Source organism: Stegostoma tigrinum, chromosome 35 (assembly GCF_030684315.1).
Source record: "Stegostoma tigrinum isolate sSteTig4 chromosome 35, sSteTig4.hap1, whole genome shotgun sequence".
In the NCBI taxonomy this organism is placed as follows: domain Eukaryota; kingdom Metazoa; phylum Chordata; class Chondrichthyes; order Orectolobiformes; family Stegostomatidae; genus Stegostoma; species Stegostoma tigrinum.
The window spans coordinates 15,467,114-15,536,729 of NC_081388.1; the positions used below are offsets into that span (position 1 = coordinate 15,467,114).

The following is a 69,616-nucleotide window of genomic DNA, read 5'->3' on the forward strand; positions in this document are numbered from 1 at the left end:
AAAATTGGCATAACTTTAACTCTGTTGAAATACTTAGTAAAATAATATATTTTTAAACTACTAATCATGAACTTTTCCAATATAACAGCACCTGATAAACACACTCTTAGCAAAGGAAAATTCAATGAAACAGATTTTTTTTCCATGTGTTATCTTCCTTCCAGTCCGGGAGAAAAGAACACGAAAGAAACAATCTAGCAGCTGAGAGAGAAATCTAGCTTTTGCTGTTGCAGAGAGAGAGGGAGAGAGCTATAGCTAACAGCTTTAACAGCCAACTTAAAAACAAACCCAACTGAAAGCAAAACTAAAACCCTGGGCCTGTGTGAGCCTGACTCCACCCACACATGCTTCTTTTGTCCAGTTTTTAAAAAGCCATTCAGGGAACTCAAAGCTGTTTACCGACCGCTTCTGAAGCAGACATTCTGTTGTCATGATGGGAACACCTCTCTGCAAGAGAAACAGCACAGAATACCTACATCTTAAAGGCACAGCACTATCACATCTTTTATTGCAAAGTGCTTTCACTTTAAGAGAAAAAGTTTTCAGTTTGGTCTTTGTGCAGTGGTAGCAAATTGCCACCTCATTTTCCATCGCTCACCTAGCCTGAGGTGTGGTGACCCTCAGGTAAAACTCACTGCCAGTCATCACTCTGTCTCTGTCTCCACCAAGAGAGCAGTCCTGTGGTCCTCCGGGACTATGAAAACACAACCTTTCCCTTTTTCTTTAGCACTCACCATTACTTTTCTCAACCACTTCATGGCCTGGAAACGTTTACATTCTTGCCTCAGAGTAAGGAATGTTTCACTCGGGCTTCATTACTGGATCTATCACTGAGACTCATCATAGAGCACAGAAACAGGCCCTTCGGCCCAACGTATCCATGCTGACCATATTCCCTAAACTGAACTAGTCCCTAGAATTGAACTCAGTGCTCTGACTGATGAAGGCAAGTATGCCAAATGCCTTCGTCACCACCCTGTCTACCTGTGACGTTACTTTGAAGGGACTATGTACCTGCACCCTGAGTGCATCAATTGACATACGCCATGTATCAATGAAGGTTACTGTCCTACAAAATTCCAGTCTCTTACACCACCCTAACTTTAATCACTCAAACATTGGCAGCCGTGCCTACTGCTTCCTGGTGCATACCTTCTGTAATTCCCCTGCCTACATTTTCCTGCCTCTTCTCTTACCCATTAAGACACACTGAGAAACCTCTCACTTTGAGTTGTTTATGTGAATAATTTTTCACATTGCTTGCTTTACGTTTTGTCTGATAATGTTCCTCAGGATGTTTTGTGATGTTAAAGGCACTGTAGGAATGTAGAAACTTTTCCACGCCTCAGCAAGGTCCCTATGTCAAGAAAGGGTACGGGCTGTTTTGTCCTCAGACAGTTTGTTTGAGTTGCCTATTTAAGACGATGGTTGGATTGAAATTATCATGAAATAAGTATAAAAATAATTACTTTGAAACCAACTTGGATGTGCCACTGAAATACAAAGAATTGGTAGGACATGGGGAAGGGGCCGAGCTATGTCCCTCTTGCAGGCAGTTGGATTTTTTTGCGACTTGTTCATGAGCTATGGATGCTGCTGGCTAGCTCAGTATTTATTGCCCTTTCCTAATGGGCAGTGAAGAGTCAACCACTTTGATGGGGATCTGGAGTCACATGTAGGCCAGGCTGCGTAAGGATAACTGATTTCCTTCCCTAATGAGCATTAGTGAGCCAGATGGCTATATGCTCAACAGGGTGAAAAGCTTCTTGCAGTGCTGTAACCATTCTATAACTCAATCATAGAGTCATATAGCATGGAAACATATCTTTCAGTCTAACTTGTCCACAGTGGCCAGACATCCCAATCTGATCTGGTCCCATTTGCCAGTATTTGGCCCATATCCCCCGAACCCTTCTTATTCATGTACCCATCCAGATGCCTTCTAAATGTTGTACCAACCTCCACCACTTCCTCTGGCAGCTCATTCCCTACACGCACCATCCTCTGTGTGGAAATGTTACCCTCAGGTCCTTATTAAATCTTTCCCCTCTCATCTTAATACTATCCCCTCTAGTTTTGGACTTCTCCATCCAAGGAAAAAGGCCATGGCTATTCACTCTATTCATGCCCTTCATGACTTTATAAACCTCTACAAAGTCTTCCCTCAGCCTCCAACACTCCAGTGGAAAAACCATCAGCTGATTCAGTCTCTCCCCATAGCTCAAACCATCCAACCCTGGCAATATTCTTGCCAACCTTTTCTGCACCGTCTCAATTTTATCAACATCCTTCCTACAGAAAGGCCAGAATTGTATGCACTATTCTAAAATTGGCCTCACCAATGTCCTGTACAGTGGCAGCATGACCTCCCAACTCCTATGCTTAATGTTCTGACCAATAAAGGCAAGAATGCCAAACACCTTCTTCACTACCCTATCTACCTGCAACTCAATTTTTCCTCACATTTATCTAAATTAAAATCCATCTACCACTCCTCAGCCCATTGGCCCATCCGATCAAGATCCAGTTGTACTCTGAGGTGACCTTCTTCACTGCCCACTACACCAATTCTACGGGATTAGTTGCTGTCTTATATTGGTGCCAAAGAGGCAATTCTTTTAGAAACAATCGGGGTTGTTAAATTAAACCCCTGCTGGGATTGGAACTCACAAACAGCAGATTACTCAATCATGGCCTGCAAATATAATCCAATACACAGCCTTAGCGCAGTACCTATGCTTTTTTTAGTTTTATATCGATGTATTTTATAGTTGAATCGTTCTTTTATGTTAAGAGCAGCAGAACAACCACTGATGCAAGTTCAATTTCGAGGAATCGTACATCAGCTTCACAGGCAGTAACACTGGAGCACAGACTCCTTCAATAATGTGGAAGAGCTGGACTAACAGTCATTGTATAAATTCTTCACCAGTTATTCGTGTGTATCTCCTTTAGACTATCTCCTTTGTCTGAAGCATGGTGGGAATATGGAACTTGCTACCACAGGGAATGGTTTGCTATGTGTTGTATTTAAGGGGAAGCTAGAGACATGTCTGAGGGAGAAGGGAACAGACAGATATGAAGAGGAGATGAGGAGAGATGAGCAATGGCTTCAATAGAGCAGAAACACCACCATGGATATGTTGGGCCGAGTGGTTGATTCCTTCACTTACATGAGCTCTGTCCATGGGTGACACTCCTCACCAGCTGGCTTGAGCTTCCTTCCCAGTTGAGGATTTCCGCCCTTTGCTGGTCATGTCCCATAAGGTGAATCAGCACTTCTGCCATCTGAACTCCTCTAAACAACTGGCTACCTCCTTCCCTAAAACCCACCCTTGTCACGGTGGGCCTGATTCACACAGTACAGCCTCACTTTGCTTCTCCTGCTCTCTGCTTGAAGGAGCTGATGGCCTGATGGTGTTATCATGAGGCTATTAATTCAGAGACCCAGGTAACGCTCTGGGAACCTGGATTCAAATCCTTTCACAGACTGAAAGCAGTGGCAGTTGAACTGAATTGAATTTGATTAAAAATCTCTAATTAACTGTAATACAATGGCCACAAAACCATTAATGGCTGTTGGGGGAAACCATCTGGTGCACTGATGACCTTTAGGGAAATCATCCTTAACCCCTCTTACCTACACGTGACTCCAGGCCCACAGCACTGTGGTTGACTCTTAACTCTTGGGGCAATTAGGGACAGGCTGAAAATGAAATTAAGACAGAAATATGAAGCAAGAGTCTTGGAGATTGATCCCCAAGAGAGTGAGAACATGTCATTTCCATTCACTGTGGACAGTATCTATCAGTGCTATAGAGAATGGTGGAGGGGTCTGATGGTTATGTTCCTGGGCTTGTAATACTAGAAATTGTGTGCAAATGCTAAGCATTTGAGAACTATGATTTTGTCATTTTTAAATTATTTATATTAATTTAAGACATCAAAAATTGACTGTCAAGTTGTTACCTCGGCTGCACGGCTCGGAACCGGGCCATTCGGCCTAACCAGCCCATGCTGGTCTTGTTGCTGCATTGAAGCCACCGCTCATCTCCTCACCCAATCTGTCCATTCCCTTCTCCCTCGTACGTTACTCCAGCTTCTCCTTAAATACGACACATACCAAACCATTCCCTGTGGTAGCATGTTCCACATTCCCACCACACTCCAGGTAAAGGCTATTTGTATGAATTCACTAATGGATATCTTGGTGAGGATTTTGTGGCTATTAGTTCTGTGCTTCCATGTTTGTTGCAAAAATCTAACAGGTTCCCAAACGCTGTCTAAGAATGTAAATATTGCTGGTTATGGTCTCTGATGAAGGTTTGGATTTATGCACTACAATTTAAAAGCCTTGTAGGCCTGGGGTTTGAGACAAGCTCTGCAGGGAGTGCGTCAGGGACGTATCGAGGAACATCAACCAGAAGGCTTCCCTGGTGTAACAGTGGTGTCTGAAGGAAAACCTTTAAAACAGCATACAGTCATATGGAGTGATGTAGCATGGGCGAAGGCCACTCAGCCTGTTGTGCCTGTGCCGGCATCCTGAAAGAGCAGTCCATTCAGTGTCACTTCTCTGTTGTTTCCCCATAACTTTCAAATATTCATCCAAAACTTTTCAGAAGAGTTTATCGTATTCCCTTCAGACTACCTCTATTTCTTAGTTCAAGCCATCAAAGGAAAGCAGAATTCTGGAGATCTGAAACAAATCGCTGGAGAAATTCAATAGGACTGAGCAGCATCCGTGGAGAGAGAAACCGAGTTAAAGTTTTGAGTGCTCTACCTTCAATGTAGTGATGTGCCTCCTCTACAGAACGCCAAGTCCTTCATTCCTGGCTAACTCTTAAGGTAAGTCAGAAGCTTACCCCACCAACACACCTTAAGGTCTGCCCCTGTTGCCTCCGATCCTAACTTGGAGTCAGGGACTTTTTTGGAGGGTACAGGCACCAGGTAGTTGCCAATTGGAAGTTCCAACTTACTAGGAAATTCCTGATTTCCAAGAAGTTCCGAAAATGGGACTAGGTTAATTTAGGATATCTGGTAAACACGGACAAGTTGGAGCGAAGGGCCCGTTTCCGTGCTGTACATCTCTATGACTCTCTAACTGGCCAGGTGCACCTTTCACATCCCAGTATCTCTCAAAATGGAGCTCCGGTATGACCAGTACATTCCTTTCCCAGTATGGTTGGCTTTATATTGGTTTACCCTCTGGGGTAGGGTGGGTCCCATATCCTAATTGTCTGCATACTGTGAGATCTGGGCCACTCTAACCAGCAACATACAAGTGATTCACAAGAATGATCCCGGGAATGTGTGGACTCTGGGTCTGTGCTCAATGGGTTTTAGAAGGATGGGGTGGGGGTGGGGCGGTATCTGATTGAAACTTACAGAATACCGAGGGGCCTGGGTAGAGTGGACATGGAGAAGACATTTCCACAAGTAGGAGAGACTAGGATCCCAAGGGGTGAGGTTGACCCTTTAGAACTGAGATGAGGAGGAATTCCTTCAGCCAGAGGGTGGTGAATCTGTGGAACTCATTGCTGCAGAGGCCTGTGACATGAAGATATTCAAGTATTTAAGATAGAAGGAGATAGGTTCTTGATCCATACGGGGGATCAAAGGTTACAGAGAGAAGGCTGGAACACGGGGTTGAGAAACATATCAGCCATGATTGAATAGCAGTGCAGACTCAATGGGCCGAATGGCCTAATTCTGCTCCTCAAACTCAGAGTCTTTTGAGCTAGCGCTCTCCCAAATCACCACACAGATTGTACACCAAACACTTGACACTAAAAAGGAGAATATAGAGTGCAGAGTTATATTTCAGAGCAGCGGAGTTATTCGTTTTATTTCCAGGATATTGCACAACAAGGAGATGAACACAGCAGCTTCTGTTTACAGCTTGAAACTCACAGGAAGCCAAGCACTCTCACTTTTACACAGGAGACCTCATGCAAAGGCTATGCTGCTTAATTTCCTCCCCGGATAGCCCGCTCGCTGCCCAATGCCCTTCCACCCTGGCCTCCAACCATCTTTGGAGTGAAATCATGCATGTTGGGGAGTTGGGGGGATGGGAAGCGAGTGGGCTTGCTGGGATGGTGAGACAATTGCACATGCTCACCAGCATCTCTGCCACCGATACCAATAACAAACCCAGAGCACACTCAGCAGGTATGGGCAACATCAGTAGAGGGGGAGCGAGAGAAATAGTGTTAAATGTTTCAATGATAATGGGAACTGCAGATGCTGGAGAATCCAAGATAACAAAGTGTGGAGCTGGATGAACACAGCAGGCCCAGCAGCATCTCAGGAGCACAAAAGCTGATGTTTCGGGCCTAGACCCTCATCAGAGAGGGGGATGGGGAGAGGGTTCTGGAATAAATAGGGAGAGAGGAGGAGGCGGACTGAAGATGGAGACAAAACAAGATAGGTAGAGAGGAGAGTATAGGTGAGGAGGTAGGGAGGGGATAGGTCAGTCCAGGGAAGACGGACAAGTCAAGGAGGCGGGATGAGGTGGTAGGTAGGAAATGGAGGTGCAGCTTGAGGTGGGAGGAAGGGATGGGTGAGAGGAAGAACAGGTTAGGGAAGCAGAGACAGGCTGGGCTGGTTTTGGGATGCAGTGGGGGGAGGGGACGAACTGGGCTGGTTTTGGGATGCAGTAGGGGAAGGGGAGATTTTGAAGCTTGTGAAGTCCACGTTGAGAGTAGGGTGGTCCAAAATAAAGTTTCAGGGAAGCAAGATGGCACTGGCAAGCAAGAAGTTGGATTGAAGTGTGTCTACTTCAATGCCAGGAGCGTCCGGAATAAGGTGGGTGAACTTGCAGCATGGGTTAGTAACTGGGACTTCGATGTTGTGGCCATTTCGGAGACATGGATAGAGCAGGGACAGGAATGGTTGTTGCAGGTTCCAGGATTTAGATGTTTCATTAAGAACAGAGAAGATGGTAGAAGAGGCAGAGGTGTGGCATTGTTGGTCAAGGACAGTATTACAGTTGCAGAAAGGATGTTTCGGGACTCGTCAACTGAGGTAGTATGGGCTGAGGTTAGAAACGGGAAAGGAGAGGTCACCCTGTTGGGAGTTTTCTATAGGCCTCCGAATAGTTCCAGAGATGTAGAGGAAAGGATAGCAAAGATGATTCTCAAATAGGAGTGAGAGAGACAGGGTAGTTGTCATGGGGGACTTCAACTTTCCAAATATTGACTGGGAAAACTATAGTTTGAGTACTATAGATGGGTCAGTTTTTGTCCAGTGTGTGCAGGAGGGCTTCCTGACACAGTATGTAGATAGGCCAACAAGGGGCGAAGCCACATTAGATTTGGTACTGGGTAATGAGCCTGGCCAGGTGTTAGATTTGGAAGTAGGTGAGCACTTTGGTGATAGCAATCACAATTCTGTTATGTTTACTTTAGTGATGGAAAGGGATAGGTGTATACCACCGGGCAAGAGTTATAGCTGGGGGAAAGGCAATTACGCTGAGATTAGGCAAGATTTTGGGAGCATAGGATGGGGAAGGAAACTGCAGGGGATGGGCACATTAGAAATGTGGAGCTTATTCAAGGAAAAGCTCCTGTGTGTCCTAGATAAATATGTACCTGTCAGGCAGGGAGGAAGCTGTAGAGTGTGGGAGCCGTGGTTTACGAAGGAGGTGGAATCTCTGGTCAAGAGGAAGAAGAAGGCTTATGTTAGGATGAGATGTGAAGGCTCAGTTAGGGCATTTGAATGCTATGAGGTAGCCAGGAAAGACCTAAAGAGAGAGCTCAGAAGAGCCAGGAGGAGACATGAGAAGTTGTTGGTGGATAGGATCAGGGTAAACCCTAAGGCTTTCTATGGGTATTTAAGGAATAAAAGAATGACGAAAGTAAGATTAGGCCCAATCAAGGATAGTAGTGGTAAGTTGTGTGTGGAGTCAGATGAGATGGGGGAAGTGGTAAATGAATATTTTTCAACAGTATTCACTCTAGAAAACGACAGTGTTGTCAAGGAGAATACTGAGATACAGGCTACTAGACTAGGTGGGATTGAGGTTCACAAGGAAGAGGTATTAGAAATCCTACAGAGGGTGAAGATAGATAAGTCCCCTGGGCCGGATGGGATTTATCCTCGGATCCTCTGGGAAGCCAGGGAGGAGATTGCCGAGCCTTTGGCATTGATCTTTAACTCGTCATTGTCTATAGGAATAGTTTCCAGATGACTGGAAGATAGCAAATGTGGTTCCCCTGTTCAAGAAGGGGAGTAGAGACTATGCTGGTAATTATAGACCAGTGCGCCTTACCTCATTTATTGATAAAGTGTTGGAAAAGGTTACAAGGGATAGGATTTATAATCATCTAGAAAAGAATAAATTGATTAGGGATAGTCAGCACGGCTTTGTGAAGGGAAGGTCGTGCCTCACAAACCTTATTGAGTTCTTTGAGAAGGTGACCAAACAGGTAGATGAGAGTAAACTGGTTGATGTGGTGTATACGGATTTCAGCAAGGCGTTCGATAAGGTTCCCCACAATAGGCTATTGTACAAAATGCGGAGGAATGGGATTGTGGGAGATATAGCAGTTTGGATCGGAAATTGGCTTGCTGAAAGAAGACAGAGGGTGGTAGTTAATGGGAAATGTTCATCCTGGAGACCAGTTACCAGTGGTGTACCACAAGGGTCGGTGTTGGGTCCACTGCTGTTTGTCATTTTTATAAATGACCTGGATGAGGGCGTAGAGGGTGGGCTAGTAAATTTGCAGACGACACTAAGGTCGGTGGAGTTGTGAACAGTGACGAAGGATGCTGTAGGTTGCAGAGAGACATAGATAAGCTGCAGAGCTGGGCTGAGAGGTGGCAAATGAAGTTTAATGCACACAAGTGTGAGGTGATGCACTTTGGTAGGAGTAACCCGAAGGCAAAGTACAGGGCTAATGGTAAGATTCTTAGTAGTGTAGATGAGCAGAGAGATCTCGGTGTCCATGTACACAGATCCTTGAAAGTTGCCACTCAGGTTGACAGGGCTGTTAAGAAGGCATACAGTGTTTTCGCTTTTATTAATAGAGGGATCGAGTTCCAGAACCAAGAGGTTATGCTGCAGCTGTACAAAACTCTGGTGCGGCCACACTTGGAGTATTGTGTACAGTTCTGGTCACCGCATTTTAAGAAGGACGTGGAAGCTTTGGAAAGGGTGTAGAGGAGATTTACTAGGATGTTGCCTGGTATGGAGGGTAGGTCTTACGAGGAAAGGCTGAGGGACTTGAGGCTGTTTTCATTAGAGAGAAGAAGGTTGAGAGGTGACTTAATTGAAACATATAAAATAACCAGAGGGTTAGATAGGGTGGATAGGGAGAGCCTTTTTCCTGGGATGGTGACGGCGAGCACGAGGGGGCATAGCTTTAAATTGAGGGGTGAAAGATATAGGACAGATGTCAGAGGTAGTTTCTTTACTCAGAGAGTAGTAAGGGAATGGAATGCTTTGCCTGCAACGGTAGTAGATTCGCCAACTTTAGGTACATTTAAGTCGTCATTGGATAAGCATATGGACGTACATGGAATAGTGTAGGTTAGATGGGTTTGAGATCGGTATGACAGGTCGGCACAACATCGAGGGCCGAAGGGCCTGTACTGTGCTGTAATGTTCTATGTTCTATGATACCATTGGGAACCCTGCAGCCCAATGGTATCAACGTGGACTTCACAAGCTTCAAAATCTCCCCTTCCGAAATGTCAGCTTTTGTGCTCCTGAGATGCTGCTTGGCCTGCTGTGTTCATCCAGCTCCACACTGCGTTATCTTAAATGTTTCAAGTCTGTTTATAGCAGTTCTTCAGAATTCCACAGATGCTGCTCCAGGCCGCTGTGCATTTTCTGTGTTTATTTCGGATTTCCAGCATCCGCAGTATGTTGCCTCTATTCCTCACTGATAGCGCCTGGCCTCGGATTACTCGATGGCTATCTGACTGTACGGGGCTTCATCTCACCTAGAGTCCACACACCATCAGGTACAAAGCCACCAACTTGACTGGCACCCCCTTCCGAAACCTACAACACTCACTTTCTCCATCACCGACGCTCAGTCGCAGCAGTGTGTACCATCTACGAGAGGCACTGCAGGAATTCAGCAAGGGTCCATTAGACAGCATCTTTCCAACCCGCCACCTCTACCACCCAGAAATTACAAGGTCAGCAGCTACATGGCTGTGCCACCAACAGCAAGTTCCCCTCCAAACTACTCACCATCCAAATTTGGAAATATATCGCCGCTCCTTCGGAGTCGCTGGGTCAAAATCCTGGAACTCCTTCATGCAATTGTGCCTACAGCTCATGGTCTCTAGCGGTTCACAGGGCCCCCGCCCCGACATCTTCTCAAGGGGCAATTAGGGGTGGGCAAGATGGTGATGTCCACATTGCATGAGTGAATATATTAGAGTACAGAGTTATCCTTTGGTATATAAGTGTTACAGGCAATGTCACTGAATAGGTGCTACATATGCTGATATTAGGTCCATCCCCATGAGTGGATTAGTGGGTTCAAATCCCCCTCCAGTGACTGTCTGTGTGGAATTTGCACATTCTCCCCACATCTGCATATGTTTCCTCCAGGGGCTCCCGCTTCCTCCCAGAGTCCAAAGATGTGCAGGTTAGAGTGGATTGGCCATGCTATTGTGTCCGGAGATGTTCAGGCTAGGTTGACAAGCCATGGGAAATGCAGGATCACAGGTATGCGGTCGGTGTGGGTGGGATGTTCTTCACAAGGTCAGTGTGGGCTAGATGGGCTGAATGGCCTGCTTCGACAATGTAGGAATTCTACGAAGTAATCAGTCCATTTTTATTAATCAATTGATTTAAAGTGGGCCAGTTTATTTTGCGGACAAAGGTAACACTTATGGAAAGTTTCAATGCCAGAAAAATCAGGGAAAACTACTTCACGAGTCATTACGATAGATTTGATCTTAATTTCGGCTTGAATTAAGTTGAAATTGTGAAAATTGAATCAAACTAATGTTCGGTATTTAATTAGAAAAACAAAGTAAGTCCTACTGATTAGGTTCATTAGCTCTGGAATAACGAGTTATCTACTCATTAAAACTCAAGGGTCAATTGCTCCCAAATGGTGTGATTCCAGGTTAATTAAACACAATTCTGCATTCTCTGGGAGACTTTGGCTGATGTTCAGTACAGATCCAAGAACAGGCATTACCTTCTGATTGTTAATTTCTCAGATAGTGACCATCTTTCACATGTGAATTTGAACAGTGCTGTGTCAACAATTTCTCTTTTGCTGTCTGTGTTGAAATGGGTAGCTCTCATCTCTGAGAGATAAGATTTTAGATCCCAAATTCAAACCCTTGAGGACAGAAGTCTAGGTTGACACTGGAATTCTGAAGGAGAGAGGCCTTGCAGCTGAATTGTTAAACTCAGATACTGAAGCAGTCCATGTGCATACTGAGCAAGGCCCAGACAATATCCAAGGTTGGGCTGATAACTGGGAAGTGGTTTGTGCCACACAAATGGCAGGCAATGACCACGACCAGCAAGAGGGAATCTAAACATCACCCTTTGACATTCAATGCCAGTACTATCACTGAATCCCCCACTATCAACATCCTGTGGTGTATCGATCAGAAACTAAACAGGACCAACCCTGGGTGGCTATCACAGCAGGTCAGTAGCTGGGAATTCTGCAGCAAGTCATTCACCCCCTGAGTCCCCAAAGCCTGTCCACCATTTACAAGGCACAAGTCAGGAGTGTGATAGAATACCCCCCCCACTTGCCTGGATGGGTACAGCTCCAACAACACTCAAGAAGCTCGACACCATCCAGGACAAAGCAACCCGCTTTGACAGGCACTACATCTGCCATATTCAACATTCACTCCCTCTACCACTGATGCCCAGTAGCTGTAGTGTGTACTACCTAGAAGATGCTCTGCAGAAATCCGCCCTCAGACAGCATCTTCCAAACCCACGACCACTTCCATCTAGAAGGACAAGGGCAGCAGATACAGGGGAACACCAGCCCCCTGCAAGTTCCCCTCTGAGTAGCATACCACCTCAACTTGGAAATATATCACCGTTGCTTCAGTGTCACTCGGACAAAACACTTGAACAACCCCATTCCATGGTTTCTCACAGCAGTATCCAGGGTATTATTCATTCACTCTTTTCAGCTGCAGGACGAGTTTGGAGGGTTGGCAACTCTAAGCTGGCCAGTCCAAGCAAGGAAACAAAATGGTGGACAACCATTCTTGACCCCTTTAGAGCTTTGCAATTTGCAACTAATAGTCAGCGTTTATTTTATCCTCAAGCTAAACTTAGCTTAAAAACAGGAAGCAGTTTTGCCCATTTTTGGCAGGCCACCTGCAACCAGTAAACTCCAGGTGGCAACGGCTTCTGTGCGTTGCCCATGAGCTTTGTGGTGCCCTCTGACAGTAAGCAAAGCGACTTGTTCAAACGTATCAAGAGCAGGAGATGGGGGTTGAGGGGCTTGGTGTGGGGTTCTGTCAGACAATCTGAGACGATTTACTCATCAATAAAGAGTGAAACAGGCTTAATTAAAAAAAGGGAACGACTCAGATGGGGGTGACCAAATCTGAAAGTTATTAAAGTGTTTATTTGGCCACTGGTAAGACCAAAACATGTGGGCTTGAATATAAGACCACCATTAATAAGGCTGATGTGGAATTCAACAGAAATTTCACTAACACAGCAGTTTTAATATGGGGACCACCACCACCTGGAGTATGTAAGTCCTAACAAGCAGTTAACTCATTATCAAAAAGTTTCCAGTAATTATAGAACTCCCAGAGATTTGGTCTCTAGCGTAAACTCAAAACTGAAAGTGTTGGAGATATTCAGCAGGTCTTCACAAGAGGAAGAAGGAGTTATACCTGTTAGCTGTATTGCCCTCACCATCCATGCTACCAGGCCTGCTGAGTTTCTCCAGCACATTCTATTTTTGTTTTACTTCAGCCTTTCAGAATCTGTTTTCATATCTGGTGGATTATTTTGAACTCTCTCACCCCAAATGTAGATGTAGGGGCAGAAGTGAGGGGCGAGTGACTGTCCCAGGTATCACTGACCAAGAAGCTGAAGTGAACTTGCCAATGACTGAGTGTTCGGCAGGTTCTAATGCTCTTGTCTGAGACCCATGATGATGATAATGATTCAGTCTGAAGAAATGGGTGGCACAATGGGTCAGTGGTTAGCATCACTGACTCACAGCAACAGTGACCTGGGTTTGATTCCACCCTCGGGCAACTGTCTGTATGGAGTTTGCACATTGTCTCTGCGTCTGTCTGGGTTTCTTCCTGCAGTTCAAAGATGTGCAGGTTAGGTGGATTGATCAACATTTTGAATTCAGAATGGACCCGAAAATTGATTTTGCCTTCTCTCTCCACAGATGTTGCCAGACCTGCAGAGTTCCTCCAGCAATTTCTGTTTTTATCTCAGATTTTCAGCACATGCAGTTATTCGTCTAATATATTGTAAAGTTCTGACTTGTGAACACATTGATTTATGAAAATACTCAGAAATGGAACCCATTTACAACCTAGGGGCTGCCTGTACAATACTGATGAGTTAACCTAGACCAGGTGAGCAAACCTTGAATGGGACTAGGCCCCAAGCCTTCTGTCTGTATGTGCCAAGACTAATGTGCGATGCTACAATAACACCATTGTTTTGTTCGTCACCATGATTATGAATGGTCTTAAACAGCCCAGCCAACAAAAATAACTAATTAAACGTTGTAAATACCTGCAAAGTCATTCCGGATTGAGACCATTTATTTCCCCATATTCCCTGCTTGTTGCCAGGAGAGGTGAGATCCTTTTAAACTTTGACCTCAGAACCGGAACGTCATAATTTCAAACTTGGTGCTCGATGTTAAGTTAATCAGCGAGGGGGCTGTTCAAGGCCATTAACATTTTCATGTTGTTGATTCAGGTTCGAACCCAAAAGCAGATCAAAGGAGGGAGAGGATCCGATGGGAGAAAAGAGAGGAATACTTCGGAGTTTTTGAAAGGAAATGACCCCTTGTTATATCAGAGAACATTAACTATATCCCTATATCAGAGCCAGTCCTAGAATGGCTACTTTTATAGTTTCCTGTCTTATTGTTTACTTTCTACCAGACACTGAGGAAATGAATATCCAAGACAAGTGCCAAGGACTGATTTATAAAATATATGCTGCATATTTTATACCATAGACACTCAAGGCGCTATATGGAACAGTAGGGGAAGTTGAGTCACTGGTCAGTAAAAACACATGCATTTGTTACAATTAGTTTAAGAATTGTATTGAACACATTGGCAGAAAGGAATGTCCTCCTCACCATGGCATTAAAACCCTTGCACATAATTACTTGTTTGTAACACTGCCATTTGCTATGCTCGATATATATTGAAACACTGACATCTGCCAACGCTTCCCATCATCATTTCTCCAATAAAAGGATAGAGATTGTGCCACATTACAGCATGACCTCCTGCCAGGGGAGGTGCTGCAAATGGAACAGAAGCTGACACATGTACCATGGTGACTTCCGTTTCGAAGGCAAATACTGGAATTTACAATAGAAACGCACAAAAAGGACAAAGGAAGAATGCGTGATTTTAAATTATCAGCTGAACTATCGTTCGTGAGCCCAAATCCAGTTTTTCAATCCTTCAGTCCTCAAGTCACTTGAGGGCCACATTGGCCTTGACTCCCGATGTAGAATGTTTTGGGACATCAAAGAATTTGGGGAGACTGAGACACTGTGGAAATGTCATTGGACCAGTAATCTTGAGACCCAGGCTGATGTTCTCTGCTTAAAATTCCACTTCATCTGGAATTGAAAGCTCCCCTCAGTCATGATGGAACAGAATGGTGAAGAAGGATTTTGATACGCTTGCCTTCATTGGGCACTGCATTCCAGGAGCTGGAATGTCATGTTGTGACTGTCCAGAACATTGGTAAGCCAGTTTTGGAGGACTGTATTCAATTCTGGTCTCTCTGCTGAAGGAAATCCGTTGTTAAACTTGAAAGAGTTCAGAAAAGATTTACAAGGATGTTGCCAGCATTGAAGGGCTTGAGCTATAGGGAGAGGCTGAATAGACAGGGGTATTTTCTTTGGAGTGTCGGAGGCTGAGGGGTGACCTTATAGAGGTTTATAAAATCATGAGGCGCATGGATGGGGTGAAGAGTCAAGGTCTTCTTCCCAGGGTAGGGGAGTCCAGAACTAGAGGGCATAGGTTTAAGTTGAGAGGGGAAAGATTTAAAAGGGATCTGAGGGACAACTTTTTCATGCAGAGGGTGGTGTGTGCATGGAATGAGCTCCCAGTGGAAGTGGTGGAGACTGGTACATTTACATTTAAAAGGCATCTGGGGGGGTGTATGAATAGGAAGGGTTTGAAGGAATATCGGCCAAATGCTGGCAAATGAGATTTGATTTATTTAGGATAACTCATCAGCATGGACAAGTTGAATCGAAGGGTCTGTTTCCGTGCTGTACAGCTCCGTACCAAAAGCCATAAAACCAACACGATTTGGAGTTGTGTGGATTCATTTCTTATGCAATATTGTTCATTCATTAACTCAAAATGGTCCTTCAATTAGGACAGATGGGCAAAACCTTAGCGAAGGAGGTGAATTTTGAGGTTTATCTTCAAGAACGCAATTGAGGTAAAGAGACAGAGAGATTTGGGGAGGGAGTTCCAGAAGTTTAGGCTTTGGCAGCTGAGGGGTTAGCATGCGAGTTGAGAAGATGTTAGCCCAGTTGGCTGGATAGCCAGTTTGTGATGCAGAGTAACGCCAACAGCATGGGTTCAATTCCTGCACCAGCTGAGGTTACCATGAAGGACTCTTCTTCTCAATTTCTCTCCTCGCCTGAGGCATGGTGACCCCACGGTTAAACCACCACCACTCATCTCTCTCTCTCTCTCTCTAATGAGAGAGCATGGTTTGGTGAATTTCCCTGTTAAAAAAGACAAGAAATGCTCAGAAGAGTGTAACTGGAGGAGCACAGAGGTCTCACAGAAATGAGGAACATACTTAACAATCCGCAGAGTAAATGAAAATGGTGGAAGCACAATGCAGAACACCCATCGATTCTCATCTAAGAAAGACTTGGAAAGCAAAGCAAAATACTGCAGACACAAGAAATCTGAGACAGAAACAGGCAAAGCTGGAAGTAATAGTATCAGAGATAATGGGAACTGCAGATGCTGGAGATTCCAAGATAATAAAATGTGAGGCTGGATGAACACAGCAGGCCAAGCAGCATCTCAGGAGCACAAAAGCTGACGTTTCGGGCCTAGACCCTTCATCAGAGAGCAGAGAGCTCTCTGATGAAGGGTCTAGGCCCGAAACGTCAGCTTTTGTGCTCCTGAGATGCTGCTTGGCCTGCTGTGTTCATCCAGCCTCACATTTCATTATCTCTAAAGCTGGAATTAATCTGGCAGCTTTGGGCCGTGAAACAGTTAATGCTTCATGTCCATTACTCTGTTAGCAAAGAGTTAACTATTTCTCTCTCCTCGGATGCTGCCAGACTGGCTGGGTATTTCCAGCACTAAATGGCAGAACTGAGAGAATTATAAGTTTCTTTGTGATTTGGGAATACATTTGACAAAAGAGGGGTGGAGATTGGTAATTATTACTGACTCTGAAATAAGGTCACCCATCCTTGAAGATACATGCAAATGGAAGGTTTTGTTGACTCCTGTACAAGATTCAGAATGAGTTCTCCCCTCTCCATATAAATCACAATTTACATGTGGTGTTCAAAAGAGGAACAGAATTGACTCACTGTCAAAATCAAGACAGCTCCTAGTCAAAATCTAAACTGGTAGAGATTCTATTTGCTCAGTTAACTCAACGATATTCATGAACGAAACTGGGCTTCAACTTTCATTTTTAGAGATGATCACTTTGGGCCTATAATGGAATTTCTGACAGGCCATTCCACTCATTTTTCTTTGACTACCCTTTCTGATTCTTCACCACTACCTCCCTCACTCACTCCCCTGCCCTCCCCTTCATCTCACATGAAATTCACCAGGACTATTTGGGAAGAGATAAATTCTCAATGCTCTCCCCTTCTCTCTGCCCTGTGGGTCTCCCAGTTGAACTTCTTTCACCCCTAATGATGACATTGCTACGCCACTTTCTAGCTCTGGTTTCACCTGTGTCTCCTTGTCTATCCTCAAGATCTCATTCCCAATTGTGTTCAAACAGAACTTCCCTGATGTAGAATTAGCCAGCTCAAACCATTCAGCAAGATCTTGAATAATCTGATAGTTACCTTAACTCCAACTTCTGTCCTGACCTTACCATAACTTGGCATCCCTCACCAATCAGCATGTTACTCTGACGAAGTGTCCAAACCCAAAACATCAACTTTCCTGCTGCTCTGATGCTGCCTGTCCTGCTGTGTTCCTCCAGCACCACACTGTCCCTGACTTTAGCACCTGCAGTTCTTGCTATCTCTGAATACTCTTGTCTAACTCAGCTTTGAATACATTCAGCCACCCAACCTCCACTGATAGCTGGGCAAAAGACTGACAACACCCTGAGAAAGGAAATTCCTCTTCATCTCTCTCAAACACAAGACCTTTTACTCTGAAACAGTGACAACATGGTTCAAGAATCCCCCATGATCAGAAGTCGCCTCGTAGCATCTACCCCCTCAGACAGTACAAGAGTTTCAATTTTTGAGGAGAAGGAAGCGGCCAAAACAAGAAATTTAAAAATGTTGAGTGGTATTGGGTGACGCATGGGCATGGTGCCAATTGATGGAAAAAAAATCAAGTGTTCCCCAATTTACAAGTTCCCTTTCTTAACTGGTTGACCAGGAGCAGCACACCATAAAAACATTTCTCACGGACAGGAAGGAGTTAGCATGGTTATTAAATCATGCCCCAAATCCAATCTGCAAGACCCAGTGATAGAGTCACAATATTATTGACATGAAAGCAGGTAGTGCCCACAATCCTGAGTTATGGCACAGGCCACAATGGGACAGTACAGGTGAGATGGTGGGCATGTGGGAGACTGCAAAGTGCATTTCAGGGTGGAGGTAGGATTGCAAACTTCACCCATCTCTTTGATACCTCTCAATCTACATACTTCAGCAGCAATATATATTTAGAAAATATTACATAAGGTTTTCAGAAACTCCATAATGCGAGTGAAGTATTCTTAGAAAGATTATTTCATCATACAAAGATATGAGTCAGGAGTGGAAGTAGGCCATTCCGCCCCTCTGAGTCTGCTCCACCATTCAATAAGATCACAGCTGTCTGGCTCCATATTGACACTGAGTTAGCTGATGACACAAAAAACTGGAATCGCCAGCAGGATATTCCACAGGCACCCGGTAACACCCACAATTTCCTTTTGCACATCCCTCATCGTCCCATTGCCTTCTGCACTTCAAACAGGATGTTAAACAGAGACTATGTCAGCTCCTCTCAAATGGGTATAAAACAACATTACACCACTACTGGGAGGAAAGCAGCTGAGTTTCTCCCGTGTCAAAGCCAACTTTTTGCTCCTCAACATTTATTGCAGTGAAAAAAAAGAGATCTGATTTCTTCAAAAGTGCTTCTTCAGCCACAACAGTTTGTGACCTCCTTGGTGTGACAAAAGGCTCTCATTTCTAGCTGAGCAGGAACTCAGATGGTTTTTCTATGTCTCGCTGAAAGGATTGTCCATCCAGTGTGAGCCTACGTAGACAGGGTCAGTAATGACACTGACTGTACTCCACATCGCACCCAAAACCCCTGCTCTGGTTTCATCCACCATCCAACACAAACTACATGGAAGAGACTAAAACCAGAGGGCAGGCTTTGTGAGTAACAGGTCCCCCTTTTAAGGCAGAGATCAGAAGTACTTTCTCTTTTTCTCTCAGAGAGCGGGAAGAGTGTAGAGTTAGCTTCCCCAGAAGGCATTGGAGGTTGGGTGGTTAAATTTATTCAAGGTTAAATTCAATAAATTTTTGATTGATTATATGATTATTTGATTCATATAGTATAAGAAAGTTGGTGTTGAGCCCATCACCAGGTCAGTTGTGATCTTATTGAATGGGGGAGCAGAATCTAAGGGCCAAATGGCCTAGTCCTGCAGAAAAGTCTTTGTTTCATAAAGAGAGAGGGAGCCGAGACAAATAGCTGCCTTCCCCATTGTCCAGACAAGACAGATTATGTAGCAAACATCCCAGGCTTGAAACTTTAACTCTGTTTCTCTCTTCACAGATACTGCCAGATGCTGCTGAGTTTCTCCAGCACTTTCTGTCGAATCTGAGTCAGGCTGGAAAATCAAAGCCATCACGCAGCTTGCTGAGTTTTGATGGGTTGCCTCTTAGACTTCCTCTTTTTTTCTATTTTTGTCTTGAGGGAGCTGTAAATGCAATCATTACATGTGGGAGACCAGTCAAGTACTGTACCGTGTCCATGGACTTAAAAATTAATATTAACAGGGTGCTTTTGTTTAGATTCAATGTTATTTCTTTTCCTTTTAAATGGAAGTTCTCAGGCTATGCTGCAGTAAAGTCAACCAAGCACCAAGAAGCAAAGTTCATTACTGTTCAGCTTCAGGTAAAAAATGTAAGGTTTGCATGTCTGTGCTGCTCCTGAAAGCTTTATTGACTCAGACAAAGACAATTTGCATGTAGGCAGCAGCTGCAGCAGCTGAGTGGCCTATTCCTATGTTCCCAAGAGAGAAACTAGCCAACTCCTCTTGGCATTCACCAACATTACCATCAGTGAAGTCTTCAGTCACCAAAAACTCATCAGGACCAGCCACGTCAAAACTGACAATGATGGGAGGCTAGAGATTGGAATTCTATGCAGATTAACTCACCCCATGACTCCCTAGAGCCTGTTGCCTATCTACAATTCTGAAGTGTAATGGAATACACCCCACTTGTCTGGATGGGTACAGGTCTGACAATACTCAAGGACCTCAATGCCATCCAGAACAAAGTTGCCTGTATGGTTCATACCATACTCACAACCTTCGACGTTCAAACTCGTCCACTCCTGATGCTCAGCGGCAGCAGTGTGTAACATCTCACCAACTCACCAACGCTCCTTCAACAGCGCCTTTCAAACTGCAACCTGTGGGAGAGCATGCATAGGAGCATCACAACCTGCAACTTCCCCTCCAAACCACATACCAACCCTGACTTGAAACATATTGCTATACCTTCACTGTCACTGAGTTAAAATCATAGACTCCCTCCTTAACAGCAGTGTTTGATTTGGTTTGATTGATTGTTGTCACTGGTACTGTAATACAGTGAAAAGTATTGTTTTTCATCCTACACAGGCAGACCATTCCATACAAAGTGCATCAGTGCATCGGAACAGAACACGGTATACAATGCAATGTTTATAACATTCTAAAATACCTTTGTACTTGAGTTACCATGAGCAATCTATGCTGGACATAGCATCAGAAACAGTTTATGAAGAATGAGTGGTCAGCACAAACTACCCACAAGCAAAGGGAAATTAAGAAATCACTCCACTTTCACCTCCTGCTTGGTTTCTTCATGGAGCCTATGTATCCACTGCATGTACAGACTGTAAAGTAATATTGAAAAATGATGAATTTGCTACATAGTTTTTAAGCATTGCTGCGCCATAATGGTGTGTGTGATTTCAAATGCCTGAAACATTTTTGCACTGTGGACCAAATGCTGAAATGTAAATTGTAATCCGAGGGTGTTTGAAAATTCCAGGACACAGTTTAAAGGACCAACACGAATGGTAGGAAATAGCTCCCAGTCCGAGTAGCTGCTGAGAATTTCTGGTGGTGTTTATGATCAACTGCTCGACTGGTAATTGACGAGGTATGACTGGATTTACCCTTTGCTCTACGATCAGAATGTTGCTGGAAACAAGAACCATCAGAGACATGATTAGAATTTCTTTGTTTGAATCATCCATTCAGACAAAGCAAATTCAGCCTTTTTGTCCACATTTGCTTCAAAATCAGTAGGATTGTGTCTAAAATTATAGATTCCAGCAACTGTACCTTGCTCAGTGTTACAAGACTCAAAGTGGAGGGAAATCTAGGGAGTGGAAACAAATAAGAGGAAACAATGATTTGAAGTGGCCTTTACATTATGAAATGCATACAATTTCATATGAGTGTTCTGGCTTTTCTTTACACTTACATACAGGTCCCAAAAACATGACTGGGTTCTGCAAACAGCTATGGCTGCTGAAAATGCAACACCATTGTTCTCGAGTTTGAAAAATGCTTCTTAAACCTTTTGGCAAGTCCCAAGCATCAGTTACTAAGATTCAGTAACAGTTCTGGTCGCCACGTTATAGGAAGGATATCAATAAGCTGAAGAGGGTTCAGATGAGGTTTATTGGATGCTGCTAGGAATGGAGGGTTTGAGTTGTCAGGGGAGGCTGGATAGGCTGGGACATTTTTCACTGAAGCATAGCAGGGTGAGGGGTGACCTTATAGAGGTTTCTAAAATCATGAAGGGTATAGATAAGGTGAATGGCAGATGTGTTTTCCCTAGTGTAGGGGAGCTCAAGACAAGGGGGCATATTTTTAAGTGAGAGGGCAAAGATTTAAAGAAGACACAGGGGCAACATTTTTGCACTGAGAGTGGATTGTGCATGGAATGAACTTCCAGAGGAAGTGGTGGATGCAGGCACAGTCACAAAGTTTAAAAGACATTTGGATAAATACATGAGTAAGAAATGTTTGGAGGGATATGGCCAGGAGCAGGCAGGTGGGACTAGTTTAGTTTGGGATTATGATCGGTATGGACTGGTTGGACTGAAGGGTCTGTGTCCGTGCTCTATGACCCGATGACTCTACAGAGATAGTTGGGAAAGTGTGAAATTAGTTCAAACATTGCCAGGCATTTATAGAGCCATATACACAAAGGAGACTATTCAGTCCATCAGGTCCATGTCATTTATAAGAAAAACACACACCCTGAACAAATAAGCATAACATATTATGTATTCAATTCTTACACCTTTCCCTTTGATTTTTTCACGAGATGTGGCCATCCCTGACATTTGTCTTAATTGCCCCTGAACTGACAGATTTACTCAGCTATTTCACAGGGCAGTTCAGAGTCGACTACGTTGCTGTGGGTCTGGAGTCATGTGTAGGCCAGACCAGCTAAGGATGGCAACATGATGATATTGACAGCAATCAATTTTAGCTATTCCAGTCACTATCACTGAGATTAGCTTTATATTTCAGACCTTATGAATTAAATTTGAATTCCACCAGCTGCTATGGTGGGGTTTGAATCTACACTAGGCCCTTGGATTGGGAAATCCAGCATCATTACCACTACACTTCCCTATTCTCATACTGTCAGACTTGCTATTTGTTAATGAATGATGAACCGGTTCTCTGCTGCAACATTTGCAAGGTTATAGGTTTAATTTCTGAGATTTGGACATATAGTCCAGGCTGATCCTAGTGTCCTTAGACTGTGGGCATTGTACAAACAGAGATGTTGCCTGTGGGATAAACATATTAGACCAAGGCCCTGTTTATCCTCTGAAGTGGGCATGAGATCCTATGGCACTACTACAAAAAAAGAAGCCCTCAGAGTAATCAATGATACTTATCTCTCATCCAGTATCAATGGAAAACAGATTATCACACCTTCTTTTATTGTGAGATCTTGCTGTGTGCATTTTCACTGCTGTGACACTACATTTGTACACTAGAAAGTACCTCGTTGGTTTTAGAATGTTCTGAGAGACGCTACATGAACTGAAATCTCTGGTACAATTGTTCTTCCTTGTTCTTTCACTGGGAATGTGAAAGCTTCATGCGTAGGCCTCAGAAACAAAAAAAACCTAAATCTAATGACACATTACTATCCGTAATCGCACAGCAATTCTTTCGAATAATTTCGGATATCAGGTTTGCATTTGTGACATCAATTTTAAAAATGGCATCATTCGAATGTTTTCTTTCTACATCTGGGGTGTGCCGTATGCAAAAGGTAAGTGCGCTGTTGCAATTTGAGGTAAACACAACATTTAGACAAATCTCTAAAAATGCTGTGCAAACCTTTTCCGTGATCGCATTGACATATCTGCACCCCCTCTCGTGACAGAGGCAACTGTATCAAAAGGGTAACAATAACTGAGATAACATTCATTTCCAATCCTGGCTGTGACATTTTGAAAATTGAGGACAAAACAGGTTCTATTTATATATATTTAAAAATTGAACAAATATTTAAAACGATTGAATAAATGGACAATGGGAAGTTATCAGAATGTATTTCTGGTAAGTCTAGAAATAAATATTTTGCAATAGACGGGGATTAAAATTAGACGTTTGATAGATTCATTTTGAAATGGATGGGGCGGGAGGAGGCGGCGTAGTTTGTACTTTCTTAGTGTCAAAGTGTATTAAACTCCCCTATTTAACGCTATAAATGTTAGAAAATGGAAACTTAGGGCCCATAGAATTGCAAATCCCAGAGCCTCAAATGGATTTGGTTTGAAAAAGAAGAGTAAGAGAGAGAGGGAAAGACAGCAAAGAGAAAAAAAAACACTGCAAAGCTATTCCTGCTGTAATCGTTTCCTCTTCTGCTCAATAGAACGGCCAAAGAGGCAGGGCTGACCATGTGGCTTCCTTATCAGTGCGGTACAGGCAGCCTCGATCTCTTATCCGTGACTGCACCTTGCAAGACTGTATCCTTTCCTGGTCTTTACATAGGAAATCTGCACAATCCAGGCACTCCAGAGGAAAAAAAAACTTAAAAGCACACAAATGGAGGCTGAAGAAAATGGCTCTGTCCAGATCCCCTCAGACCAGAGAGGGTAAGCTCGCTTTTTACTTTGCGATTTTTTTTTCACAAAAAGAGAGTATCTTAAGATTGGGCTGTTAGGTTAAGAGCTACTGTGTGTGTGAGATGTATCAGCTTCGCTTAAAACAAACGAGAGAGAATAAAACATTACAGAAACTCAACGAAGACAATTGAAATATTCATATTTATATAGCAGTCCACGTAAAACGGTTTGAAAGCACCGCTCTCCTGCTGAATTTCAAACTCACTAGAATTCTAATACTTTAAAACTTCAGACAGTGTGCGGCAAACTGGGTAACCGATTTTGTGAACTAGGCGCGCGGAAGCGTTAGAAAATAATTTTGCAAATGGTATATTGGAGATTTGGGAAATTGGGTTAGAAAGCAACAAATTTACTGTTGATGTGAAGGAAAAAAAGCATGTGTTGACTGCCTGCAGATTTTCAAGTCTGAAGTTGCCACATTACTAAAAGACAATAGAATATATTATGCAAACATTTCGTCAGCTGCTGTGCATTTTTCGTTTTGCAAACTGGACACGGCCCCGTTATTTTATCAACAATATAAAATATCATGTTGTTAGAGAGGCAAATAGGCTGAGCCTCTGTAGAAGTACCAAATCTCTCTCTCTGGTCATTTTTAGTGCGGATTGGAAGCTGTATTTATTTTCACTGGAGCTAAACGGGATTTGGAGCTATTTCCCAGGTTTAGCCCGAGGAGTTTGTGATGTTAATTGTAAAACAAAATCTCGATGTGAATTGTATGGAGATTTGCCTCATTTTCGTCCTAAATGCCAGGAACAAGTGTTTAAATAGATTTTGCGGCGTTGGATTTTTTTCTTTCGTTTTGAAAAGCTAATTCTCCTTTTGCTTATTTTATCTTTGAAGAAGTGGAATTATTTTAACTGTCTGGGTTAAATCCTGAAATCTCTGTTTATTTCAAATCCGATACACTATTACTCAAACTGAGAGGGAAACTTTTTGTTACATTAATTTCGTTTTGGTAACAATTCCCACCGAGGTGACACAGAGTTAGCCGCTGCGAAAGAGGAATTGGGTATTTTGAACACTAACATGTTGCTAATTGTAACATGTTGCAACTTTCACCCACTACAAAATAACACATGCTTCTTGGTGAACCGCCCTGATCTCCTGGAGAGTAATGTTTACGCCCAAATGCCCTGTTTTAAAACTGGACAGCCACCCCGGAGATATGATTCCGAAAGGGATCGAACAGTCTAGAATGAAATAGATCGCTCCAGCCCAGTTCATCGGTGGCATCATAGTTTAAAATGATGGTTTCCTGAACATTCATTTGTTTTTAAAATAGCTTAAGCAAAATCAAGCCCCCACGTGCTTCACTGGCTTTTGAGGTGGGTTTTAGGTCAGAAATGATTAGGAGGAATACAGTACTAAAATTCAGCTAGAATGCATTTTCACTTTTGAGTACTAATAAGTTGCAGGCAGTTTAAGATTTAAAATCGGAAAATTGACATTCCTATTTGGAAAAGAAATCTTTTGAAAATGAACCTAGAAACCAGACCCCCAACATGTCTGTGTAAAATTAAACTTGCTACAGAAAAGTTAGCTGCAAACTACCAGTTATCCTATGCACACAGCTCTTTCCAGCCTGAGGAGCAAGGACCTCTCTACCACTCAGTTACTGGAAGTCGGTTTTGTTTCTAAGTGCCCCAATACTTTGCCATCCAGGCGTGCAGATTGTAGTACACACCACCCACTATGTCTGGTGGAGTTGAATTTGAATTTTTTTTTGCTATTTTGTTGACAATGTTTCCCAATGGCTGCACGAAGCTATTCTCGTAGTAGAGAGAGAGAGAGACGACTGGTGCTGCATGCCCCTGGTGAAGTGAGAGTACGCAAAGGTGTAATCTTTATGGTATCCTCAGCTGCTGTGAGAATTGAACCCATGCTGTTGGTGCCACTCTGCTCTGCAAAGCAGCTTTACAGCCCCTCACCCCAGCAAGTCATGCACAACCATTGCTGTGGAATTAAACTGTAGCACGAGCCATTTTGTAGTCGCCTGTATCAAACTATTGAAGTATTTCACACCCACAGTGGTAGAGATGTGTTACATTTAACCATTAGCCAAATCTCGCCGAGTAGAAAGCTTTAAATGTTGACCTTTTCATCCAGGGGACTAGAATACTCCTGTTTCAACTGTAAAACTGATCGGACCACATCTATTAGATTCAGTCTCCTACACAACACATTTTAGGGAATACTGTATTGTTTGTACCTTTTCCCTAATCAACCTGTTCAGAGATTTTGTTACACATCTCTAGAGCACATGGTCTCCTGGCTCAAAGGTAGGGACACTACCACTACACCATCAGGCAGCACAGTGGCTGGGGGATGAGTCTGGTTTGGATGCTCTTTGGAAGGTCTGTGTGGACTGTTTCCACACTGGGAATTTTGTAAAAGAGCCCCCACCCAGGAGCATTATACTAACGTTAGGGAGGAATGTAAAGCTCATTTTCCAATATGATGCCTGACCCCCTAAGAGCTAAGTTGCAAGAAACTATATTAACTAAGGTTTTAATCCCTGCAATTTAGAAGGTTAAAGTGTAACTTAGAGTTATACTGCATTATAACAGGCCCTTCGGCTGACCATGTCTGTGCCGACCAACAATCACTAAGCTAATCTCATTTACCTGCATTTAGCCCATAGCCTGCTATACCATGGCATTTTAAGTACTCACCCACATGCCTCTCAAATGTTAGAGAAGTGTCTACCTCCACCACCTCTCAGACAGCATGTACCATATTTCTACTGCCCTCTGGGTGAAAAAAATTATATTTCATATCTCCTCTAAACCACGTGCTTGATGAAAATTTTTAAGATGTCAGGGGGAAGTAGGTAAGATAAATAATAGGCATTATTTCCAAATCTCAGAGTCTGGGAGGAGGCGCCAAAGCTAATTTTTAGGTTTTGTAAGCTAGAGCCTGGTCTTTCAGGAGTGAATTAGGAATTTCTGCACTCTCAGGATAGTCAAAGATTGGAGGTTGCTCCAAAAAGTGGGAATTCACGCTGCATTTGATCGCAATTTTTAAACTGTTTCTTTTTAAAATCAGATGTGCTACAGGTTATGGGACGAAGGCGAAAATGAGTTACATCAGGGATCAGCAGTAATCTGGTTAATGGCAGAGCAGGCTGCAGGGCTGAAGCAGCTTCTTACTGTCCCTGGGCTCCACTCACAGTCTGTTCACAAATACCATGCTACAGACAGGTTTCACTGCAATTTTTAAAAAATGGCTTGATGATCAATTGTTTTATCACAGCGCTTGCAAAAGGAATCAAAATTTCTAATGAGGAGCACAAGTGGAGACTGCAAACTGTGAGTGATTGTGGGTTGTCAATTAGCTGCAATCATACCTTGTTACTTCCTTGTTTATTATGGTTTGCTTTTGTAAAGTTCAAAATGAACTTTTTGAGTTTCCCCAGTTTTTCTTTTAATGGGGAGGGAAAGGGATGTTCATTTTTCCTAACTGGAGCTTGTGGAGCTAAAAATATGAACTGAAAATAAAACCCTAGCAATAAAAGCTGATTTTGAAAGTGCCTGACGTTGCAGCAGAGCTTATGCAAGCCTGAGCTTTCTCAAATAAATGCTCTGATCAGAGATTATCTCAGCCACAGTGAAATGCTGGGAACAAAAATTGTGGGCAGATGCTCCCAGTTTTGTTGAAGTGATGAGGCAGCTCACTGAAGAGTTCAGAGAAAAAAAAACCCATCCTCCATTATAATAAAATGTGAGGCTGGATGAACACAGCAGGCCAAGCAGCATCTCAGGAGCACAAAAGCTGACGTTTCGGGCCTAGACCCTTCATCAGAGAGCTCTAATGAAGGGTCTAGGCCCGAAACGTCAGCTTTTGTGCTCCTGAGATGCTGCTTGGCCTGCTGTGTTCATCCAGCCTCACATTTTATTATCTTGGAATCTCCAGCATCTGCAGTTCCCATTATCTCCATCCTCCATTATAGTTGGGTTTGAAAATATAGTTTTTAAGGAGGGTCTTAAATAAGGAGAGGGGGGTAGAGGAGAGGTTTACGAAGTTGTGCCAGTATCTGTGGAGCCTGTGCAGTTAAAGGCATGTGGAAGTTAAAATTGGGAGGGTGTGGGAGGGAATGAGGGACGTGTCTGAGGCCCGAACTGGAGGCATACAGAGAGGAGTATGAGGCTGGACGAGATTCTAGACAGTAGGAAGAGGGCTGCTACAGTGCAGTGGTAGTGTCCCTGTGTCTGAGCCAGGAAAGGCCTGGGTTCAAGTCCCGCCTGCTACAAAGTTTCTGATGATATCGCTGAGCAGGTTGATTAGAAAGTATTTAAAGTGCCCTTGTAGCACAGTAGGAACACCTCTGGTCTAGAAAGTCTGGGTTTAAGTCTCACCTGCTCCTAATGTGCGTCATAATATACCTGGATGGGCTGGTTAAACAGAAACAGATTGAGAGGGGCCAAAGCACTGGAGGGATTTGAAAACAGGGTTGATAACTTTTAAAACTGAAGGATTAATGGACCGCTTTGAGGAGCATGTTAACCAGTGAATTTGTGGAGGGAATGTAGCCACAAAATAGTATTGTTTTATGACATTACAGTGTTGCCAGGAATGAGGCTCAATGAGCTCAGACCCTAGAACAATATGTAGGCAAACTGACTTTGGTCCCACATTATGGTCAGTTCACAGTAGAACGCAATTCAGATCAACCTTTGAGGCTAGCATGCATAATCTAGAGCATGATGTGTCTTTGTCAAATGTACCCTGTACTTTTCATATGAATAAACAGATCAATAGATGCTTGAAATCTTGAGAAGTTGAGAGCTATGAGGGGTTGGCACAAGAGAGGGGTTGAGTCCTGTGGCACCTTACCCATGATCTAATAAAATGCCAGGGCAGGCAAGAGGGGCTGAATGGCCAATTCCCCTAGTTCTTATTTTCCTATTGTTGTGAATGTATGCATGTTAAACACATTTGTATCCTCAGTGCATTCCAGTGGTAACTAAACCTTGAAAGGTTTATTGACTATCACCCCAAAGCATGCTGCAGAAGGATCTACGCAGTAGAGAAATTGGGAACATTAATAGTTGCAGAATTATAAACATAATTTTCTGACATGGCTAAGTAATTGGTTTGGAGATAGGACATGAAGATTAGGGACAAAGGAAATATTCTAGATGTGGGAAGAGGGCCAGTCTCTTTACACAACTCATCAATGTTATGGTAAATGATTTCATCTCAACAATTATCCCTTCGCTTTTGTTAAAGCCATTAACTAAATCATTTTACAATACTTAAATGCACACAGTATATGAAACAAGGTAATATGAGTTTGTAGTATAGACTGAAATTGCCAGGTATGATGTTGTGGGTATCACATAGACATGGCTGCAAGGGGGTTATGACTGAGAATTAAATATCTAAGGATACACAACCTTTTGATAGTACAGGCAGAGAGGGTTGGTTGCCTTGCGAGGAAGAAATGAAATTAAGTCGGTAGTAGTAAGTGTGGGGCTTTTTTCCCTGGAGCGTAGGAGCCTGAGAGGCGACTTTATAGACGTTTATAAAATCATGCGGGGTATGGATAGGGTGAATAGCAAAAGTCTTTTCCCCAGGGTGGGGGTGTCCAAAGCTAGAGGGTGCACGTTTAAGGTGAGAGAGGAAAGACTTGAAATGGGCATGAGGGACAACTTTTGTATAACACTATGACTGACTGTAAAGCACTTTGCAAGCTTGAGTGACAGTACATAAATGCAAAGTCTCTCAGTTCTGTGTTTAGAATCTGTTTGTCAGGCTGTTCCACCCAGGCATGAATGAATAGAAGAAAGAAGGTGAATATTGGCCTCACGTGCCCTGATACACAAGATGAGCAAATGAGTCATAATTTTAATTTGGTCAGAATTAAAGTTAATTGTGAGCTCAGAGAACAAAAGTGGAAAAAATCCTGGAGAAACTCAGCAGATCTGGCACCATCTGTGGAGAGAAAACAGAGTTAATGTTTCAAGTCCGGTGACCCCCCCCCCACCTTTAGAACTTAATCTTATGGATTGGAGTAACTTCACCCTTTCAGCTATAGGGCTGCAAACATATTTGGAAGTTTGACCATTTGTGTCTCTCAAAAATGTGACTCTTTTTAAAATGAATGAATTTCAAAGCAATTTTTTTTAACATTTTCCCCCTGGTGTCCATACTTGGCTTCTCCCAGCAGTGCCAGAGAGTTTAACCTATAACTGATGGGGATGTCAGGATTATTCCTGCTATCTTGACCAGGAATAGTTGGGAGTTCAGTGTTAATAACACTGAGCTAGTGAGGCAGAGAAGTAACATGGGGCCGGGAGGGGGCGCAGACCTGGGTTCAGATCTCCACCAAGGTAGGATTTAAATTCAATAAAATCTAATTTATAAAGTTTGTGACGGCAATGAAACCATCATCAATTGATATTTAAAAAAAGACCCATCTGGGTTCAGTTTAAAGACAAGGGAATCTGCCATCATTTCCTGGTCTGGCCTACAAGTCACTCCAGACCCACAGCAACTCAGCCAATTCTTACTTGCTCTTGGAAGAAAGATCAAACAGACTGGGGTTGTTTACCTTGGAGCAGAGCAGAATGAGCAGGGGAGATGCTTGAGATGTATGAAATTGTAACAGATATCGACTCTGAAGCCACTCAATGCAAGAAGGGTCACTGGATCCGAAACATTCTCTCTCCACAGATGCCACCAGAGCTTGCTGAGTTTCTCCAGCCATTCCTGTTCTTGTTTGTTTTTTTTATCCAAAGCCGTTCAAGGGCTTCACCTCCCATCAAAGAATTTTGTAAAATGACACTCCATCCAACTTCATTTGAGAAACTCCTTTTTTTGCTGAGGTGTTGTTGAGTGAGCCAGTTACAAGACTTCAGGTTCCGTAGGGCGCAGTATTATCTCAAGCATATGGATGTTGGTTGCGTAGTGCTGTTATGTCACCTAGCTGAGGTTATCTGCCGTGATCTCGGAGAGAAACCTTTTTGTGTTGTCTAGCGGTTTTGTCCTGTTGTGGTTAGAAGTCACAAAGGCATCAAGCCTCAATGTGCCATTTGATACACATTGCCACAAGATGTGCAGATATCCTTATCTCGCTCCCCTTGCCTGCTATTTGGCGCTTCCTCATGAGTCAGCAGTTAAACTTCTCCCTGCAAACATTTGGAGACAGGTTAACTAAAAACAAGGAGAACTGTGAACATGAGGGACTGGCTAGCTTTTCCAAGTGAAGAATACTGTCTCGAGAATAAATGGTATTGTGTAATCACAGAATATTGCTGTGAAGAAGGAGACTATTCAGCTAATTTTGGGTCCAGTATCCAGTGACCCTTCTTTGACTGAGTGTTTTAAGGGTCACTCTACTCTATATCTGCTATAATTGTAATCATCTCAGTCTTGTCCCCCACCCTCAGTCTCCTCTGGTGCAATATAAACAACCCCTGTCTGCTCAACCTGTCTTCCGAGGGTAGTGACTCACTTGCTGTGGGTTTGGAGTCACTTGTAGGCCAGAGCAGATAAAAATGGCAGATTCCCTTCCTCGGAAAGGGCATTGGTTAGTCCCACTCCCTTCCCCATGTCTTTGTAAATGGGGAGAAAGTGGCGACTGGACGACGGACCATGATCTTTTTGAGTGGCAGAGCAGGCTGGAATGAGCAGCCCCTATTCCTGTTTTCTGGCTCCTATTGCCCATCGAGTCCTCACTGACCTTCCGGAGAGCATCCCACCCAGTCCCAACCCTACCCTATCTCTGTAACCCTGCATTTTCCATGGCTAAATACACCTAACCTGTACATCCCTGGACACTACAGGACAACTCAGCATGGCCAATCAATCTGACCTATCCATCTTTGTTGTACGCATTCAAAAAAAAATCTGGAATTAAGAGTCTAATGATGACTATGAACTGATTATTGGAAAAGCCCATCTTGTTCACTAATGTCCTTTAATGAAGAAATCTGCCACCTTTACCTGGTCTGGCCTACGTGTGACTCCAGTCCCACAGCAATGTGGTTGACTCTTTAACTGACCTCTGGGATGGGCACTGATGGTTCCTGCAAGCTCCCATAAACTGCAATGTGTCAATGACCAGATCATTTGTTAGCGGTTGATTGAGGAATAATTATATTTTTGCCAGACTGATAGCCATATGTTAAAGTAGGCAGCAAAAGACTTTCAGAAATTTGTGAGGATTTTAATGTAAATTGATAGCGTAGCACAAACAACAGTTTCCACCTTTCCCTGTGCAAGGAACCCATAAACCAGCACCTCCCCCCACCCCGCCGGCCTCCCAACTCAACCTGTTCGAGCGTGGTATTATACACCTCCATGAGAAGTGAGATTTGAACCCAGGTCTACTAGTCCAGAGGATGGGACAATACATTGTCCCTCGAGCCCCTTAAGAACCCAGTGTTATTTTTAATTTAAGAGCCAACCATGGAAACTAATAACCCATTTTTTTTAAAAAAAGCTATCACTAAGTTCCCAAAATACTCAATTAAATGACTAGCACTGCCCAGTCGTGTGAAAACCCCAGCTCTCAAACACAAAGTCAAATGAACACCTGCGTGAAGTCAACTCTGGTGCTGTTCTACCTTAAAGGGATCTGCATTTCTACTGCTGACAGTCACTGGCCCCAGGACACTGGGGAGAACTCTCTGGATCCTTATTAAAATATGCTATAGGATCTTTGAAGCTCACCTATAAGAGCAGGCCAGGGCTAAACTCATCTGAAAGACAGCACCTCTGGTAGTGTAGCACTCCTCCAGAGCATCCCAAACTGTGGGCTGCCATTCCCAATAGTTCCACCAGGGGGCCACTGCCAACCCCTGTGGGTGTCACCAAGGGATCACTGCCAACCCCATTCGGGGTCATGATGGGGTCACTGCCAGCCCCATTCTGGGTCATGATGGGGTCACTGCCAGCCCCATTCTGGGTCATGATGGGGTCACTGCCAGCCCCATTCTGGGTCTTGATGGGGTCACTGCCAACCCCATTCTGGGTCATGATGGGGTCACTGCCAGCCCCATTCGGGGTCTTGATGGGGTCACTGCCAGCCCCATTCTGGATCTTGATGGGGTCACTGCCAACCTCTGTGGGGGTCACTGCCAGCCCCATTCTGGGTCTTGATGGGGTCACTGCCAGCCCCATTCTGGGTCTTGATGGGGTCACTGCCAACCCCATTCGGGGTCATGATGGGGTCACTGCCAGCCCCATTCGGGGTCATGATGGGGTCACTGCCAGCCCATTCTGGGTCATGAGGTGAGATTCTGACATTGTCCTCTAAGGCAACAGTGAGACCATGGACTAAATGGTGAGGTACCTTCACATCCTCAGGTTTGGTGTAATCGCAGCTGTTACCAGACGGTTGTTTGAGCCTGCTTACAGCTCCAAAAATGGAAGTGGAAAGGAGGCACTTGTTTTCGAAAGTCACTGCACATTAAATATGCTGCTGCCTTTCCCCTACCCCCTCACCCGCCCAATCTACCCACAACTGAAACCCCGCACCTCTGCTCGATGAGGTTTATACTCATTCACCAGTACACCCACACACACACCCACACACACACCCACACACACACACACACACACACCCTTGCTCTCTCACACACACATACTGCCTCTCTCTCACACACACACATACACAGACACACACACACACATACTCTCTGTCACACACACACGTGCATGCTCGTGCACACACACACACATTGTCTCTCTCTCACACCCCCAGCACTCTCGCACACTCATACGCACACACTCTTACACAGTCACACACGTACTCATACACATGCTGTCTCACACACAGGTACTCACTATCTCATGCTCACACACTCTCACACACATGCTCACACTCTATCTCACGCTCATTCCATCTCATATGCACACACACACTCACTTGCACACATGCTCACTCACACACTTGTTCAGACACACACTCAGTCACACACATGCACCCTCACTCTCTCACACATGCAGTCACACACACATGCACTCACACACACGTGCACTCACACACATACTCACTCGCACATGCACACTAACACTCACACACACTCACACACACACACACACACAAATACACATGCATTCACCCACACACATACACGCAGTCACATACACACATGCACACACACACACACGTGCACTCACACACACTCACTCACTCACATACTCACTCGCACATGCACACTAACACACACACACACACACACACACACACAAATACACATGCATTCACCCACACACATACACGCACTCACATACACACATGCACACACACACGTGCGCTCACACACACTCACTCACTCACATACTCACTCGCACGTGCACACTAACACTCACACACACACATACAAATACACATGCATTCACTCACACATATACACACACACATACATGCACTCACATACACTCACTCATACACACACGCACTCTAACATACGCACGCTCTCTCACACACGTACTCTCACACACATTCACGCACTCTCACGTTCACACATGCACGCACTCACACACTCACATGCACACACTCACACACACACACACACCCTCAAATCTCACTTGGAGGAGTGGGGGCACAGCCATTTTCCAGTGTCATAGGTGGGCTGATAGTGGGGAGGGGGAAACAGTTTGGGAAGCACAGGCTTGTGGCTGTAGCCTCTGTGTTAAAACTTTCCAGTCATCGTAAAATAATGTGTGGGACAGTTTGAAGAGGACAGCGTATGCCCTCCCTGGTTTTCGGGCCAATGTTCATCCTTGCAGCACATCCTAAAAACAGAAGATTACCTTGTCATTACGAGGCTGTTCGTGGGATCTTGCTGTGCACTGAGCAACTGCTGTTTAATTTCCCGTTCCCTGCAGTCTCCACTGAGATGCAGGCATCACTGGAGAGGTTGGTGCTTGTTGCTTCGTCTGTAACTGCCCCTTGACCTGAGCGGCTGGCTCGGCCATTTATGAGAGGGAATGCAGTTGGGAGCCATCACGGTAGGCCTGGAGCCACTTGTAGGCCGGACCGGGTAAGGACAGCAGATTCTCCTTCCCTTGAGGACAGCAGTGAAGCAAATGGGATTTCTTTTTAAGAAAAAAACAACATCTGGGAGTCAGGCTTGTTTTTGATTGCCAATTTTATTAATTGAATCATAATGGTGTCGGGCCAGGTTTATGGAGTGTTGGCCCAGTCACATCAACACGATTCTGCACTCCGTCTCCTCAAAATTCCGTCAATGTTGGGCTAAGGCGAGCTTTCAAGACTAAGCTTTGGCAAAGAAAGGGATGATGAAATGAGAGTGAGCTGATCAGCCAGATCTGATCCAGTCTAAGTGAACAGAACAGGCTTGAATGATGAATGCTTTCCTGTAGCTCCGATACCTCAGTTTCATCTTTGAGTGGCTGGATCACACGGGATACAGGGAGAACTAGCCATTTGGATACAGAACTGGCTCAAAGTTTGGAGACAGAGGGTGGAGGTGAAGGGTTGATTTTCAGACTGGAGGCCTGTGACCAGCAGTGTGCCACAAGGATCGGTGCTGGGTCCACTGCTTCTCATCTCTTATATAAATGATTTGGATGTGAACCTAGGAGTTATGGTTAGTACTTTTGCAGATGACACCAAAATTGGAGGTGTAGTGGACAGCGAAGAATGTTACCTCAGAGTACAATAGGACCTTGATCAAATGGGCCAATGGGCCAAGGAGTGGCAGATGGAGTTTAATTTAGATAAATACGAGGTGCTGCATTTTGGAAAGGAAAATCAGGGCAGGACTTGTACACTTAGTGATAAGGTCCTGAGGAGTGTTGCTGAATAAAGACACCTTGGAGTGCAGGTTCATATTTCCTTGAAAGTGGAGTCCCAAGTAGACAGGACAGTGAAGAAGGTGTTTGGTACGCTTGCCTTTATTGGTCAGTGCATTGAGTGTAGCAATTGGGAGGTCGTGTTGCTGCTGTATGGGACATTGGTTGGGTCACTTTTGGAGTATTGCATTCAGCTATGTTCTTCCTGCTGTGGGAAAGAAGTTGTGAAACTGAAAGGGTTCAGAAAAGATTTACAAAGATGTTACCAGGATTGGGGGAGTGAGGTTTGAGCTACAAGGAAAGGCTGAACAGACTGGGCCTAGTTTCCTGGAGCATCAGAGGCTGAGGGGTGACCTAATCGACGGTTATAAACTCATGAGGGGCTTGGATAGAGTGAATAGACAAGGTCTTTTCATTGGGGTGACGGTGTCCTAAACTAGAGGGCATAGGTTTAAGGTGAGAGGGGAAAGATTAAAAAGGGACCTAAGGAGCAACTTTTTCCACACAGAGGGTGGAGTGGGTATGGAATGAGCTTCCAGAGGAGGTGGGGGAGACTGGTATAATTACAACATTGAAAAGGCATCTGGATGAGTACATGAATAGGAAGGGTTTGGAGGGATATGGGCCAAATGGGACAAGATTTATTTAGGATATCTGGCCAGAATGGGCGAGTTGGACCAAAGGGTCTGGTTGTGTGCTGTACATCTCTCTGACTGTATGAGTGCAGCGGTCCTCAGAGAAAGCAAAGAAGCACACAGTCTTCAAACAGTTAAAATATTTTCTTCCACCTGTGGTTGACCCCTCTTTCTAAAGTCGATTTGCCTCTCTCTGTCCTCCCCACAGCTAAACCGGAGGGGATTGCTGCAGTGGCACACTTACAGTTGGCAGAAGAAGAAAGATGATGGAGAAATTCGAGTCCTGTCCATCCCCAGATACCGGAGACTCCCGCAGTCCCATGAAGACAGAGCCGAGACAAATTAGTGAGTCCCTGACTGACGAGGGAGATGCAAGGCAAACCACGGCCCAAGCTGCTTCTGACTCTACCCCCGGGGAGCGCACTCAGTCAAGCAAGCAAGAGACATCAGAGCCCGTTTCCATGGAAACCCCTTTGAGCTCCTCAGGAAGCCTGCCGCCGGAGGTACCAGTGATCAGCCTGGGTCACAGCAAGCTCCACCCGGGTGCGCAAAGCCCCCAGGTTAACGGAGGGGCCAGGATGGTGCAGACCACTGAACTGACGACCCTGCACCCCATCCCATCCCTCGTCCAGTGCTCCGACAGCAGGATGGTGCGACTCTCCAACCACCCAGTGGGGTCCCTGCCGATTCACGGCCCTCTCCTTGCCACCCAGTACCAGCCTCACGGCCTGATCAACAGGTTAGTCTGCTGGTTACTCTCTCTACTCTTTGAGGGCAAGACTCCTCCGACGCTGTTTGTAAATCCAGTCGCAGCCCAGAGTAACCGTCCACCCCCTCGGTCAGGGCATGTTGTCAGCCTCCTGTGCAGGATGTTTCCAACACTCATCAACATGCAGTGTTAGCCCCTATTAGTCCCCTGAGAGAGCAACTTAGCTAGGCCCCAGTCAGAATGGTCTTTGAGTACCACCCAACAGCTCTCAATCAGAACTGCAGCAATTCTTCACTGCCCCTTCTCTAAAAGGTGTTTAATTCACGTCCTCTGGCATCATCTATCCTGCCAAAAAAACCACAGTTGGAATTGGAGCTGCAGCATTTATTACTGAAATAACACCACAGAGGCTGCTATCCTGTAACTGGGTCACTCGTTATTTATATGTCTGCTGCACATGGGCTGTGATCAGCCAGCCAGCTCAGAGTCCAGTCCCTAGACTGAGGAGACTCTCCTGGTTATATCTGTCAGCCAGGGCTCCCTGATTGGCCCAGGGTTAACAGCACCCCATCAGAAATCTCATAATCAATAGGATCCACCTGTACAATCATTACAATTACCCGTTCCCCAAGTCGAGTAGATGTGGGTTAGTAGTTTGATCATTGTGATAAAGGCCAGGACAGTGAGCCTGAGGTGGACAAGGGCCAGGGGACTGAGAGTGAATATTCAGCTTGCTGTCATCAGGTTGGGGATTCTGCAGAATGAGGAGGGGTGTTGTTTTATGAGGGAAGGGCAGCACGGTGGCTCAGTAGTTAACATTGCTGCCCCACAGGGCCATAGACCTGGGTTTGATCCCACCCTCAGGTGACTGTCTGTGTGGAGTTTGCACATTCTCCCCGTGTCTGCGTGGGTTTCCTCCGAGTGCTCTGGTTTCCTCCCACAGTCCAAAGATGTGCATGTCAGGGCAGATTGGCCATGCTAAATCAGGCATAGTGTCCAGGGATGTGTTGGCTAGGTAGGTTAGCCCTGGGAAGTGCAGGGTTACAGGGTGGGGGTGGGAGGTGCTGGGCTGCTCTTCAGAGGGTCAATGTGGACTTGATGGGCTGAATGGCCTGCTACCCCAGTGAAGGGATCCTGCAAATGTTTGGAATTCTCTTCCTGAAAAGATGATGGAAGCTGAGTCCTTGAATATTTAGTACGTTGTTTCTTGTTAAGCAAGCTCTCTGTTGAAATGTTACCAGGGAATGTGGGTTTGAGGTGACAATCCAATCAGTCACAATTTTATGGAATGGTGGAGCAGCTTCAAAGGGCTGAATGGCCTCCTGCTGCTCCAGATTCCACAAAACCTACTGGATTCACTTCCTTTGGGAGCCAGAAGGTTTTTCATCCTCTGCCAGATTACCTAGTCCAAAACTAAAACACTTGCCCACCACAGCCAAGCGATAGCAATCTCTCAAACTCCAGTCTCCACTTCCACACATTTTCCAGTAAAGGATCAATGCTTGTGTTAGAAAGGAAATCGGTGCACAACCAGGCCATTTGACCCCTTGATCCTGCTTCACAATTCAACAATATCATGCCGAATTGAACTGAGACCTCCGTTGTCCAGTCCTTATCACATATCTGTATCTCAGTCTTGAATGTATTCAATGATCCGACTTCCACCACTCTCTGGGGAAGAGAATTCTAAAGACCACCTTTTCCGAAGGGTATAGGTACTGAGGTCAATTATTTCTTTCTGTCAGAAGGCAAATACTTTGTCCCAGAGAGCATCTCCAACAGAGCCTTCTGTGGAAACTGAGACACCATGTGGAAAGTATGGTGGCTCAGTGGTTAGCACTGCTGCCTCATAGTGCCAGGAACCTGGGTTCGATTCCACTCTTGGGCATCTGTCTATGTGGAATTTTGCACATTCTCCCCGAGTCTGTGTGGGTTTTCCCCACTGCTCAAAGATGTGCACATTACCTGGATTGGCCATTCTAAATTGCTCCTGGTATCCAGGGATGTGTATGTTAAGTGGGTTAGCCAGGGGAAATGCAGGATTACAGGGACAGGGTGAATATGCTCTTCAAACGGTTGGTATGGACTTGGTGGGCTGAATGGCCTGTTTCTCTCTGTACAGATTCTAGGAAGAGGTCATTCACGTCCTTTAGGGGCAAGAAAATGGAGTTGATGATGATCAGGTCACCCATGATCATATTGAATTGAGACTTGATGGACTGAATGGCCCACATCAGTTTCTGCATCTCACAGAGAAATGTCATTGTGTGAAATCAGTGCTGTGGTTATGTTTACGATAAACTGCAAACGCAATAAGATCCTATTGTATCCTTAATAAAAACAGGGATTGTTCTGTAGTGTAGAAGGAGTTCAGGTTGACATTTTGTCTAGAGCCAGTAACAGGATAGGTGGCAAGCTATCAGAGGTGGTGCAGGCAGGGTATGTAGAAAGGGCAGTTTTTAATTTTGCGATCTGCTTACAAACCCAGATCAAGAATTTGCCTTCAGTACCACAGTTTATTTCCCAGGAGAACTGGCACCAAAACCATTCATCCTTCCGGGTGACTGTATTATCAGTGTGGAACCATTTGGCATTAAATATTCAATTTCACCATTGGCACCAACCCACCGGCAGATGGGCACAACAGTTTCTATTATCGGGACTAGTAGAAAGTTGCAATCCAACCTAAAATTGTAGATAACTCTTTACAAATTTTGTTTTTACATTCATAGCACGTCCTCGTTGGTTTCTTTTTGAGAGACCTGAAACGTAATTTCCTTTCGACTTGGCAGAGATTTGTTGGCATCACTAACCTCACAAAAGGAAAATGCAACAAACCTCAAGTGATGCCAGTATTAATATGTAGACTTCTGTGTTTGAAATTGCCAAAGACGGAAGAGGAGATGAAGGATTAGGAGGAGACTGTTCAGCCAGTCTGGCCTGTTCCATTTCGTCATTTCGTATCTGATCAGACAAAATCAAGTGCCAACTTTACTGACCCTGTACCTGAGTTTTAGAGGTGGTTACAATTGGTTGGGAGAAGGGAAAATGTCGAGGAAATGTCAAACGGAGGTCCTTTGGTGAAATTGGAATGAGCCGAGTATGGATGAAGGCGGCTATAAGTGCAGCACTATCTGCTCAAGAGTTTACAAAGAATGAGGAAGTGCAGAGGGTCAGTGTTCGTGGTGGAGCTTATCAAAATAGAAAGACCAAAGGTTTCAAAAGAGAAAGAGAGAAACTAAAGTGGAAAGGAGCAGACAGAATTGTTGGGTGTGCAGTTTGTTTTTAGGACAGTTTTTAGTGGAATTTCCAGAAGGGCCTGGGTTCAATTCTTGGACGGCCTCCACTTTTCACAGAGGCAAGGGGAATTGGCAGCCCCTTTCCCAACCCCTGAGACACCCCAAAGTACTTTCGAAGGGTGGGCATTGTTGTAAAGTAGGAAATGCAGCAGTGCATTGTGTGTGCAGCAGGATCCCAAAAACTGTAATGTGATAATGACCAGAGATAACAAGGTGTAGAGTTGGATAAACAGAGCAGACCAAGCAGCATCAGAGGAGCAGGAAGGCTGACGTTTCAGGCCTAGACCCTTCTTCAGAAATGACCAGATTATTTGTTTATTAAGTGCGATGCTAGTTGATAGGTAGTTATTGGTTGGGCCACAAGTAACTACTTCCCCGTCACTCTTCAGCCTAGTTCCCCCCCCACCCCCCACAAGGTACCTCACTGAATTCCCAACCTCTGGAGTAGGATTTAAATACCACAACATTCCAGCTCAGGAGCTGATACTGAACAGGAAAGTGAGGGTTATAATTGCCGTGTATTAACTCCACACAGTCACCAACTATTATGCTGCAGAGACAGTGAACGTTGCTGGATTTCCTTCAGTGAATTGGATTGAGCAGTCACTTTATAAGGAAGTGGGGGAGTTGGATGTTTCAGAGTTTGTAAAACCATAAATTGGTTTAATGCACCAGCAGAAGCCTAGAAATTGATAAGTTCACAAATAGTATGATTTATAGAAGCCAGCAGGAAGGTCAATGAATTGGAAGATGCATGAGGCAGTAACTTAGAACACTGCCAAGTGATCTCTAGATCAGAAGATCTAGGAGGAGGAGTCAGCCATTCTGCCCCTCAAATCTGCCCCAACATTCAGAATGATCATAGCTGATCTCATCTCAGCTCTCTGCCAGCTGTCCATAACCCAATAACACATTACTAATTAAACATCTGTCTATCTCCTTACATTTATCTCAGTGTCTTAATCAGGATTCATATCCAACCCATCCCAATTGGAAACTGAATGAACTTGAATCTCTGTGTTGTTCCCAGCTGGTTAAATGATGCTCCAACTAAGGACATTAACTAGCACCAGAATCGAAATGTGGGTGGTTCTGGGGAGGATAAACTCAAGCTTTAGATATGTCGCGGCAAAGAAGAAGGCCATTCAGCCTATTAAGTCTGTACTGACTCCCTGGAACCCAGTCAGTCCCTTTCTCCAGCTCAATCCCCATGGCCCTGCCAAGTGTCCATCCACCTTCCATCTGAAACATTGCTGCTGTTTCCAAGATCATTGTGGGTGATAATTTCCACTTATTGGGCAAAAAGCTCTTCCTCACATTCGCCCTTTATTGCCCCGAACCTTAAGTCTGCATCCTTTAATCTGTCCGCCTTGTTGAACTCTGTTATAATTTTACACAGCTTCTTCAGCCTTTCCAAACCATCCCTGAAACCATTCTAGTAAATCTCCTGTTCTCTTTCTGAGAGTGCAGTGGCTAGAACGGAACTGCCTGACTGGGCCAGACCAGAGCTTCCGAAACACGCGAGTGTAACTTTGCTGGTTTCGTACTCAGTGCCTTTATATCCAGAGACACCATCCCATCTGCTTTACTGACCGCGCTCTCAGTATATCCTGCCACTTTCAATCTTCGATGCGCATGAATCCCCAGGTCATTCTGTTCCTTTTAGAATTCTGCCATTAGGCGTAGAATCCTTACAGTGCAGAAGCAGGCCTTTCGGCCCAGCAAGCCCCTGAAGGGCGTCCCACCCGAACCCACCCACTACCCTATCCCTGTAACCCTACATTTCCCATGGCTAATCCACGTAGCCTGGGTACTATGGGCAACTTAGCCCGGCTAGTTCACCCCAACCTGCACACCTTTGGACTGTGGGAGGAAACCGGAGAACCTGGAGGAAACCCGTGCAGACACAGGGAGAATGTGCAAACTCCACACAGGCAGTCGCCTGCGGGTGGGATCGAACCTGCGCGGCAGCAGTGCTAACCACTGGGCTGTCCCACTGTGTTTAAAGCAGTAGCACAGCTCCCCTTATTTAAAGTGACACACCACTTCATTTAAAGGAACTCTGCTGTCTTTGTGTCAGGTCTTTCACAGCAGCCTCCCTGATTCCCACTCCCCTCAAGCTCAGTACCATTTAGTAGCAAAAAATAAGGGTGTACTGGCTGAATTTGCTGGGAATGAAGGAAGGCCAGGGGAATACAGGATTAGGTCATTCAGCCCTTCGACCCTGCCTAGCCGTCCAATATGATCCCCCCATAACCCTGGATGCCCTTGTCTATCAAACTGACTCAGTGATTGAACACATTCAATGACCCAGCCTCCACTGCTTCCTGGGGAAGAGTAAGGAAGGGAGGAAGCTCCTTACAGGTTTGAAGAAATGTCTTTGTTCATTTGGGCTCCATTCCCCTCCCTAGGAGGACTGACCTGACAGCAAAGGCTTGTCGAACGTCAGCGATGCCAGATAACATAGCAACATGCAGATTTACAAATTAGGAGTACAGCAGTCCCCTCAAGTCTGCGCCAATGTTCAGAGAGACCCTGGCTGTTCTCATTCTTTATCCCTCGTAATCTTTGGCCTTTAACTCCAGGCACTTACTGAAACAGTGGGCAGTTGAGTTAGGAGATGCGCACTTGTATTGCTTCACTCTGTAAATAAATATGTGATTGACTAAAGACAGGCTTCAGTCTTATCTGTTAAAGGTGAATCCTGCAGCTTTTCCCTTTGGTATCAGACTTAACTTTGAAAAGTGATTGATTAAGATCGAGGAAACTGGTGGAAGGTAGCGGGATCTCTGAGGGGTTGAGATTGGGGGAGGTAGGGGACTGCTTCTATTTTAGACATCATCTGCAGCCTTCCTCATGAGGTGAAGAGGGAGCGCGGGTCAGGAGAGGGTAGAGGTTGAAATCAGGGGTGTGGATCAGCTCTCTCTATAATGCATCAGGTTAAACCTGTAAGTTAGGCATCATTGGCTTGATGATCTCGCTGGTTTGAAGATCAGCCTGAAACCCTCTCACCATGCCAATTGTAAGATGCTGTGCCCAACTGGCAAAGTTGTCAAAATTGACTACCCTTGGAGTAATGTGAAAGCTACAGTTAAAATGTAGCCTGTGATGTATACTGGGCTGATAGCTTAAATAACCTTTATCCAAACTTTGTATAAATGTTATTTCAATGATAAATGTTCTGCTGTTGTGCTTCTGACATTGAATGAGCTTTGCTCAGTGAGGATGCAGAATCTTGCTGTTCAGACCGGCAATGATTCAGTCTGTATGTGTGGTGGGATCCTCTCTTCAGTCAGACTTCAGTGTTGTGTATTTTTGAAATAATGAGCGAGTGTATGACCTCCGCTGAGTACAAGCTGGTCAGTAGTACATCAGTAGAATTATATATTAGTGGAGCTACCTCAAATTGTCAAATACCAGGGTGATGAGGGATGAACTGACCCTCCCCTCCCTTTATTCACTGTCCCTTGGCTGGCCACAAAATGGTTAATTTAGAAGGGGTCCATCCCCTGTGGATGCTTTTCTCCATCCCAAATCATTTGAAAAGGAAAAATTGTAACTAATTGATTAAACAAAAGTGATAGTTATCAAAATGAGAATGAGTTAGAACCACAGCAGGTTTGATATCATCTGCAGCCTTCCTCCTGCCCCCAAAATGCCAGGCGAAGAGGTGAGGAGGGAGCAGGGGTTAGGGGTAAAGATGAAGTAATATATAAAAACATCTGTGGAAAATAAGTACTGGGACATTGCAGTCAATATATGCATAATATCGACATTGGAAGTTGAGCAGTTTGAGATCTAGGCTTATTTGCAGGTCGACCAAAATTCTGCTTTCCTGGATTCTTTTGCAGGTGTTTGGGTGGTCACACTGACAACAGGAGAAAATCTTCCTCCCTTCCTCAACTGCAGTGCAGGGGTACCTTTGGCCCTTCTTAAACATGTCTCCTCTCTAATGGAAGGATCAAGCACGGACTCGGTTACCGATTTGTGGAGCAACTGTGCTCTGTATGCTCCAATCGACACCACCTTCCAGTTGCCAGCTGTTTCACCTCCCCCTCCCACTTGCCTGGTGACATGTCCATCCAGGGCCTCCTCCAATGTCACAATGAGGTCACACGTAAACTGGAAGAACAACACCTTATATTCTGCCTCAGGAGCTCACAGCCCAATGGCCTCAACATAGAGTTCACCAGCTTCAAAACCTCCCTACCCCCAGCTTCATCCCATGTCCAGGCTTACTTCTCATCCCCACCTCCTTTACCTGACACAACCTGTCCATCTTCCTTCTCACCTATCCGCTCCACCCTTCCCACTGACCAATATCCACAAACCCCTCCCCTGCATCCACCTATCACCATCCCACCTATATTCCCACAACCCCACCCCCTTCCTTCTGTTTATTTCTGAGCTCCCTTCCCCCTTCCCAGTCCTGAAGAAGGGTCGCAACCCGAAACAGCAACTTTCCTGCTCCTCTGATGCTGCCTGACCTGCTGTGTTCCTCCAGCTCCACATGTTATCAACTTCACAGCAAACTAGCCCACATGCCAGTGTGTCAGGCCACTAGCACACATAGACCAGGGCTGTGGTTTGTTTTTTAATACAGTCCTTTGTGTATCTCTGGAGGAGTGAAACACAAAGATGTCTATAAGAGTTGGTTTCCTGCATATGGGCGGGGGTGGGGAGGGGGAGTGGGAGTGGGTAAACAATAGTGAACTGTCAATCTATTTTTACCTCTTCCTTTTCTGTCTGCCTGCTTGAAGTTTTTCTTGCTCCACGCAGATATCCCATTTCATGAGTCCAGACAGGATTACATCACGCAGTCGATGAATTTATAATCACCACCATCCTTCAGCTGTAGCAGCTTAATTTTAATTCCAGTCTATGTTTTTGTAAATTATGTCCATAGGTACTTTGAGAATTGCCAGGACTTATATGCAGTTATATTCAGCTGGGGAGGGTTTTAGTTGGGGTTTCACTTGAGACCCTTGCTAAAACTATAGGATGTTGAGTTAGGAGTTACACGCTTGTGATGTTTCAATCTGTAAATAAGCGTAACACCAAATAAAGTTAGCTCTAATATTGTCCTTCATCAACTGGTTTTCTGGCCTGAAACAAGGTGTCAGGGCTAATATATTTGCGTAGATGTTTATGGAGTAGAAGGTCTTGACCCTTTGGATGCTTATTTGCCTGACAATGTGTTTTGGAGCTTGCACCCGAGCTCGACCTCAAATTGGGTTTTTCGGCTGAGTTGTCATTAGAAGATGATGAGCAGAAAGTGTCGCGATTCTGTCTGGTCGGGTGGGGGTTTGGGGGAGCGATTATTGCAGGCCCTGCTGCTAATTCACAGGAATAGAAGGAGGTGGCCATTCAGCCCCTTTGAAACTGCCTGGGTGTTCAAAGAGACCAGGGCTGACCTATACCTCTCCCCTAAGTTCCCACCTTTCTCCCCAGGCCTTTATAACCTTGCCCAACAACCAGCACTGGAGCAGTGGCTGAGTCTCATGGTCTTGTGCACCCTGCAGGAAGACTTTGCAACTCATCAACTTGCACGGATAAAACCTCTGCCAAGCAGGTCAGAGGCCATGTTGCTAATGGGTGACCCGGGGACTGTCTGAGAATCTTTTTTGTTGCTGCAAACATCTCATTTTCTAGTAATCAGAAAATATAAATGAAGAAAGCTGCAACACAGAGGATGTGGGGGTATTTGTATGTCAAACACAGGAAGTTAGCACACAGGGGCAGCAGGTAATCAGGAAGGCTAATGGAGGTTTCAAGGAGGTTTGAATATAAGAGTAGGGAAGTCTTACTGCACCTATACAAGTGCTGGTGAGACCACATCTGGAGCACTGTAAGTAGTTTTGCTCCCTTTATTTAAGGGAAGATATAATTTCATTGGAGACAGTTCAGAGAAGGTTATTTGGATGATCACTGGTTTGGAGGGATTGCTTATTAGCAAAGGCTAAAACAGGTTGGGATTCTTGACGCGCTTGACAGTGTCAATGCAGAGAGAAAGTATGCATTCATGAGAGAGTCTGGGACCAGCAGGCAAAGTCTCAGAATAAAGAGAGACTAATTGAAGACCGAGATGAGGAGGAATTTCTTCTCTTAGAGGGTTGTGAGTCTTTGGATCTCCTTACCACAGAGAGCTGTGAGGGCAGAGTCTTTGTGTGTATTTAAGGCTGAGATAGATTCTTGATCAGTCAGGGAATCAAGAGTTATTGGGAACGGGCAGGACAGCAGATATATGGAATGTCAGATTAGATTGAATGGCAGAGTAGGCTCGAGGGGCCAGATGGCTTACTCCTGCTCATATTTCTTATGCTCTAAGCTGAGAAATTGGGTGACTGTAACTACAAATACAAAGCGAGTATTGACAGCACTGTGTCAGCCAATGAATTGGAGGTGGGGACAGTACATTGGATAAATACTTCCAGCCAATCAAGCGCAGTATATTTATGCAATAGTATCTGCTTAATTTTAAAAAGTCTCTGCAAACTACAGCTGACAAAGCCCCTGGTCAAAACTGCAGCAGAGGCTGTTTATTCAAAATCACTTCCTAGTGAAAGATTCAGTGAGCAGAGAATAATTCAGAAAAGCTGGAGTAAATGGGAATTGAGAGCAAACTCTGTGCTGGTTGGAGTCATACCCCGTACAAAAGATGGTCCTGGTTGTTGGAATTCCATCATCTCAGTTCGAGGACATCTCTACAGGAGTTCCTCAGGTTGTGTCCGAGACCCAACCATCTTCAGTTTCTTCATCAATGACCTTCCCTCCAGCATAAGGTCAGAAGTGGGAATACTCACCATTGATTGGTTGTTCAGCACCATTTGCAATTCCTGAGATACTAGAGCAGCCCATATCCAATTACAGCAAGGCCTGGACAATATTCAAACATGCCTGACAAGTGGCAAATAACATTCAGACCACGAATGTGCCAGGTAATGACCATTTTTAGATTAGATTCCCTACAATGTGGAAACGGGCCCTTCAGCCCAAGAAGTCCACACCGCCCCTTGCAGCATCCCACCCACACCCATTCCCCTGTTACCCACAAACCCCTGAACACTTCCGGCAATTCAGCATGGCCAATCCGCCTAACCTGCACATCTTTGGACTGTGGGAGAAAACCGGAGCACCCGGAGGAAACCCACGCAGACACGGGGAGAATGTGCAAACTCCACACAGACAGTCGCCCGAGGCTGGAATTGAACCCGGGTCCCTGGTGCTGTGAGGCTGCAGTGCTAACCACTGAGCCATCTCGAAGAAGACAATCTGACCTCTTGATATCGAGGGCATTATCAGTATGTCAGGCTCTGATTTGTGATTACATTAGGTAACGCATATGCTATCCTTGTGTGTTCATGACCAAGTGCACTACAGTCAGGTTCCCTCTCATTCTAGAGTGTTCTAGCTTAGTGCGGTATAGTCTGGTAAAGGGCAGACTGACTGCATCCACGCTGTACTATTTATTCAGAGGCATGTGCAGCTCAGTGACATCGTCGCAAGGCTGCTCCAGGATCCTGATACCCTTACAGTGGCAGCAGTCAGCAGTGGAACATGTTGTCTGGAGACAAGTTTATTGTACTTTATTGTAATTTTTAATTCAAAATGAATAAAACATTTTTGGGGGTAAAAGGATGATGGTGGGCTCGGGGAACAGCTTCTGTAAACGTAGATCCTACTATCCAAGGCTACAGTGAGGCCTGGATGAAAGTAAGAACCTCGGAATATTGAGAACAGACTTAGTATTTTGTCTGCCTCTCTCTCAAAGTTTGCAGTCAATAAAGGACTTAATGAGGGGGCAAGAATGAGGAAGCGTAGCCTGCGCCCTGTTCTGATAAAGATGCAGAGTCACCATAGCAACGTGTATTATCATCCTCACTGTCTTTCCTCAACTATAATTTAATCATTTACTTGAAGTGGTGTTCTTCTGCAGGTTAATTGCAATATTCTTCCATGATGTGGGCAATCATGTAAATTATAGGAAGCTTTATTTTTATTTAAAAAATTATAAGGACACCTCAGCTGCAGCATAGAAATGTACAAATGGTGGTAAACGCAGAAGAAAATTTTTTAAAAAGCACAGTAAAACTTGCAAATGATGGAACTCGCTTTGCATAATGCTTCAGCGCGGCCAGAATATTCATTTCCTAGTATTGCTGTTCCACCACGGAAATGCGGGAAAGTGTGGTCACTGTTCAGGCTGAGGGAGTGATTTTTTTAAAATTATTGGGTTTGAACTGTACTTTCTGATGTTGGATGCGGTGTGAAATGATTCTTAAAGCAGGCACGGTTTTATTTGCTACATTTGAAGGCTCAGTTGACATAAATTCGAAGGAACTGGGAAAACCTGGCGCAGGCACCGGGGTGACCCAGACACTAGACGTGCACTGCAGCTCCATTTAGTCAGTGTCAGAGAGGCACTGACGTTACCACAGGCATACAGGGACATCTGTTAGATTGGGGATTGCAAGATGCCAGGTTGGAATCGATAACACAGCATGCATCAACTCCAGTCTCTTTCTTTTGTCGGAGTTGTTGTTAAATTGGCTTTATTTATTCTTGGCTGTGAGCCGAGAAGACAGAAGCCGGAGCAGGAGCCCGAAGGGTGGCGAGAATGCTGAAATCGCCGGCGAAACTAGCAGAGAGCTCGGCTTTGCCTTTTTTTTAAAAAAAAGAGGGAATATGGAGGAGTGCGAGGGGGTGAGGGGAGGTTCAGGCAGAGGGTAAAGGAAGAGGTGGAAAATTGGCAAGAGCAGCGGAGACCGATGAGGAAAAGTGGGGGAGCAGGTGTAGGAGATATTAGGAAATGAAACACGCACGATAGAGAAGATGCAAAGTGAGGGAGATGCAGGGTAGAGGATGAAACTAAACCTAGCAGAAGAGGGAGAACAGATGAACAAAACGAAGAAAGGGATATAAAATGATAAGTTAATGGAAGGAATATTTGGCCCAACATAGAAACTATTGGGGTTTTAAATTCACTCATTAAATGTAGAGGATGCATACGGTGCCATATATTAGCGAGGTAATACATGTCATTTGGATTTGATTTAAACGTGGTATGAAGAGGAACCCATAGATATTTTTTTGATACTATTAATTGTTTCTCACACATGGCATGGCATGGTCTATTATCGTAACAGCAGGGAGCAATGCAAATTGAATTTAAAGTCAATCTTGTCTTGGATAGAGGATCGGTATTGTTTTTTCAACGACAGGCTGTGCATACCACTTGGAGAAGAAATACAGCAGTAGGCAGTCAGTCTCAATCTGGAGACTTTCTCTTTCAAACCTCTCTCTCTCTTTCTCTCTCTCTCTCTCTCAAAAAGGATATTCGTCCAGTGCAAGCTGAAATAGCCAGTTATTTAGAGTCATAGAGATATACAGCACGGAAATAGAGCCTTCGGTCCAATTCGACCATGCCGACCAGATATCCTATATAAATCTAATCTCATTTGCCAGCATTTAGCCCATATCCCTCTGAAGCCTTCCTGTATCCTTTTAAATGTTGTCATTGTACCAGCCTCCACCAGTTCTTCTGGCAGCTCATTCCATGTACACCCCACTATCTGTGTGAAAATGTTGCCCCTTAGAACCCTTTTTAAATCTTTCCCCTCTCACCTTAAACCTATGCCTTCTGGTTTTGGGCTCCCCTACCTCAGGAAAAAGGCCTTGCCTAGTCATCCTAACCATGCCCCCTCATGATTTTATAAACCACAATAAGGTCACCCCTCCAGGGAAAAAGCCCCAGACTATTCAGCCTCTCCCTGTAGCTCAAAACCTCCAACCCTGGCAACATCCTTGTCAATCATTTTTGATCCCTTTCTAGTTTCACCACATCCTTCCTACAGAAGGGAGACCAGAATTGTATGCAGTTCTCCAAAAGTAGCCAAACTAATGTCCTCTACAGCAACAACATACCTCCCAACTCCTACACTCAGGGCACTGACCAATAAAGGCGAGCGTACCAAACGCCTTCTTCACCTCCCTGTCTACCTGTGACTCCATTTTCAAGGAACTATGAACCTGTGGGCAACCTTCATTTCAGGGACTAAGTTTGTTCCTGTCACAAAATGCAATAACAAAAACAGGGAGAAATGTCTTTACACAGGGAGCTGTTACAGTTTTGTAGTGCAGTGTCTGGCAGGGTCACAGGAACAGATTCATAGAGTCAAATGGCATGGAAACAGACCCTTTGGTCCAACTCGTCCATGCAGACCAAGTTTCCCAAACTGAACTCGTCTCATTTCCCTGCGTTTGGCCCATTTCCCTCTAAACCTTTCCTCTTCATATGTACCTGTCCAAATGTCTTCTGTTTTAATTCCAAATGAACTTTGAAAATGGAATTGGATAAATAGTTGTAAAGGAAGACTGCTTTGGGGCAATAGAGAATGGGTGAGGAGTGAGAGATGTTGGATCATGCGCTCAGGGAGCAAGCACAGGCATAATGGGGCTGAATGGCCTCTGTCTGTGCAGCTTGGTTCTACAGTCTCTGCACATGCACTTTCCAGTTGGGAAATGCTGATGGATTTTTACCCTACCATAGCAAAGGCATTCTGAGGCCAGCTGTGAGACCATCAATATCCTGGGGGACACCATTGACCAGAACTGAACTGGATCAGCCACATAAAGGCTGTGTCTAATGTGTTAAAGGTTAGGAATCTTGCATGGAGTGACTCACCTCCTGTGTCCGCAAGCCTGTTTATCACCTTCAAGGCACAAGTCAGGAGTGTGATGGAATACTCCCCACCTGCCTGGATAAGTGCAGACCCAGCAACACTCAAGACATCATCCAGTACAAAGCTGTCTGCTTGAATGGCATAAGCCCCACCTCTGCCATTTCAAAGGACAAGGGCAGCAGGTACATGGGAACATCACCCCCTGCAAATTCTTGTCCAAGCCATTCATCGCCCTGGCTTGGAAATATATTGCCGTTCCTGCACTATAACTGGATCAAAACCCTGGAATTCCCTTCCTAAAGGTCAACGTACAGCATGTGGACTGCAGCAGTTCAAGAAACCAGCTGACCAGCACATTCTCAAGGGCAACAAGGGATGGACAATAAACGCTAGTCCAGCAAGTGATGACCATGTTCCAAGATTGATTAAAAAAATCTCCATTTATAGAAATTGTTTGAAAGATCATGACGTGCTCGAGCTGATAGCATTTATACTTGGGGACGTGTTAAATTCACTGCCTTCATCAATTAGTTGAAACAAATTACATTGAACTTGCAGCAAATAAATAGAACAGCCTTATTATCCCGTTTTGCTACTTTTCCTGACATGGGGGTGGGGGGTAGATCTGTTACTCTACTCAAATGGGCTGCTCGCTTTGCAAGATATTGGCTTTGATGTGAAGCGAAAGTACATAAGATCATTTGCATGTGTCTCATTGAAGGGAGTGAGTCCGTGCCATCGATCATCCATCCATTTATCCCAAAATAAAACTTCAAACTACAGGTGCTGGAAATCTGTATCATAAAGTGCTGGAGAAACTCAGCAGGTCTGGTAGCATCTGCGAAGGGAAAGCAGAGTTAACATTTCGAGTCCAGTGGCCCTTCTTTAGAACTGATAGTATATGGGTGGTAGATATGCTTTGGGGGGGGGGGGGAGGATAGGTGGACATGTAGCTCTAAGGGAGAGAAATAAAGTTAGGCAACAAAGCGATGGTTGGTGATAAGCCAAGGAGGAAGAGAAGCTGATCATGGGGACCATGAGTTGATGGAAATGGGTTGGCAGTGCTGAAAGCAGACCATGTCATGACAGGGCCAGGGATGTGGGGGTGGGTCAAGAACAGGGAAGGATGGAATCGCACCCTAAAATGATTGAACGCGACATTCAGTCCTAAAGGCTGCAGGGTTCCCAAGCGGAAAATGAAATGCCATCCTCCCAGTTGGCGCTGCTGAAGCATTGCAGCAAGCCTGAGGCAGCAATGTCAACCACTGATCCCGTAGCAGGAAATGGAGTTGATGCATGAAGGAGGAGCCGAGATAACAGATTTGTTGCCATCAGCTGAACCGCAGAGTAGACTGGAGAGGTCTGACAGCCCATTCCTGTTGCTGTCTCTTACAATCATCATTTCCACAATTCAATCACACAAAATATTGGGTCTTCACTGACATTGCTCCCCCCACCAACAACTCAGCCTGAAGCTACTTCTGTACCAACATAACAAATGATTGGTAAAGGCAGAATATAACATTATATGAAAGGAACAGAGGCTGGTTGGCCCACTAAGACACTAATCTTTTCTCTGTGGAGCCTGCGGCCAAAACTCAAGGATTACTCTTTTTAATTAAATGAAAACTAAAATGCACAGCGCTAAGATGATTTATGCAAGTGAGTTGCCAACAGAGGGTGGAGAGCAAACAATCACATAGTGATGGTTCTTGCTGACTTGTTCAGTGTAACCACATGAGACCAAGAGAAGCAGAGCTGGGACTAGCCTTCACTGCCGTTTGCTGAGTTTGTGGCTAACTTTCTACCAGAACATTACTTTTTGGCAAAAGATTTGTTTACGCGGTGTGGATGTGCTGGGTCAGCCTTTCCCTCCCATCCTTAAGTGACCCGGAGGAGGTCATGACGAGCTGTCAGATTGTGGTGGGGGTACCTTACCTGGGGAGACCCAGGATTTTCACCCAGCGACAATGAGGGAACAGTATCAGTGTAGCTCCATTTGGGAATGGTGTGTGACTCGGAGGGACATTGTAGGTGGTGGTGTTCCCATGTCTCTGCTGCATGTCCTTTTAGGTGGTAAAGGTCATAGGTTTGGAAGGTGCTGTCATAGGAGCCTTGGTGAATTGCTGCAGTACAGCTTATAGGTGGAACACACTGCTCCGGCTAGGTATTAGTGGGCGGAGGAAGTGAATGTTTCTGTGATTGGAGAAAGGTCTCATAATCTCTTCTGTTTTGATTCTAGTGCATATATTGGAGCAGCCAGCACTTTCAGCATGTTCCCAGCTAACAGGATCAAGAGAAGGCTTTCAAGCCATTATGAAATGGAGGTGCATGATGGTAGGTGCTGCTCCTGTCTACTTGAGCATGCATGTAGTGACCTTCTTGGGCTGGGCTTTATTGAGAGCTAGTGGTGCAGCAGCCCCACCAAGACATTGAGATAGTCCCTGAAGCTCTGCCTGCTGTGAATGATAGTGGCAAGGGATCCCAGTGAAGATACATGCAGTTCACAACCGGATAGACCTCACCATTCAATACAGGGGGCATGTGCTCATATTCCAGGTTGGAAGTAGGCCCCTACCTGATGGACTGTTGTTGGAGGGTGGGGAGGCTCATATCTAAATGTCCAGGAATCGACAATGGTTATATAGAGTCGTACATCACAGAAACAGACCTTTCAGTCCAACCAGTCCATGCCAACCATATTCCCAAACTAAACTCGTCCCACCTGCCCACCCTTGGCTCCTATCCCTCCAAACCATTCCTATTTATGAACATATCCAAATGTCTTTTAAACGTTGTGACTGTACCCACATCCACCACTTGTTCATTCCACACACAAACCACTTTCTGTATGAACAAATTACCCCTCATGCCTTTTTAAAATCTTCCTCCTTTCATCTTAAAAAATGCTCTTTAGTCTTGAAATCCCATACCCTAGGGAAAAGATAGCTGCCATTCACCTTATCCAAGCCCCTCATGATTTTATAAACCTCGATAAGATCACCCTGTCAGCCTCCTACACTCCACTGAAAAAAAGTCCCAGCCTATACAGCCTCGCCTTATAATTCAAACCTTCCGTTTCCGACAACATCCTGGTAAATGTCTTCTGAACCCCCTCCAGCTTCATAATATCTTCCCTGTAAATGGGAGACCACAACTGGACACTTGTCAACTGGACAGTCCTCATCAGATTGCACGGGTCCATTCCACACTGCCCCTCCACCATGCACCACCCCCCATCAAACCCCCCACTGCCCTTGCTGCCTTGCCCCTTTGCAGGAACTGAGGTAGACTCCTTGGGGCAAATCCTGTCTGGTCTGCTTTGTGCAGTAACTGCCCCAGTAGCGGTACCAACAGCTCAGTTCAGGCCCAGGTTCAGGGCTGCTTTAGGCCTTCATGTACAATGGTGGAGCTTGGAGCCGAATGTTAGGTGAGACAGGGGACTGGGTTAGCGTTGAGTTAGGGAGGAAGGCATCTGGTTGGGGACAATGCTTGCACAAGACTTTGCCAACAAAACCACAAGTTGAAGCCTAATTTAGACCTGCGTCCTTCAACCTGGGACTTAGAGTTGGTGAAGGGCTTTGATAAAGGTGTTTCCCATCATGGAGGGAGTAAGTAAAGAGGAAGTGAGGGTTTTGTGGTACAGTGGTAGTGCCCCTACCTTTGAGACAGGAGGACCAGGTTCCAGTCTCACTTGCTCCAGAGGTGTGTAATAATATCTCTGAACAAGTTGATTAGAAAATAGCTGAAGTAAATTAATAGAACCATCTCATATGTACATTGCTTAGTGCAGATGAATAGCCTCGGCAGTTCCCATCACCCTATCTTGACTAATTGATGCGTAGCTGAAGAAGTTTGTTTAATTTGACCCTGGTTAAGTGCTTTGGCTGGGAGTTTCAAGTTGCAGAAACAACAAAAAGGACTAAGGAGCAAGTGGGGTGGAGTGTCTCATTTCTCCTCCAACTCCTTTTTGACTTCATTCCCTCCCCTCTGTCTCAAGTTTGGTGCTGTTACACTGCCCCTGTTGGATTTTGCAGGTAAATTCATTCATTGGAATCCTGGGTGATTAGTGGTTTTGGAGAAGGGTGTAAAGCATTTGGGTGATTTGGCAGTGGGAAAACTACCTGTACCGTTTCTGTAATAACACTTCTGGGTGTTACCAATGGCTAAAGGATCAATAGTCAAGAGTTTTTTTTTAAATTCAGTCACTAGCTGTCCCCCAGTTACCTTTGAACTGAGAGCTTTGCTACGCCATTTTAGAGAGTTGTTGAGAGTCAACCATATTGTTATGGGTCTGGAGTCACATGTAGCATGGACCAGGTAAGAATGATGGCACATTCCCTCCCCTGAAGGACATTAGCGAGCCAACTGGGTTCTCCTTGACAATCAGCAATGGTCTCATGGTCATCAGGGGATTCTTAATTCCAGACTTTCTTTTTGAATTCAAATTCCACCGTCTGCTGTGGCAGGATTTGAACCTGGTTCCTCACCACATTAGCTGAGCTTCTCAATTTCGTAACCTCACGATAACAGCACTAAGCCATCACCTCCTGTGACAGAACAGGTTTAAGGGGAGACAGAGAGAGGGAAAATGTTTCTGTTTTTCTTTTATATTCGTTCATGGGAAGTGTGTGGCATTGTTGAGCCCAGTATTTTTACCCATCCCTAATTGCCCAGAGAGCTGTTAAAGAGAGAGTCTGGAATCACATGTCGGCCAGACCAGGAAAGGATAGATTTTCTTCTCTAAAGGACATTTTCTTTTGCCTAAAGAAATTGTTCCATGGTTGTCATTAAACGCTTAATTCCATATTTTTATTGAATTCAAATTACGCCATTTTGTCATGAACCTGGGTCCCTGGAGAACATTGTCTGGGTTTCTGGATTAATTGACTAGTGATGATACCACTAGGTCAGAGCTTCTTTCTGCCCCGCACTGTAAACAGTGGTTAGGATTTCAGAAGAGCTACCTGATAGCTGGGCAGGTGCAAAGGGATAGGAGAGGCCATTCAGCCCCTCGAGCTTGCTCCACCATTCACTGGTCTGCTGCCTGACTCCGTCTACCTGCCTCTTTTCATGCCTTCAGAAGAGAATTGAATGGATACTTGAATAGGGGATGGAAACTGCAGGGAGATAGGGGACGAAGCAGGAAGTGGGACTTACCGGATTACCCCTTTGCAAGAATTGAGGTAGACTCCTTGGGGCAAATCCTGTCTGGATGCTGTGCTGTTTTTCTCTTCTGACTGACAGACTGGTCTGCGTTTCTCTTCCAAAACCTTTCAGGGCCTCCTCAGAAAGTGGTGCGTCGAATGTTCACCAACAGCCGAGAGCGCTGGAGACAGCAGAATGTCAACGGGGCCTTCTCAGATCTACGCAAGCTCATCCCGACCCACCCCCCCGACAAAAAGCTCAGCAAGAACGAGATCCTGAGGCTGGCCATGAAGTACATCAACTTCCTGGTGAAGCTGCTCAATGACCAGACGGTGCAAGAGGATCTCGAGGCGAAACTCCGACCTCCCCTCAGGAAGAATGGTATGTGCGGCTCCCACAGCCCGGACTCTCCCCACCGGGACACGGCGACGGACAGAGCTCCCCCTCCTGAATCCTTAACCGTCCCCCAAAAGTTGGGCCTGATAGCGATGCCAGCCATGGCCCTGAGAAGGCAACTGTCATCAGTCACCACCGCAACCACCTCACCTTCGTCCAGTTGCTATGGCGATGGAGGGAGCCCAAACACTGAGGAGGAGGATCAGGAACATTTGATAAAGACAGAGCGAGAAACGCAGGAGCCGAGTCTGGTCTCTGCATTGGCCACAGCTCATCGATGATGAACGGAAATTGGCAAGGGATAACAAGAAAGAGAGAAGGGGAATGTCAAGCCCAGACTCCAATTCCCACCATTGGTTCAATCCTGCTTGGACTGGGTTCGGAGAGCATTCCGAGTTGAACGTTTAGTGCCAAGGTGGAGAACTGGAAGGTAGCTTTAGTTCCCACCCTGAGTGGCACATCAGCGAAGCCTATCTTTGTCAATCCAGAGGCCTGTTCTCTTCGAGTGACCCAGGCAATAATGACCAGGTGAGGACCCAACACACAAGGCCTGGGGCAACATGGAGAGTATTGATTCTAAGACAATGCCATGTATTTTGTTGACAAAGTCTCTTCTGTGAAGGTGAAACCATTTAGCCGAAAGGTAAAATGTTCCAGTGTGTCAGGAACAGCACTTGGCATGGTGCCCTGTCCATTAACACATGGAGGATATTAGGTCATTTCAAGTGTGATATTGTATGACAGACCACAGATATGTGATGGCGTGAGGAGTCTGGTTGGTGGAAAACCTCATTTCCCCCCACCCCATCACCTTGAGTTGCAGGAGGTAGTTTCCCTGCCTCTGAGTCAATAACCCTGAGCTCGACCAACTTGAGGACTTGATAGTGTGGCCAAACAAGTAGAGAACTGCAGGTTTTTCCCGCTGACACCAGTAGTGGGCGCTAAGGGCAGGCGAGATTCCTGGCCAGCCATAGGACAGGATGAAACTGAGCATCACCATCGAGGTGGTAACATGCTTTACATTAAAAAAAATGCAAATTGCCAAAGCAGCTTCCCATGTGAACTGGAGGACACCACCGCCAGCTCACGCTGTCAATTATGTGGGGGTGGGTGGGGGGTAGGGAATGGATAGGGAGTGAAGAAATGCCTCCACGCACCATGAGAAATGATCCCCTCATTCTCGGTGAGTGTGCTGAGGTGCTGTGCGCTGAGAAAATCTTCCCCCGGCTCAGTTTTTGCCTCCCGCTGATGCCTCAGGTTATTGAGGGATGCTAAGTGGGGCTGGATCGTTGTGTGTCAGCCCATTCATTATCTTAGATACACACGCTCCTGCAAGAGAGCTTTTGTTTATATAGGAGTTGTGAGGTCCTGAGCCAATTTTCAAATTGATGAATCTTATGTAAACCAGTATCTAAAGCATGGTGGCTCAGTGGTTAGCACTGCTGCTTCACCCACACCAGTGACCTGGGTTCGATTCCAGCCTGGGACAACTGTCTGTGTGGAGTTTGCCCATTCTCCCTGTGTTTGTGTGGGGGTTTCCTCTGGGTGTTCTGGTTTCATAGAGTCAGACAGCACATGAACAGACCTTTCGGTCCAACCAGTCTGTGCTGACCATAATCCCAAACTAAACTAGGCCCACCTGCTTGGCCCATATCCCTCCAAACATTTCTTATTCATGTACTTACCCAAATGTCTTGTAAACTTTTGTGACTGTACCTGCATCCACCACTTCCTCTGGAAGTTCATTCCACACTCACTATGTAAAACAATTGCCCTCCCATCTTAAAAATATGCCCCCAGTCATGAAATCCCCCAACTGAGGGAACAAACACCTGCTATTCACCTTATCTATGCCCTTCATGATTTTAAAAATCTCTGTAACGTTACTTCTCAGTCTCCCATGCTCCAGTGAAAATGATCCCAGCCTCTCCTATCCTTCCCCAATCCAAAGATATGCAGGTTCGGTGGATTGGCCATGGTTAATATGAGGATAGGGGACAGGGTTGGGTGTGGGTCTGAATGGGATGCTTTTCGGAGGGTTGGTGCAGACTCTGTGGGCTCAATGGCCTCATTAGGGATCCTCTGATCTGATGTGGACAGAATAGTGTAATAATTATTTCTCAGAAGCCTTTTCATTGTAATCGTAGAAGGCCGTTTAGGATTGAGATGAGGACAGATTTTTTTTCAGTCAGAGAATGATGAATTCACAACCATTGAAGGCCAAATCATTGAGTCTAATTCAGAAAAAGATAGACTTTTTTTAGATTTTTAAAGGATTCTAAGGATATAGGGAGAAAGCGGCAAGTGAGATAGAGAACCAGCCAAGATCTGATTGAATTATGGGCTAGGTTTGGAAGGCCGAATGGCCTGCTCCAAGTTTCTGTGTTTTTAATGTCATCATCAGCTGACTACCAATGTGGAATGTGAGTGGGTTTTGCAGGGTTCGGAGGAGAACAGATCTGGAAAGCCTTGATTAGTGCTCTGCTATATCGACTTTTGCATGAGGTGATCTCCGCCCTGCCCGAAATCAAGTGCAACTTTTGGTTAGAAAATTTTAGACAATTTTTTTCAACAAGTTAATGTACCAGGATGTGGGTGTTGCTGGCTGAGCCCAGCATTTATTGCCCGTCCATTGTTGCCCCTTGAGAAGGTGGTGGTGAGTCGCCATCACATAGGCTGACCCACAATGCCATTAGGGGGAGAATTCAAGGATTCTGACCCAGTGACAGTGAAGGAACAGTAATATATTTCCAAGTCAGGATGGTGAGTGGCCTTGGAGGGGAACTTGCAGGGGGTGCTGTTCCCATGTATCTGCGGCTGTCGTCCTTCTAGTTGGAAGTGGTTGTTAATTTGGAAGGTGCTGTGTGGGGATCTTTGGTGAATTTCCGCAGTGCATCCTGTAGATGGTACACACTGCTGCTCCTGAGCGTTGGTGGCGGAGGGAGTGGATGTTTGTGGATGTGATGCCAATCAATCGAGGCCTGCTTTGTCCTGGATGGTGTCAAGCACATTGAGTATTGTTGGGGCTGCACTCATCCAGGCAAGTGGGGGGTATTCCATCACCCTCCTGACTTGTGCCTTGTAGATAGTGGACAGACTTTGGTGAGTCAGGAGGTGAAGGATTCACTGAAGGATTCCTAGCCTCTATCCTGTTCCTGTAGGCAATAGTATTCATGTGGCTAGTCCAGTTCAGTTTCTGATCAATGTTAACCACCAGGTTGGATGTGGATGGTAATATTGAGGTGGCATGGTTAAATTATCCTTTTGGAGATGGTCATTGCCCACTACTTGTGTGATGCAGATGTGACTTGAGATCAGGTAAGGCAAGGGAACCTTTGTTGGATGTAAGAGTCCTACATAAACATTGGCTATACAGGCTCACTCTCATTCCTACTGAGAGCTGGTCCATGGGATGGAGTTAGCTCCTGGCATTCTGAGGCCACAGACCTCTCTGATTGAGGTCACATGCATTGGAGGTACTTCAAAAGAGATTTGCTGGATTGAAAGCTGGAACAAGTGGGTCGTCTTATGAGCAAAGTTTAGATGGGTTGGACTTGTTGCTGCTAGAATTTAGTAAAGTGAGGCAGTGATTTGATTGAAGTACACAGAATCTCAAAAATCCTTGACAAGCTGGACTCAGAGTGGCTCAGCGGTTAGCACTGCTGCCTCAGAGTGCCAGGGACCTGGGTTTGATTCCACTGCTGGGGGAGCTGTCTGTAAGGGGTTTGCATGTTTTACCTGTGTCCACATGGGTTTCCTCCTGCAGATTAGGTGGTTTGGCCATGCCAAATTGCCCATTGTATTTGAGATAAGAGGAACTGCAGATGCTGGAGAATCCGAGATAACAAAGTGTAGAGCTGGATGAACACATTAGGCCAAGCAGCATCAGAGGAGCAGGAAAGTTGATGTTTCAGGCCTAGATGAAGGGAGGGTCTAGGCCTGAAACGTCAGCCTTCCTGCTCCTATGATGCTGCTTGGTCTGCTGTGTTCATCCAACTCCACACCTTGTCATGCCATTGTATTTGATTTAATTTGATTTATCATAGGTACATGTACCTAAGTACACTGAAAATATTTGTTTGGCAAGCAGTACAGGCAGATCATAGCAAACAAGGACATACAGATCTTAGGGTGCTCAGGCAGAGCGAGGCATACAAAGTAGTTTTCAGGGATAAGCAGGCTGGTTGGTTCAGCCATTGGAAATGCAGGGATAGGGCTGAGGGTCGGGTCTGGCCCAGATACTCTTCAAAGGGTCAGTGTGGACTCAATGGGCCAAATAGCCTACCTCCACACTGCAGGGATTCTGTGACTTGGAGAGGATGTTTCCAGTGGGCAGAGCTTTAAAATTTAAGGGTCACCTTTTTGGCTGAGGAGAATTTTATTTTCCCTTGAGAATTGTTGCAATTCTGGAATGCTCTGCCTTAGAATATTCTTGAACTGTGTCAATGATTGTACCTTCATCTTAAAAATATTCTGTTCTCTGTAGTGTTTTCAGGGGGGAACGTGAAATTTGAAACACAAGCAGATCGACCTTGACCTAATTAAATGGTGGAGCAGGTTTGAGGGGCCAAATGGCCTGCTTCTGACTCTGTTTTGACGGCAGTGTTGAGTTTCCATCCACAAGGACTAGTGTCCTGAAATGCACCTGGGAACTGTTCGTACCAAAACTGGGTACCTTTTCCTGGGAAAGCGTTGCAGTTCCTTCCACCATTTCCTCACCTCGACAACCATCATGATCTTGCTTTTATCTAAACCCACACTGAAGATAGCGAGTTTTGAGAAGATTTGTAGCTCAGGTTGAGGTTCTGGATGTAAGTTTGCTCGCTGAGCTGGAAGGTTCGTTTTCAGACGTTTCATCATCATTCTAGGTAACATCATCAGTGAGCCTCCGACGAAGCACTGGTGTTATGTCCCGCTTTCTATTTATCTGGTTAGGTTTCCTTGGGTTGGTGATGTCATTTCCTGTTCTTTTTCTCAGGGCCTGGTAGATTGGCTCCAAGTCAATGTGTTTGTTGATGGAATTCCGGTTGGAATGCCATGCTTCTAGGAATTCTCGTGCGTGTCTCTGTTTGGCTTGTCCCAGGATGGATGTGTTGTCCCAATCAAAGTGGTGTCCTTCCTCATCTGTATGTAAGGATACGAGTGATAGTGGGTCATGTCGTTTTGTGGCTAGTTGATGTTCATGTATCCTGTAGAAAGCGAGTCCCCTCTTTCAAATGAGTATATGTGGTGCCTTTGCCCTATATGTATGGCTTTAAATATCACCAAGGTCATAATAAACTATGACATTTTCATCTATGAATGACGGAGCTGTACCAGTCCACAAATCAAAACAGATTCTCAGTAGAGCATTTCATTATCCGGCACCTAGGGGAGCAGGAGTGTGGCCGATAATCTAATATTCCGGTTGATCAAGCGGTCCACAAAATCAATGTGAAAACACGAACTAAGTGATGCAGGGGGTATACACGTCACGTTACAGCATAAATCACTTAAATAAGAAATGCAATTTTGCCTTAAATAAAACTTAATGGCAGACAGCCATCTCAATTGCACCCACAATTGAGATCGCAAATACGTTAAACTACCGGTATTTAGGCGTACTGCCGGTTTATCGAGAAGGCCTGCTCGTATGGTGCTGGTTAAAACAAAGTTTGCTGTATTTCCATTCATGTGAAAGGTCGAACGGGATTAAGCCTTGTGAATGAATTGTCAGCTTTTCCTGAGAAAGATAAGCTTGCAAAACTACTTCAAGAATGAGAGACGGAGGTCTTGTGCTAACTTTGGATGTGACCCCAGGCTGCCAGTAAAACATAGCTCAGGGATCTCTGTAACACCACCCCCCGCCCTGCCACACACACACACACACCCCCCTAAGTTGTGCAGCGACAAAGGCACAGTGAAAGGTATTTCCTTTTCAACAAGTCCCAGGGCTCATTAACCTTGAGGTATTTCACCAATGTTCTCAAACACCTTTCTACCAGTGAGATGGAAAGCCAGGTTGGTATAACCCTCACCCTGTCACATCTGGTCGTGGATTTGGTAACCTAAGTGAATTCTTGTGCCAATGTGCAAAGTATATATTGGAATCAATATCACACTTGTCATCATCTATTGTTCTATTTATTGTGCGTGTGTTTTAAAAATAAAACAAGTTATACATAATATTGGATCTCACCTTTTTTATTCTGTCCTGTGAATATCACTGTTGCAACATCTGAGGGTAGCTAGCGATCCTGTATCTAACTCCAACCATTGCCACTGCTTTAGGAGTTCCCATCTGTGGTTCTTTACTGCAGTGACTGAGCTCAGCCCTCACCTTGGGAGAGCAGCTGGAGTTTAGGAAGGTGGGGAGAGAGAGCAGAAAGGAACACAGGGGCAGAGTGGGAATTTGGTGGGTCTTCTGTCTAAATTTACTTGCTGAAGGTCATTCACAAGGTGACAAGACTGACCAGGAGAAGACGTTTGCAAATCCTCTTCTTACAAGTATAAGACCATAAGATGTAGGAGCAGAAGTGAGCCATTCAGCCCATCAAGTCTGGTCTGCCATTCAATGGGATCGTGGCTGATCTGATCATCCTTAACTCCATTTTCCTCCTGATTCCCCACAACCCTTGATTCTCTCACTGATTAAAATTCTGTCTCATCCTTGAATATACTTAACAATCCATCCGCAAGAGGACTTTGAGGTAAAGAATTCCACAGATCCACTATCCTCAGGGAGAAGAAATTCTTCTTCATCTGTTTTCATTGGGTACCCCCCAGTCTGAGATTATAGGGTCTGGTCCTGGGCTCTCAAACAAACCAGGAGGGGACAACAACCTATTCACGTTTCCCCTGTCAAATCCCTGAAGAATCTTTTATATTCTCTTCACTCCATCATTGGTCGCCATAGTTACAGCTGCTAAGCACTGAAAGTCCCTCCCAAATCCCCCTCCCCAAGTTACCACCTCCCTAAACCCCACACCTCCCCCCAAATCTCTCCTCCATAAACCCCTATCTTCCCCTCCAAATTCAACCAATCACTTTCCCTAAAACGCCCAAAGCCCCCCCGCCCCACTCCCCAAAGCTGCCACTCTCCCTTCCCGAAATCCCCCACTGCTACTGCTGGTATTCTGCTGCCCTTGTCCTTCCAGCTGCTGGAGGGCAATGTCTGATGATTTGCTTTTGAAACATCTCGATGAGATTTACTCTGTCACAAGTGCTATAAAAATACAAGTTGGCGTGCAGTGACTCCACTCTACCTCACTTTGTTCACCAAAACTCTCTAGCTCCTTCTCCCCATACTGTCAGACTATTGACTTTTAAAAGACTTGAACTTAGGTGAGGTCATCGACTAAAACTTGGGATTATTTCAACCTTATTAACTTGCTTCTACAATGAAATGAAACACTGTTGGGGGAAAAAATGTGAATAAAAATTGCCGCATCATTAAAACCTTTACATTTAACACTGCTGGTGGAGGAAGGAGTTTGGTACTAGGTAATGGTGCTGATTTGATGGGCTTAATGGCCTCCTCTTGCACTCTGATTTTGTTTTAAAAAAATGTTTCCAATTGGTTTGGAGCAACAAAGGATGATTCGTAACTTATAAAATGCCTAATCCAACCTGCTAGCATCTCAAGCTGCTTTGCAATCAGTGAAACGGGTTACAGCACTTCCAGAAATGAGGGAAACAGAGCGTCTAGTTTGTACCAGCAGGCTCCCACAAACAGCAATGTGATGATGCACAGGTCACCAGCTCTCAGTTCTATTGATTGAGGAGTTAAATTCCAGCCAGGACACCGGAAAGGAACTCATCACTTGTTTCCGGAGTAGTGCCTAAGATGGCAGGTGAGCCTTGAGTTAATGTCTCTTCCACAAAACAGGCACTGACAGTGTGGGGCCAACAGGACTTCTACAGTTAATGGTAGCAGAGTGTTGGGAGTGTTATTGAACAGAAATGCCTAGGGGCTCAGGTACATAGTTCTATGAATTTGCGTCACAAGTAGGCAGGGTGGTTAAGAAGGCGTTTAGCACGCTTGCCTTCATTGCTCAGTATAGGAGATTGGAACATCATGTTGCAGTTGTAGAGGTTGTTGGCGAGGCTACGTTTGGATTACTATGTCCAGTTCTGGTCCTCCTACTCCATGAGGGATACTATTAAACTGGAGAGGGTTCAGAAAAGATTTACCAGGATGCTACCTGGACTGGAGGGTTTGGGTTATAGGGAGATGCTTGATAAGCTGGGACTTCTTTCAGTGGAACAGAGGAGTTTAAGGAGTGACCTTACAGAGGTTTATAAAATCATGAGGGGCATGGATAAGATGAATAGCAAAGGTCTTTTCCCCAGGTTAGGGGAGTTCAAAACTTAACAGGGCATGTGGTTAAGATGAGACAGGCAAGATTTTAAAAGGGGCAACTTATTTACGCAGAGCGTGGTGCCTATGTGGAACGAACTGCCTGAGGAAGTGGTAGATGCAAGCAGGAAAGTTTTAAAGGGCTATGGGCCAAACACAGGCAAATGGGAATAATGTGGTTTGGGAAACTTGGCTGGCAATGGACAGGTTGGATCGAGGGGGCCTGGTTCCATGCCCTGTGACTCTGTAACAGCGACCTTGATTTCATTCCACTGAACTCTTAAAGGTCAGGTCTTGGACCCATAGGCCATTGGTCCCGGTCATGAGGTCAGGTCATCTGGCCATTGCTGTTTGTGGGATCTTGCTGTGCTCATTTCAGCTCCCAGTTCAGGAAGCACCCAACTGACCGTAAAGGGCCCGTGTCACTTTATCAAACATTGGCCAAATGCAAAGCAAAAAGCATCTCACAACCTCTCCGGAGAGTTCTGGCATCACCATGACAACAGTAAATTCTCATCGTTCGTGGGGGAGGGAACACATTCCCAACACAAATGGTGACCACCTTTCGGGGCGAGGTGATGGTACTGTTAGTTGCCTAGACTCGTATTTTGGTTCAAACCCCAGTTGAGCACCCAATGGAATTTAAATTCCATTCCATTCCATTCACAGCTCTGGAACTTCAGACCAGCCTCAGGAAGGATGCCATTAAACAGCCTGTTGTTGTAAACACCCACCCAATTTCTTTAGGGAAAGGGAAATCTGACCACATGCAGGCAGGTGGGATTAGTTGAGAATGGCATCATGGCCAGCACAGATGTGGTGGGCCAAAGAGCCTGTTTCTGTGCTCTATGTTCTATTTGTAAAACAAACCTAGGAACATAAAGACCAAACAAAAACAGAAAGTAGAGTGCGGCGCTATGTGGGTGGGATGCTCTTCAAAGACTACACTCAATGGGCCGTGTGGCCTCTTTTCCTACTGTAGGGATTCTGTGACTCCAGCTGAAAGAGCATCAGGGCTACATTGGCAATGAAGCGCTTCAAAAGTTAAGCAAATCTGAGAATGGTGGAGTTTTTACTTTACCCATGGTACATTAAAATACATTGGGTGGTGTTTGAGTTTGATTTATTGTTGTCACATACCAAGATACAGTGAAAAGTGTTGTTTTGCATGCTGTACAGGCAGATTGTATCATGCAAAGTGCATCAGGGTAGCAGAAGAGAGTGCAGAATACAGAGTTACAGCGGCAGACAAGGTGAGGAGAGAGACAAATTAGCATTAACATGTGAGAAATCCATTCAGAAGTCTGATAACAGCAGGGAGTTAAATGTAACATTGTTCATTTTGGCAGGAAAAATACCTGAGTAGAGTATTACTCAAACAGAGAATGGCTGCAGAATTCAGAGGGGCAGGGGGGTCTAAGTTCCATTGGGCAGAAGGTACGAAAGCTTAAATATGTACCAACAGATTGAAGAACAGCTTCTTCCCCGCTGTTGTTAGACTTCTGAATGGAACTCTCAAATTTTAAATTTAATGCCGATCTCGCTGTTGTCATCTTCTCTGCAGCTGTATCATTGTACTCCTCACCTCTGCTCTACTACCCTAATGCACTTTGTATGGTATGATCTGTGTACTGTACACTAAACAAAACTTTCACTGTACCTAGGTACAGGGTTGGAGGGTTTGAGCTATAGGGAGAGGCTGAATAGGTTGGGGCTATTTTCTCTGGAGCATCAGAGGTGACGGGTTACCTCATAAAGTCATGAGGGGCATGGATAAGGTGAATAGTCAAGGTCTTTTCCCCAGGTGGTGGGAGAGTCCAAAATCAGAGGGCAAAGATTTAAAAGAGACAACTTTTTCACGCAGAGGATAGTGTGTGAATAGAATGAGCTGCCAGAGGAAGTGGTGGAGGCTGGTACAATTACAACATTTAAAAGGCATCTGGATGGGTATAAAAATAGGAAAGGTTTGGGGGATCTGGGCCAAATGCTGGCAAATAGGGCTGGATTTATTAATGATATCTTGCTGGCGTGGATGAATTGGACAGAACAGTCTGTTTCCATGCTGTATGTCTCTGACTTTGTGTGGCAATAATAAATCAAGACAAAATCAAAAAATCCAGTGCTTGAGTCATTGAAATTTTTATAGGAGGTAGAGACAGCATCAAATAATCAGGTCAGCTAATGGATGCTCCTCTTTATTAGGGAGAAATTGAAAGTAAAAATAAGGATGAACCTTCAGCTACATTGGAACATCAGTGAGAGCATGTTTTCAATTCTGTCTGGAGCTCTGCTCTCCTTCTTTAAGGATGTAAATGTAAATACATTGGAGGAGGTTTACTGCATTGAGGCCTGGAATGAGGGGGCTGTCTGATGAGGAAAAGATTGGTGGACAGGGCTGGTTTCTACTGAAGCTCAGCAGAATGAGGAGGCGACTGGATAGAGGAGTATAAGATTCTGAATGGTCTGCAGAAGGTGAGCGTGGGAATGATGGTTCCACTTGTGGGTCAGTCCAGATCTAGTGGGCCCTGTATAAAAATTTGGGATTGCCCTATTAGGACTGAGTTTTTTTTACAGCCAGTAGGGGTGGTGTTATTGAACAGTTGTATGGCTTGTTGAGCAGCGGGGTTGAGATTATTTGGATTGCATAGCAGTGTGGAATTAGAAACAACACAGTGGTAGACATCATTCAGTTGGACTTCAGTAAAGTGTTTGACAAGGTTCCACATGGTAGACTAATTAGTAAAGTTAGATCACATGGGATTCAGGGTGAGCTTACCAATTGGACTCAAAATTTGCTTAATGGCAGGATAAAAAGGATGGTGGTGCAGGATTGTTTTTCAGACTGGAGGCCTGCTCCAGCAGTGTTCCACAGGGATCAGTGCTGGGTCCGCTTTTGTTTGTTGTTTATAGAACATAGAACATTACAGCACAGTACAGGCCCTTCGGCACTCGATGTTGTGCCGACCTGTCATACCGATCTGAAGCCCATTATGTTTATGTAAATGATTTAAATGAGAGTAGAGAAAGCATGGTTAGTAGGTTTGCAGATGACACCAAGATTGGTGGCATTGTGGACAGTGAAGAAAATTATCTAACATTACAAAGAGATCTTGGTCAAGTGGGTCAATGGGCTGAGGAATGGCAGATGGAGTTTAATTGGGATAAATGCGAGGTGTTGCGTTTTGGTAAAACAAACAAGAACAGGACCTATGCAATTAAAAGTAGAGCCTTGGGTAGTGTTGTAGAACAGAGACTAGGGATTCAGGTACATAATTCTTTGAAGTTTGCATCACATATAGACAGGGTGGTTAAGCAGATATTTAGCACACTTGCCTTCATTGCTCAGACCTTTGAGTATAGGAGTTGGGACGTTATGTTGAGGTTGTACAGGACATTGGTGAGGCCTCTTCTGGAGTACTGTGTCCAGTTCTGGTCTCCCTGTTACAGGAAGGATATTATGAAGGTGGAGAGGATTGAGAAGAGATTTACCAGGATGTTACCCAGAACAGAGGGTTTGAGTAATAAGGCGAGGCTGGATAGGCTGGGACTTTTTTCACTGGAGTGTAGGAGGTTGAGGGGTTTATAAAATCATGAGGGGCACAGGTCAGGTGAATGGTGGATGTCTTTAGCTTAGGGTTTCAATAGTAAATGGTATATTTTTAAGGTGAGAGGAGAAAGATTTGAAAAAAAGACGTGAGGGGCAATTGTTTTACATAGAGAGTGTTTTGTATGTGGTGTGAGCTTCCAGAGGAAGTGGTGGGTGTGGGAACAGTTACAATGTTTAAAAGACATTTGGAGGGATATGGGCCAGGAGAGAGAGACACAGAGACAGAGACAGAGACACACAGAGCGAAAGACAGACAGTCTTTAACCGAGAGAAAGAGACAGACAGACACAGTCTGTAACCGAGAGAGAGAGAGAGAGACAGAGACAGACACAGCCTGTAACCGAGAGAGAGAGACAGACAGACAGACACAGTCTGTAACCGAGAGAGAGACAGACAGACAGACAGACACAGCCTGTAACCGAGTGGGAGAGAGCGAGAGAGAGAGAGACACACACACACACACACACACACACACACACACACACACACACAGTCTGGGACAGAAAGAGAGAGAGAGAGAGACAGACACAGCCTGTAACGTCCCAACTCCCATGGTCAGTATGGACTGGTTGGACTGAAGAGTCATACAGCACAGAAACAGACCCTATCAGCCGACATCCCAGTGAATGGTTGGTCAGCCCCAAAGGACTGCATGCTTTCTATTTGCTCTGCCTGCTGTGTTGCTGTTGGAGGGTAAATACATCGCCCCTGGTGTGCTACGAGCTACATGGCTCAGGCCTGAACAACAGAAAGGTGGGGTTTACCTCGGAGCAGGAAGTGGAGTGTAAAATCACTGCTGGTCACCCCCCCACCCCCCCAAGGCGAGGGAAAACACTGACTCAGTGAAAGCAGGTGGGACTGGTGTTGGCTGCAGCCCCCTAAGTAGGCAAATTGCCCACCCCAACATTCACTGTTGGGGCAAAGGAACTCCAGCTTGGTGGGGTTAGGGGGCTGAGATGGGGCTTGGTGATGTGCAGCGAGATGTTACGGGCTGCTGGTCCGTTAGGAAAAGAGGTGAGGGGATCGGATGGAGATTGTGTGAGGGGTTGCTGTCACCACGGATTGTTTTGAAATGGGTAAGCCCCCACATGAAGCGATCTGACAACAACCCACAGCCCAGTCCGAGCTCTGGGCTTTGAGGCTCCCTGCAGCCTGGATCAATCTGCTGACAACTTGCTCCTCTTGCAGTGAAAATAGTGGGCATTACTCGTGAACACAG

At 45.1% G+C, this 69,616-nt stretch overlaps 1 protein-coding gene across 1 annotated transcript; it reads left to right on the forward strand.

The window, feature by feature from the left end:
• The first annotated feature begins 23,585 nt into the window (after positions 1–23,585).
• Positions 23,586–60,364, forward strand: LOC125447565 (protein lyl-1-like). Its single transcript, XM_048522063.2, has 4 exons — positions 23,586–23,781; positions 36,427–36,957; positions 53,151–53,245; positions 56,189–60,364. Exons 2-4 carry the CDS (start codon positions 36,482–36,484, stop codon positions 56,731–56,733), a joined length of 1,116 nt encoding a protein of 371 aa, XP_048378020.1. The 5' UTR covers positions 23,586–23,781; positions 36,427–36,481; the 3' UTR covers positions 56,734–60,364.
• Positions 60,365–69,616: the final 9,252 nt, after the last annotated feature.

Bases quoted from the DNA above. Each gene is read 5' to 3' on its own strand.
- LOC125447565 (XM_048522063.2), top strand. From the start codon at position 36,482: ATGATGGAGAAATTCGAGTCCTGTCCATCCCCAGATACCGGAGACTCC. The intron at 36,958-53,150 runs GTTAGTCTGCTG...TTTTGATTCTAG, and splicing joins CCTCACGGCCTGATCAACAG to TGCATATATTGGAGCAGCCA. The intron at 53,246-56,188 runs GTAGGTGCTGCT...AAAACCTTTCAG, and splicing joins TGAAATGGAGGTGCATGATG to GGCCTCCTCAGAAAGTGGTG.